The sequence below is a fragment of the Oncorhynchus tshawytscha genome, linkage group LG11 (assembly GCF_018296145.1).
Source record: "Oncorhynchus tshawytscha isolate Ot180627B linkage group LG11, Otsh_v2.0, whole genome shotgun sequence".
Classification (NCBI taxonomy): Eukaryota; Metazoa; Chordata; class Actinopteri; order Salmoniformes; family Salmonidae; genus Oncorhynchus; species Oncorhynchus tshawytscha.
Window position 1 is genome coordinate 12358564 of NC_056439.1, and position 72089 is coordinate 12430652.

The 72089-nt window shown below is 43.2% G+C and overlaps 1 protein-coding gene across 5 annotated transcripts; it reads right to left on the bottom strand.

Moving 5' to 3' along the window:
• Positions 1 to 711: 711 nt before the first annotated feature.
• LOC112261443 (long-chain-fatty-acid--CoA ligase 1) lies at positions 712 to 54871 on the bottom strand. 5 transcript variants are annotated; one of them, XM_024436766.2, is made up of 21 exons: positions 54756 to 54871; positions 32586 to 32795; positions 21635 to 21749; positions 19102 to 19166; positions 18709 to 18810; positions 18103 to 18202; positions 17248 to 17423; positions 16984 to 17016; positions 16751 to 16802; positions 15724 to 15797; positions 14446 to 14523; positions 13564 to 13698; positions 12882 to 13016; positions 11034 to 11129; positions 10389 to 10461; positions 10048 to 10136; positions 5636 to 5752; positions 4790 to 4933; positions 4459 to 4560; positions 2856 to 2927; positions 712 to 2622 (listed from the first exon to the last, which is right to left on the bottom strand). In XM_024436766.2, the coding sequence occupies exons 2-21, from the start codon at positions 32784 to 32786 to the stop codon at positions 2482 to 2484; spliced, it is 2100 nt and encodes a 699-aa protein (XP_024292534.1). In that variant the 5' UTR covers positions 32787 to 32795; positions 54756 to 54871; the 3' UTR covers positions 712 to 2481. The 5 variants fall into 5 exon arrangements, with proteins under 5 accessions (XP_024292534.1, XP_024292535.1, XP_024292533.1 ...); XM_024436767.2 differs by having other exon boundaries at positions 32586 to 32791; positions 54756 to 54844; XM_024436765.1 differs by lacking the exon at positions 54756 to 54871 and adding an exon at positions 52138 to 52182.
• Between the last annotated feature and the right edge of the window lie 17218 nt (positions 54872 to 72089).

Consider the following 72089-nt stretch of genomic DNA (forward strand, 5'->3'; position numbering starts at 1 on the left):
GGGGTGTGTGTTAAAAAGTTCGGAGTTTAATACAAAAATCTAACTGTACTAGTTAAGGCTCTGGTCTTGTCCCACCTTGATTACTGTGTGTCCGGTAATATGGTCAAGTGCGGCAAAGACAGACCTAGCAAAGCTGCAGCTGGCTCAACACAGAGCAGCACATATAGAACTAACACACCAGTCCATCCTGGTCGAGGGTTCATGATAGAAGAGAAGTAGTTACTCTAGGTTTCATGAGAAGTATTACTGCACTGAAAACTCCAGATTGTCTTCATAATCAAATAACATTCAGCTCAGACACCCATGTTTATCCCACAAGACATGCCACCAGGGGTCTCTTCAGTCCCCAGGTCCAAAACAAAATCATGGCAACGCATAGTATTATACAGAGCCATGATCGCATGGAACTCCAAACACTCAAGCAAACAGTAAAATTACCTTTAGGAACTGAATTAGACATCTTATGGAACGGCGGGGACTGTGAGGTAACAACATTGTGTTGTTCTTGTGTGACTGTCCTTAGTGTTACTGTCATGTATTTTTTTGTGGACCCCAAGAAGAGTAGCAGATGCTTCTACAAAAGCTAATGGGAATCTAAATAAAACCATGCATCTTATAAAGTTTAACATTTTTGTGATGACTTAAATCAGTTACCGTATTGCATACATCAAATAATGTCTGTATACAACAAAAAAAGGATGAATCAGAGAGCACAGGGACAAAGTGTTTATTTGGTACAGTCAAGTAAATGAAAAGGTATGGTTTCTACTCCTGTACAAAACACATCGAAACCGAACACGGCTAAGTCGATTTAAAGAGAGGTCAAGTTCCTAGTATTGGCCATCTGACGGTGTCTCGATAACGTGATCTAAGCAGAAACCCAGTACAGAACAATGTTAACAAACAGGTCAATGTGTATCATGAGCACTTAATTCATTGTTAAATAACCTGAATTCACAAAAGGACCCTTGCTAGATTGCAAAGGAGACAAATGTCTATAATGTAGTTCCTTGAGGTAAATGGTTGGTTAGGCCTAACACAAATCACTATTTTTGTCCACAAAAGTAAGCTTGCAAGGGGCCAGTGAGCCATGGCTTGGTACTGGTCTAAACCAGCTTAACCTGATCATTCTCCAGGGTATCCTTCATTAGGCATCAAATGGGAGCAAACATCTTCAAATGGATGGTGAGTGTGCAGTTCAATTGGACAAAGGTCAGTTTTACCACCTCCATTTGAAAACATTTAAAAGCATTGGATGTGTAAGCATGGGCTAGCTTACATGAGACCTTGCATCATTTCTTACACCCAATTATTCCTTTTCTGAAAAAGTGCACATTTCGGAAAGAGAATCGGAATTGGGCAGCTGGCTACTGATTGTTGCCTTCAGAATTACGACCCAGGTTCCAATTGGCCGACAGGACTAAGTTCTGTGGATAGGACAGGTACCAGCGTGTGCATTTTGGCACATTGAGGCCACTGTAGTTTTAAGAACACTTACGGAATAAATGTTTCTGTGTAAGAGCAGAAACAGTGGCACTTTGCATGTGCAATACCAGAACGAAAACACACAACCTAGTCTTTTATCCCTGCTGTGTAGAAGGCTTGTTTCCTTTGCCAGGCTTTTGTACTATTAGCGGTTCAGAAAATCATAACACCTTTCTGAATGGACATCTTCCTACTTGTCATGTGTAAAATAGATCTGGAACTGTTCAGAAAGGTTCAGACTAGGCCTTCTGACAGTTCAACGTTGGTATGCAGAGAAAAAGAAAACATGGCACTTCCTGTATCAACCATGACCCATTGATGTCCTCATGATTTTTCCCCCCCTTATACAGACACACTACTTACAGTAACATTCAATGATATTAAATATCAAATTAAATCAAGAGACAATCATTAAATAGACTGCTATAAATAGCTACTGTATCTCAAGTTGAACAAGGGTGATACTGAAACATCTGCATGGGTGTGGTATTAACATAAAATAATAATCTAAAGTTTGTCAAAATTTGGATATGATTAGTAAAATTAGTTAATTGAAACTGACAATTGAGGGATTACCGACCGTGAGATGGTCGAGAAACTCCAAACTCAATAGGCACTTGAAATGGATGACAGGAATGGTTGACACAGAGCGTCACATGGACAGTAAGGCATGAATCTCCCTCTTTCACTACGGCCTAGATATAAACAAACGTAGATAAACCTGTGCACTGCAATTTACTTTAAAAAAAATGCCTTTAAAAGTCTAATCGCAGTGCATGGGTCTACCTGCATTTGTACAAATCCCGGTCTAGGCCTCTAACATAACCGTCTCCCTCCCGCTCCATCGCAAAGGGACCAAAGACACTGTCACAGTAGACAAGGGAGGGCACAACCGTCGTCAATCATCACATCCGAGGAGCATTACATTCAAGTGGAGCGGGCTATGGTTTCCAGATGATCGTCACCCTCTGCTTCCCTTTCCCCTCAACCGGGGGTTCACATCTTGATCTTCGCATAGAGCAGGTCAATCTGCTCTTGGAAGTGACTGCGGAGGTCGGTCCTCTTGGCCTTGAGCGTGGGCGTCAGGAGGCCGTTCTGGACAGAGAACATCTCCGTGTGCAGCGAGATATCTCTCACCTGCACGGGACAGAGAGTATGTTCTTCATTATTCCGCTTATTATGCATTTAGCTTTTATTTAACAAGCCGTGTCCCATTGAGATGCAAATGTAGTTGTTTTTTTATCCAAGAGTACTCTGGGCTAGAGGCAGCATTATAATCATGCACATTTTGGCACCAACATCGCTTGTGAGCGTTATCTTGTCTAAATGGTGCCTAAGGAGAGTGTGGAGCTTTAGGAAGGATGCCTTACCTGCTCAAAAGACTTCAGCCCCCCTTCTTTCCCCAGCCTCAGAATGTCCTCCAGAATGGCATTTTTCAACTCCTGGAAAGACAGGCACTTTAGACAATTCATCTTAATGGCTGTACTTAAAAGGGATAGTTCACTCAAACTATCTTGAAGTATTTTGTTCATTAGTCTATTGTTAATACAATCCCCCCCAAAAAATGTGCATGTCAGCAGTCCCATTTTTTTGGACACTTTCAGTACAAACAGAAACTGTGATGAGTGTTTGAGAGGAGATTGGCCTTGTTCTGACATCCACGCTAGCATGTCCAATACATTGCTTTATTCTAAGGCTTTACACTCCAAATCAAATTGTATTTGTCACATGCGCCAAATACAACAGGTGTAGACCTTACCGTTAAACGCTTACTTACAAGCCCTTAACCAACAATGCAGTTCAAGAAATAGAGTTAAGAAAATATTTACTACATAAAGAAATAAAATTAAACCAAACAATAACGAGGCTATATACAGGGGTTACCGGTACAGAGTCAATGTGCAGGGATACAAGTTAGTCGAGGTAATTTGTACTTGTAGGTTGGGGTAAAGTGATTATGCATAGATAATAAACAGTGAGTAGCAGCGGTGTAAAACGGGGGGGGAAATTGTTTAGCAGTTTTATAGCTTGGGGGTAGAAGCTGTTAAGGAGCCTCTTGGACCTAGACTTGGCACTCCGGTATCGCTTGCCGTGAGGTAGCAGAGAGAACTATGACTTGGGTGATTGGAGTCTGACAATTTGTTGGGCCTTCCTCTGACACCGCCTAATATATAAGTCCTGGATTTTTTATTTATTTATCCATTATTTTACCAGGTAAGTTGACTGAGAACACGTTCTCATTTGCAGCAACGACCTGGGGAATAGTTAGAGTAGAGGGGGAATAATGAGCCAATTGTAAACTGGGGCTTATTAGGTGACCGTGATGGTTTGAGGGCCAGATTGGGAATTTAACCAGGACACCGGGGTTAACACCCCTACTCTTACGATAAGTCCCATGGGATCTTTAATGACCTCAGTCAGGACACCCGTTTAACGTCCCATCCGAAAGACGGCACCCAACACAGGGCAACGGGATATTTTTTTAGACCAGAGGAAAGAGTGCCTCGTACTGGCCCTCCAACACCACTTCCAGCAGCATCTGGTCTCCCATCCAGGGACTGACCAGGACCAACCCTGCTTAGCTTCAGAAGCATTCCAGCAGTGGTATGCTGCTAGATGGCAGGAAGCTTGGGCCCCAGTGATGTACTGGGCCGTATGCACTACACTCTGTAGCACCTTACGGTCGGATGCCAAACATTTGCCATACCAGGCAGTGATGCAATCGGTTCTCGATGGTGCAGCTGTAGAACGTTGAGGATCTGGGGACCTCCTGAGGGGGAAAAGGCATTGTTGTGCCCTCTTCACAACTGTCTTGGTGTGTTTGGTCAATGAGTTACTGTAGAGGCTCTTCAAGCTTCAGTGACATTTTTCTGAGGACAACACTTGAAGTTTAAGAGCGTGGACTGTGGAAATTAGCCACTGAATACACTGTTAGTTGATGGTAAATCTGCCATAACATTGAAGCTAGCTAACCTTGCTTGCGCACATCTCCAAATAAGAACCCTCGATGCCCTTCTTCTTTGCCCATCCTGGTAAGAAGTCTGGATCAGGCACCACAATGCCCACCAGGCATGCCTGTGCCAAACAAGACATTGTCAAACATTTGTTTTTACAATTCATAAGCATTTATACTAATTTACAAATGTATCAACATTTACAAGCAGTGGCTTATACATGAAAGTCATAAGTGTAACCAAAACAAGTTTCAGTTAAATGGTGAATACAGCCACAACAAACATTATGCACGTACATACCCAACCACAAACAAAGTGCTTCAATAGAAAGTATTTGGTTTGTCACACACCTGCAAGCTATCGCCATGGACAAAGATCTGGGCCACCGGGTCGCTCCGGATGTAGATGTTCTCGACCTTCTCCGGGGCAATGTACTCTCCTTGAGCCAGCTTGAAGATGTGCTTCTTCCTGTCCACAATCTTCAAAATGCCATTCTGAAAGTAGAGTAAACAAACTTAACTCCGTAGTGATCAACTACATCAGATTTAGCCCCATTACTACTTTCCTACTCTTAGTCAGTCATATATTGAGGCCCAATAGCAGGGGTGGGCCAGTGTCTGCTCTTTTGCCTGGTACCCATGTCATCATCTAAGCAGGGTCAGTTCTGATTGATCCCTGGATGGGATACCAGATGCTGCTGGCAATGGTGTTGAAGCGCTAAGGAGATCCAATGTCCCAGGGCAGTGAAGGGGACATTGCCCTGCATAGTGTGCCGTCTTTCAGATGGGACGATAAACGGTGTCCTGACCCTCTGGTCATTAACAATCCCATTGCAATTACCGTAAGAGTAGAGGTGTTAGCCCCATTGTCATGGCTAAATTCCCAACCTGGCCCCATTCCAGCATAGCCACCTAATCGGCATATTTCACTCCTCACCTCTCCACCGCATGTGTGGTGAACGTTCTGGCACAACAATTGTCACTGTAAGCCCCACCATAGGACAATTGACAAACGGCCTTATAGGCTAGCTCAGTGTTTCCCAATCTTGGTCCTGGGGACCCAAAGAGGTACACATTTTTGTTTTGTCCTAGCACTAAGACTTGATTCAACTAATCAAGTCAACATCAAGCCTAAAAAAAAAAAAAGACCAGCATTGAGAAACAGAGGTGGCTAAATGTAGAGTTGACAGTACTTACAGGCAGCCACTTCCCAATGTCTCCCGTGTGGAGCCAGCCATCCTGATCCAAGGCCTCCTTAGTCTTCTCCGGGTCATTCAGGTAGCCCTTGAATACATTTGGTCCTTTTACACACACCTGCAAAGAAGCAGAATTTTGTACACAAACAAACATGAGACCAGGCTACACACCCACCTCCTCAAAGGCTATTGATTAAATTGTGAAGTATCAAAGCAAGCTCCCGAGTGGTGCAATGGTCTAAGGCACTGTATCTCAGTGCAAAAATTCAACTGGACAACCCCCACCCCAATAAAGCAAGCTAGGGAAAACCCCCATCTCAGTATTCCAGTAGGTCCCAATACATGCGTTAAAGAGATCAATGGAAGGCAGACCAAGGACACTGCCATTGGAGGTCATTCAAAACACCTTCTAACAATGTGGATATTCGTCAAATCGTCATGATTAATGTGTTCTAGCAGGCACATAATGTGGTTACTAAAATCTGATGTGGCCGTTTTTTCGTTGCATAAATATTTAGAAGTTGTACAAAAGGGTTTAGAAAACACACTACATGACCAAAGGTACAGTTGAAGTCAGAAGTTTACATACACCTTAGCCAAATACATTTAAACTTTTCACAATTCCTGACATTTAGTCCTAGTAAAAATTTCCTGTCTTAGGTCAGTTAGGATCACCACGTTATTTTAACAATGTGAAATGTCAGAATAATAGTAGAGAGAAGTGAAGATTCCAGCTTTTATTTCTTTCATCACATTCCCAGTGGGTCAGAAGTTTACACACACTCAATTAGTATTTGGTAGCATTGCCTTTAAATTGTTTAACTTGGGTCAATGTTTCAGGTAGCATTCCACAAGCTTCCTACAATCATTTGTGTGAATTTTGGCCCATTCCTCCTGACAGAGCTTGTGTAAGTCAAGTTTGTAGGCATCCTTGCTCGCACACGCTTTCAGTTCTGCCCACATATTATCTATAGGATTTAGGTCAGGGCTTTGTGATGGCCACTCCAATACCTTGACTTTGTTGTCCTTAAGCCATTTGCCACAACTTTGGAAGTATGCTTGGGGTCATTGTCCATTTGGAAGACACATTTACGACCAAGCTTTAACTTCCTGACTGATACCTTGAGATGTTGCTTCAAATATCCACATAATTGTCCTTCCTCGTCATACCATCTATTTTGTGAAGTGCACCAGCCCCTCCTGCAGCAAAGCACCCCCACAACATGATGCTGCCACCCACGTGCTTCACAGTTGGGATGGTGTTCTTCGGCTTGCAAACTTCCCCTTTTTTTCTCCAAACATAAAAATGGTCATTATGGCCAAACAATTCTATTTTTGTTTCATCAGACCAGAGGATATTTCTCCAAAAAAGTACAATCTTTGTTCCCATGTGCAGTTGCAAACCGTAGTCTGGCTTTTTTTTAATGGCAGTTTTTGAGCAGTGGCTTGTTTTACTGTAGACAAAAATACTTTTGTACCGGTTTCCTCCAACATCTTCACAAGGTCCTTTGCTGCTGTCCTGGGATTGATTTGCACTTTTCGCACCAAAGTACATTCATGTCTAGGAGACAGAACACGTCTCCTTCCTGAGCGGTATGACGGCTGCGTGGTCCCATGGTGTTTATACTTGCGTACTATTGTTCGTGCAGATGAACGTGGTACCTTCAGGCATTTGGAAATTGCTCCCAAGGATGAACCAGACTTGGAGGTCTACAATTTTTTTTCTGAGGTCGGCTGATTTTTTTTCCCCCATGATGTCACGCAAAGAGGCACTGAGTTTGAAGGTAGGCCTTGAAATACATCCACAGGTATACCACCAATTGACTCAAATGATGTCAATTAGCCTATCAGAAGCTTTTAAATGACAATGGCAATTTTCTGGAATTTTCCAAGCTGTTTAAAAGGCACAGTCAATTTAGTGTATGTACACTTCTGACCCACTGGAATTGTGAGATTATTTCACTTATAGTTCACAGTCTAAACAATTGTTGGATTACTTGTGTCACGCACATGTCCTAACCGACTTGCCTTAACTATAGTTTGTTAACCTCTTCGATATAGTGGGCACTATTTTAATTTTTGGATGAAAAACGGTCAAGAAATTTGTGGAGTGGTTGAAAAACAAGTTGAATCCAACCTAAGTGTATGTAAACTTCTGACTTAACTGTATATGGATACCTGTTCATCAAACATCTCATTCCAAAATCATGGGCATTAATATAGAGTTGATCCCCCCTTTGATGCTATAACAGCCTTCACTCTTCTGAGAAGGCTTTCCACTAGATTTTGGAACATTAGCTGAATGGAAGCAAGTCCCTGCAGCACAAGAGCATAAGTGAGGTCAGGCAGTAATGTTGGGCAATTCTCCTGGTTGCAGTCGGCCTTCCAATTCATCCCAAGAGTAATTGAAAGGGTTTAGTTCAGGTCTCTTTGCAGGCCAGTCAAGTTCTTCCACACCAAATCGACAAACCATTTCTGTATGGACCTTGCTTTGTCATGCTTAAAACAGGAAAAGCCTTCACCAAAACTGTTGCTACAAAGTTGGAAGCACAGAATGGTCATTGTATGCTGTAGCATTAAGATTTCCATTCACTGGATCTAAGGGGTATTAGCCAGAACCATGAAAAACAGCCCCAGACCACTTTTCCTCGCGTTCTCCTGGCATTTGCCAAACCCAAATTCGTCCTTCGGACTTCCAGATAGAAGTGTGATTCATCACTCCAGAGAGAGTTTCCACTGCTCCAGAGTCCAATGGCAGTGAGCTTTACACCACTCCAGCCGACACTAGGCATTGTGCGTTGTGACCTTAGGCTAGTGTGCGGCGGCACGGCCATGGAAACCCATTTCATGAAGCTCCAGACGAACAGTTCTTGTGCTGATGCTGCTTCCGGAGGCAGCTTGGAGTAGTGAGGGTTGCAACTGAGGAGAGACGATTTTTACGCACTACGGCGGTCCCGATCTGTGAGCTTGTGTGGCCTACCACGTCGCAGCTGAGCTGTTGTTGCCACTAGGCATTTCCACTTCACAACAACAGCACTTACAGTTCACTGGGGGAGCTTAAGCAGGACAGACGTTTTACTAAGGTGGCATCCTATGACGGTGCCAAGTTGAAAGTCACTGAGCTCTTCAGTAAGGCCATTCTACTGCCAATGTTTGGCTATGGAGATTGTATGAAATCAAGCACACAGCCATGCACATGTCAGCAATGGTGTGACCAAAATAGCTGAATCCACTCATTTGAAGGAGTGGCCACAAACGTTTGTAGAAATAGTGTGTGTTTGCTAACTTGGATAAGTTCGGATAAGCTAGTAGCATAGCTAACCATATAAAATCGGTGATATTTGAAGTCGTTTTTAAGTGTAATGCAGTTGATTGGGGCTAGTGTCTCCTGATCCCTCCTGTCTCAGCCTCCAGTATGCTGCAGTAGTTTGTCTGGGTCAAGGGTCAGTCTGTTATATCTGGAGTACTTCTCCTGTCTTATCCGGTGTCCAGTGTGAATTTAAGTATGCGCTCTAATACTCTTTTGCGGAGGACCTGAGCCCTAGGACCATGCCTCAGGACTACCTGGCATTATGACTCCTTGCTGTCCCCAGTCCACCTGGCCGTGCTGCTACTCCAGTTGCAACAGTTCTGCCTGCGGCTATGGAACTCTGACCTGTTCACCGGACGTGCTACCTGTCCCAGACCTGCAGTTTTCAACTCTAGAGACAGCAGGAGTGGTAGAGATACTCTTAATGATCAGCTATGAAAAGCCAACTGACATTTACTTCTGAGTTGCTAACTTGTTGCACCCTCGACAACTACTGTGATTATCATTATTTGACCATGCTGGTCATTTGAACATCTTGGCCATGTTCTGTTATAATCTCCACCCGGCACAGCCAGAAGAGGACTGCCCGCCCCCCTCATAGCCTAGTTCCTCTCTAGGGTGTTTTTCCCTTGCCACCGTGCTTCTACACCTGCATTGCTTGCTGTTTGGGGTTTTAGGCTGAGTTTCTCTACAGCACTTTGAGATATCAGCTGATCTAAGGCCTATATAAATACATTTGATGATTGGTGACAATGACATGAACATGTATTGGAGTTGATAGGCTAATTTTGATGGGTGGCAATGAGGAAATTCTGTCTCTATCCCCACCAGGGGGGACCCATGTGTGGAATTTCCATGGTGTTTAGGTCAAACTCCAAACATCTCTTTACCGCATGTATTAAAGCCTGCACTTGGACCTTATCTTTCAATGTTTGCAGATAAGGTGGAAGCTTTACCACTATAGTGATTATACCCATTCAGACATGCTAACATCGACTGGTTAGGGCCAAGGGGTCGGGACAGGGAGCAATTTGAGACTGGCTGTTCCAATCAAAGGCACACAAGAAACCAAGGTGGGACTTCCAATTGTCTTTACACCTCACCTCTCCTTCCCCATTGGCAGCAAAGTAGTTCATCTCAGTCACGTCTGCCAGCTTTACATAGTTGCAGGGCAGTGGAGCCCCCACATGACCTGGGCAGAAAGAGATGTGTTGTCACATTTCAGTAACACTTTGTTCTTTCATAATGCCAACATGGTCTCTTAAGGTTTCATGAAGATTCCAGTGAGCCACAAGACAGAAGTAAAACTGTTCTTGTATAATCAGGGTGTAGAGAGGGTGTAGAGCCATGTGTGACTTGCTTGTTGGATTAAGCATGTGGTGGTATGCGTTGTGTGATGTGGTAGTAATTGAATGTGTCGGTAACGCTTGAATGTGTGTATTACCTGCTGTCCAGTCCCCAGGCACGGACATGGTACACCCAGCTGTGCACTCAGTCTGACCATAGCCTTCGTAAAACTGTTAAGTAGAAGCACCAGACATTGATTTGAAAGCACTGTAATGGAGTAACTTGTGTTTCTGATGCTAGTATTATCTATCCTCGGCACCACAGCAGGCTGGTTGGGTAGGAGGTTGATTCCCAAGCATGAAGTGATTGTTTTGACTGATAGAAAGAGAACATGATTGAACAGGAAGTGTCAAAAGAGGGAGCTACTTCTCTAGGGTATGAAACGGGCTACATTCTGATTTTATACCTTTCTCCCAAAGAGTGCGCCTGTAAACTCCCCCTAAAGGATTTAAAAGGAAAGGACTAGTGTGTTGGATATGGGGGAAATTCCTTCCAGCCATGCTTGTACCAATCCAATGCTTTTAAATGCATTAGGGGGAGTGAATGAGTGCACACCTCTTTAGAAGGTTAAAGAATTAGAATGCAACCAGGCTCTGCATCCAAATTCTCTGGGAAAGGGGGCATTTGTGCACTCCTCCCCACACATTTAGAAGCAATGGATTGGTGGAAGAATTGAACTAGAGATTTTATCCTTTTGTTCACCTGTTATTTAAATTTGTAAATCAATGATGGGCAGTCTCACCTGGCAGCCAAGTGCGGCACGAAGGAACGTCAGGACGGTTGGAGAAACTGGGGCCGCTCCTGTGATCATCAGCCTCACACGACCCCCAAGACTGTTCTGGAGAGCACAAAGGAGAAAAGACGTTATTGACAGCCATGGTTGTACCTCACACAATAGACCAGCGATTCTCAAATTTGGGTTGAGGGAGGTTGAGTGGGTCGTGTGTGTCTTGAGTAATTTTCTTTAATATATTTTTGGTAAATTAATGGAAGAAAAGAAAATACTCCAGCCTAAACCTTTTTGGTTGATTTTCTGGTCTCAAACCAGTGAGTTGATTAACCTTCATAAAGAACAGTGGCGACCCATTTTGTACCCCACCAGTTCTTTTAACGTTGCCTGTTTTACATTAATACATGTCACATCTGTTCACAAACAACTTACATTTAAAAAAATAATAATAATCATTGAGGTAATAAAGCCGCATACAAACATGGTCTCTTTTTTGCTTTCTTAAGGCAGCTCCAAAATGCAGGTATTTCAGCCTTGCTCAGTGCTTTCTGTGGTGGTGGGGCAGCCAGCGGAAAATATGGAGTGTAGGGGTTGGTAATGTTCTCTAGTTGCGACGTGATTGGCTCAGTGTTCTGTCACTGACAGGGACACTACGTCACCGCAAATCTACAGGGAGTGCTCAAGCCACTTGGGTGCTGCCATAGAGTTACATTAAAAGTGCCCATCCATGGCGGCTCAAGGTCATAAGCCACAGATTTTTTAAAATCACGTTATATTTACCGTAGCTTTGATTGGACTGATCATGTCAACATAAGTTTCACAATCTCAACTTGCAGTCATCATCATGAATCAAGTCGACAATCTACTGGGAAATCCATTTAAATCCTTGTTATAGGAAGAGAAATTATAGATAAAAACCTATCAGTGCTCATTGGCCATAAACATTACACAACTCAGTGGCTAACTGAAAGCATTGCAAAGCAATCACTAGCCTGCTATTCAGTGGAGTGGTCCAAATCTGGGTTTAAGGGTCTCTTTTCCAAGCTTAAAAGGATAAACATTCAACATTGGCCATGCTGTCAATCCAGCAGGACTTCTGGCGCACTCGGAAATCTCAGACTTCAGTGAGTTCAAGACAACTGGGAACTCTTGGGGGGGAAAAAAAAAAGGCTCCGACTGGGAAAATGCGTTTTCAACGGTAATCCAACTCGGGAACTCTGGCATCTTTCTAGAGCTCCAACGTCATGATTCGACCTTGTCGTCGCCCCAGAAATGTTCCGTACACAAAAAGCTTCGCTCTCAAGTTGTGCAAAAATTTGTTTACATCCCTGTTAGTGAGCATTTCTCCTTCGCCAAGATAATCCATCCACCTGACAGGTGTGGCATATCAAGAATCGGATTAAACAGCATAATCATTACACATGTGCACCTTGTGCTGAGGCCAAAAGGCCACTAAAATATGCAGTTTTGAGGGCGTGTGCAATTGGCATGCTCACTGCAGGAATGTCCACCAGAGCTGTTGCCAGAAAATGTAATGTCAATTTCTCTGCCATAAGCCGCATCCAATGTTGTTTTAGAGAATTTGGCAGTACGTACAACAGGACTCACAAACGCAGACAACTTGTAATTTTGCATGTGCATTCCACCCCCCCATCAATAAGTTAAGGGTTGCATTATAACACTTCATACAAATGCTAATGTGTGGCTCTTTCTTACCAATTGTTTTACCATTAACCCTAGTCTTTACAATACCCACAATCCTAACTAAATTAAAAAACACCTAAACTTAGCTCATGTAAGTCGCAACATTAAAGTCAACATAGTCCTTTCTAGCACGATCTGGTTCCTATCCATGGGTACCTGGACTTTTTGGAAGATGAGCTTGTCCCACAAGCTGTCCTTCCTGACCACACCATTCATCATCTCTGCATGCTTCCTCCTGGAGGCAAAAACCAGCAGCCACCTCTTCAGTGGCGTGTTGGCCTGTCCGAAGATCTATGAAGGAGAGACAGAAAAATATCTTATTTGTCCATCTTGCAAAGGATATTTGTCTCTTACCCTGCTCCCAACCTTGTGCCTCCATCAAGGGCAAGACTGGAGTGGATGGGTAGCTACAATCTGTAAAGCAGCAGCTCGTTGGTTGATAGTTCAGTTTGCTATTTTGTTGCCCAGCCCAGGAATTGAACCAGCGACTGTCTGGCTACTGGTCCGCCTGTCTGACCTCAGGGCTACATACTGCCCCTTCTCCAAAGAAGAAAGTATTCAACAACATATCAACCCCATATCAAGCTAGGCCACTGAGCTATTTGAAATCTGTAGTTGAATTCAGTCCAACACACCTTTAAATTGTTTTTGAAGCATCTTGATTTACAAACCTTTGCCCACACCCACCCATGCTTTAAATAAGGTTTCGATACACATGTACAACTGTTCTAAGAAATGTTTGTATTCGTCTTGTGTATGTCCAATTCAAATAAATCCAGCTACCGGTACAAAGTGATATGGACATATTGTTGAAAACATCCCTCAGGGTCTACCTGACCTTGTCAAACATGCGGTTGAGCAGGCGGGGGACGACAGGGAAGACTGTGGGCTGCAGGGTTTTCAGATCGTCCATCAGGAGCCGGATGTCCCCCTGAAAGTAGCCAATCCGGGCACCGTGCACCAGGATCACTCCCTGGAGAACGGAGGTGGTGTGAGGGGGAGGCAGACGAAAAGGAAGTGTCCATTAACTGCCAAGTACAGGCATCAAATATGTTCAATATATTTTAGGTGATTTTGCTTAGAGTTCGCACTTTTGTGACTATTCCAGTGGTTCCATGGTACCGGGAAAACTAAATCAAGCTAAGGCAAGTATGACATTATGTGTATTAAACAGGGGCAATTTACAATTGCTACATCCATTTTTGGACTTTTAAATAAATAAATTTAAAAAAAATGGTACACACAAAGAATATGACTTATGCCTGATGAGCTTAGTCCAACTATCATACCCCATCAGAACCCAAAATATAAGCTCGTTTTACTCTGTAAACAAAGAAAATATAGCCACAAAACAAGGCTAAAAGTATAATGTTGATATCACGGATGATCAATCGTTACATCCATAGCAATCTATGAATTTGAGAACGATTCAATTTCTACAGCCCCATCCCTCAGCTTTTTAACAGAACCAGGGGTGGGGAGACTACTTTGTTATTGTTTATACTGCTGATTGACGCTTTAAGGTCAAATACACTATGTATATATCCTAAAGCACACCCTAAAAAAATAATTCTGCATGTTTTTCTTTCATAACAAAAAACACTGTAGCATGGGGCAATAGCATCCCCCCCTGTCGAAAAAAAACTGTCTTCGTATTAACAAGGGTGAAATGAAACAAGGGGTTCCTGCTTCTCCTCATTCTATTGGTTTCAGTACATACCTCCACCACCCTCTCAAACATGTGTGCTAGAGGTAGGTAGGACATGTGAATGTCGTGGAGGTTCAGCATGCAGTGCACCTGTGGAAGACACACGTCAGGTATTACATTACCTCAAAAACCTTCTCAAACATGTGGGCCAATGGTAGGAAGGAGATAAGTCCAGCACTAAGGATGTGCTCGAGTATGTTCTGAGTAGACACTGGGCAGAAAAATACATGGAATGGAAAAAAAGGAAGAGGGAACAGATAGGACAGACAGGAAAGTCAAAGATTGAGGAACAAAAGCAAGAAAACAAATAACTGGCTTGATTTTAAAGGACATTTAGCAGGGCGGCAGCAAGGCTTGGAAAATAGCAGCTTTATACAGTGTGGAATACAACAGTACATATTAACATGACACTAAGCATAATCTTTTTACCTTGATTTAACTAGGCAAGTCAGTTAAGAACAAATTCTTATTTACAATGATGGACTGGGAACAGTGCTGCACTGTTCAGGGGCAGAAAGACACATTTTTACCTTGTGAGCTCGGGGAGTCGATCTAGCAACCTTTCGATTAAACAATGCTCTAACCACTAGGGTACCAGCCACCCCATAATAAGTCCCCATTCTGTTTTACTTGCCCATCTAAGGCAGAGGCAAATGTTAAGATAAAAAAAAGCTGTTAAGCCAGGTTTGTTGTTGCAAATAAGAAATAGTTTTCCATCGTTCCCAGGTTGAATAAATTCTACTTACTGTTATAAGAAAAACACTTCTGATGATGTGTTAGCGTCACAAAACAGAGGTTGCCATATACACCAAAACACATAGGCTGCATTTACACAGGCAGCCCAATAATTGGGCAAAATACGTGATCTGATTGGTCAAAAGACCATGTTGGCAAAATATAAGAATTGGGCAGCCATAAACAATATTCGAGCACAAAACTTGATTTGTTGTTTTTACACGTCAGCTGCTTGTTATTGCATTTACACACCTTGCTCAGATTCTCATGTTAGTTCTCTAACTAAGAAGATTGGAGACTAAGGAGCGTCGATTTGGAGAACTTTGGGGGTCTCTCAGTTGTTAAACTAGTATCCCAATGCCCCAAACAAGACTTTTCATGAGAACAAACAGTATGCAATCTGCCTTCTGTGAGAATATGCAGTGGCCAAATTTCAAATATGTTGTCATGCAAATCACGTGTCATGATGCCTATATTTTTTGATATTCACAATGCTTACATTTCCTGTGATACGCCATTCAGGGAACAAATTAATCAAAAGGGTGGTTAGTTTACCTCTGTTATTTTGATGAAAGCAGCGCAATTGGCGATGACATTGCCATGTGTAAGCATTCCACCCTTTGGGTTTCCTGGGAGTAAAAGAAAACAAGTGACCGTTTATTAAATCTTGATGGTTAGATGTATCATATTTCCAGTACGCAATATCACTAATAAAAGAGTCAGTAATTAACGTGTGGGAGTCTCCATTCATGGAAACACACAATGGATTAGTACCGTTTTTCATCAACTGGATCACTCTTGTCACGAGGGTCCAAGTGTAACACACATCCTCCTGATCATGCTTGCATATACAGTGTTACTCCACACTTGACTATCATACCATTTGTATTAAATGTATTACACGACACGTCAGTGTACTGGCCTATTTTTTCTACTGTGTTGCTTTCCAGTAAGACTGTTCATACTTTTACAATGTCTACTCTCCCTACTTTGAAATCCCTGACTATGAAAAGTCTGACCTTAGCGTCTTGAAGTGTTTGAACCCTCTATAGCCATTATGGTTATTTTCTGACCCTGCTGGTCCTCTATGAACAGATTGTGTTTTTTCAATCTGGCCTTAAACGGTACTGTTAAATCTCTACCCGGTACAGCCAGAAGAGGACAGGCCACCTCTCAAAGCCTTGTTCCTCTAGGTTTCTTCCTGCCTTCCAAGGAGTTTCCTTGCCACTGTGCTTCTACCTCTGCATTGCTTACTCTATGGGGTTTCAGGACAGGTATCTCAAATCAATTATTTTATTTGTCACATGTGCCGAATACAACAGGTTTAGACCTTACTGTGAAATGCTTACTTACAAGCCCTTAAACCAACAATGCAGTTCAATAAATAGAATTAAGAAAATATTTACTAAATAAACTAAAGTAAGAAATAAAATAAATAAAATAAACAATGAGGCTATATACAGTGGGTACCGGTACCAAGTCATATAAAATAGATTTGTTTAATGTGGGATATCTACATTGTGAAATACAGAGTAATGACATGAAAGCAGAATTAATGCACACACACACACACACCACACACCTGTGGTTCCACTAGTGAAGCAGATGAGTGCCAGGTCATCTGGTGTTGGGGGCTATAGCAGACCAAAAAGAGATTTAAGATCTAGTAGCATGTTACTTTAACAGTACAGACATATCAGATACTCAAACAAATAACAAAGACAGGTTATTATTCTATTACTTGTTTCTTTGGGATTCATCAAAATCACCACTGTTTGAATTAATCGCAATATGGCTTTGTGCAGTCCTACTTACCAATGGCTGCTGGTGGTGGGCTTTGCCAACAGCCTGAGGGTGACAAAGAAACCATAAAGAAAACACGACATAATTCAGTTTCATTTCCCCCGCATTGAAACATTAGCTCGCTGGGATAAGCATAATCAAATAAAACTAGAGAACATTGAGAAAACCAGCGTGTTCAAGCAGAGTGCTCATTTTGATCTATGAGCCTCTGGATAAGAGCCTTTGCTAAAACGCGTCTACTGTAAACATAGAAGTTCATGACATTTTAGAGCTTACCTCCACATCCTTCAGGCTAAGGATCTCGATGCCGCTCTGCTGTCCGCAGGCCACAAGCTCCTTGTCGAAGTCCTCCATGACCACGATTGTCTTCAATGTGTGCTCCTTGCCGCTCACGCAGTCCAGGATGAGCCGCACTTTGTCCACCAAGTCACAGATCACCGTAGAGATAGCGGCTGAGAACATGGGATGGCACTGGGTTTTGTCTTTTATGGTCAACTGTTATTTTTGAATGCTCTGTAGTCCTGTCTTTTGTCCTGAGAAATGTACTTAGTTACACATAAATGTAATGTTTTTGTAGAATGCCTACAACAGGTGACAACCATGACTTGTCATTTAAATGACAGTTAATGCAGATTACATTTCTTTTACGGTTTCAGTGTGAGTTCAGTGCTTTATAAACTTATGTTCAAATGATAACTTCTATATCATGAACAAATCTTTGAGGGCCGCCGTGTCTGCTGCTTGATACTAGTTCATTCTACAGCTGGTGAGGAAGCTAAGACAGATACGTTTGCCAGTGTGGAATGTAGCTACTGTAGCCCCTTAGCACACCGTGTAGATCTGGAAGGATTCAATATGTGTACGATCTATGGTAATAGCCGCACCTTGCTTTCTGAATTGGAACTTCTACCATAGTACTTGCATCTCTCCAACCCATTCAGCTCGAAATAACTGCAGTAATATAGAATATTGAGTGTGTGGTACCCATGAGTAAAATTGCCATAATCTAAGGGGCTTTTCCTGTTCTAGCAATTCTATTTCTACGGAAAAGTCTAGTGGTCGATGTTGGATATCAGGCTGCACTAGTGTGACCTTGTACCAAATGCCATTTGTGGTTGCCTTGTGACATACCTTGGTCGATGATGTATTCAATGGCCTCGAGGCCTAGCGTGTCATACAGTGGTACACACACCAGGGAGTATGTGTAACAGGCCAGCTCTGAAATGGTCCACTGTAGGAGAGGACAAGGATAACATCAGTATGGGGGTCAAATTCACACACCGGGTCTGAAATCATTCTTGCTAAAAGTATATACATTATGTACAATCCATACTATATCGTCGACGGTTTAGTAAATATGTATCCCGTAAGCAACAAATATCAACATATTTATATACTGAGGTGTCACCTTTTCAGACTATAAGCTGTTGTCAAACACACCTGGATCTGAAAAGACCATGCGCTTTCTCAATAGTGTGGAGCAAATTCAGATGAGAAGCCAAAATATGACATCCTGGAAATTCTCTTTAGTAGAGCGGAGGAAATTCATACTAGATCCTAGTCAAAAAGCTTGGTACATTTTTGAAATATTACATACTAAACTTTATTTTAGTATACACAAGTACAGGTATTCAGACGCAGCCAGTGAATGTAAAAGGGGATGTGTGCACAAGTGAAAGCAAGAGAGAGTAAGAAAGAGGGCGAGAAAGAAGAATTGTTGCTACTCATTCCTCTTACCTCTGGCCTGTTCTGGGAAAAGATGCCGATATGCTTGTCTCCAGTCTGGGAGTGCCCTCTGTGGAGAAGAGCCGAGCCAATGCACTCGGCTTTTTCTGCCACCTTTACAAAACAAATAGTAAAGATGCTCAGCTTTTCCCCCATTTGAACAACCATACCGGTTTGAGAAAATTCACTGATATGAATTTCAAAAAGGTAAAAAATATAAAAATTGGCACATCGCTCATTTGTTAATGGCGTATATATCCAATTCAGTCAATTGCTAAAAACTGACTGAATAAAGACTGAAAAAATGAACAAAATAAGGTGTAAAATGTCTAAAGTCCGTTGCTCAAAGAGAAACCAACTGGAACTACTTTTTCCATCTAACCAAAAATTGGTAAGATAGCTCACCTCTCGGTATGACAGCCACTTGTAAGGCTGGTTGGGTTTTCTTGATCCTAGACAGGGCCTATCAACTGGAAAGTAAGACAGTGCCTTGGTGATAAACTCAGCGGTTCTCTACATGCTTACTAATGTAAAACTATGGTCCTTATACAATATTCTTCTCAACTTAATATAAAAGTTTGAATTTGTAGGTGTGTGTATTGCTAAATATTACTCCAGTGTTACCCCTCAAAACATAAGCCTTTTGCTGCACCTGCGATAACGTGCAAATCTGTGTACGCGACCAATACACATTGATTTGATGATAAACCACAAGTCAGTTACTAGACCGGGGTTAAAATACTTATTTGAAATTATTTCAAATACTTTGTCTGTGCCTGATTGAGCTTGCCTGGTGCAATGGGACCAATTTGCACATGTTCAAATCCTTGCATCTGGAACTCCAGACAGACAAAAGCAAAGGCTAAAATTATGTGAAAGATTTCAAATAGTATTTGAACCCAGGTCTGGTTACAAACTTAGGTCGGCAGGTATGCACAAATTTTGCAGAGAACAATGCGAACATCCCAATAGTGTGCTGCTAGAAAGAATAGCATGATGCAGACAAAGTTGTAAGAAAGCCTGAAACTCTACCTCTTAGGAATTTAAGGTATGATAACTGTATAATATGGTAGGTGGGGATTTCAATTGAATTAGGCACATCAAATCAGTGTTGTGGTTCCCTCGTTTTTACAATATATATATACAGACTATTTGCATCAGCGTACTGCACATACAGTTGAAGTCGGAAGTTCACATACACTGAGGGTGGAGTCATTAAAAATGTGTTTTTCAACCACTCCACAAATTTCCTGTTAAACTAGTCTGTTAGGACATCAACTTTGTGCATGACAAGTAATTTTTCCAACAATTGTTTACAGACAGATTATTTCACTGTATCACAATTCCAGTGGGTCAGAAGTTTACATACACTAAGTTGACTGCCTTTAAAAAGCTTGGAAAACTCCAGAAAATGTCATGACTTTAGAAGCTTCTGATAGGCTAATTGACATCATTTGAGTCAATTGGAGGTGTCCCTTTCGTTGTATTTCAAGGCCTACCTTCAAACTCCGTGCCTCTTTGCTTGATGTCATGGGAAAAAAAATAAAGAAAATCAGTAAGAAATAAAATAAACAATAATGAGGCTATATAAAAAGTGGGTACCGGTACTGTCAGAAAAAAAAATTGTAGACCTCCAATCTTGTTCGTCCTTGGGAGCAATTTTCAAGCGCATGAAGGTACCACGTTCATCTGTACTAACAAGTACGAAAGTATAAACACCTTTGGACCACGCAGCCGTCATACCGCTCAGGAAGGAGACACGTTCTGACTCCTAGAGATGAATGTACTTTGGTGCGAAAAGTGCAAATCAATCCCAGAACAGCAGCAAAGGACCTTGGGAAGATGCTGGAGGAAACGGTACAAAAGTATCTATATCCACAGTAAAACGAGTCCTATATCGACATAACCTGAAAGGCCGCTCAGCAAGGAGGAAGCCACTGCTCCAAAACCGCCATAAAAAAATCCAAACTACGGTTTGCGACTGCACATGGGGACAAAGATCGTACTTTTTGGAGAAATGTCCTCTGGTCTGATGACACAAATAGAATTGTTTGAACATAATGACCATCGTTATGGTTTGGAGGAAAAAGGGGGATGCTTGCAAGCTGAAGCACACCATCCCAACCGTGAAGCACAGGGTTGGCAGCATCAGGTTGTGGGGGTGCTTTGAGGACGGAAAATTGTGGATATATTTGAAGCAACATCAAGACAGTCAGGAAGTTAAAGCTTGGTCGCAAATAGTCTTCCAAATGGACAATGACCCCAAGCATACTTCCAAAGTTGTGGCAAAATGGCGTAAGGACAACAAAGTCAAGGTATTGGAGTGGCCCTCACAAAGCGCTGACCTCAATCCTATTGAAAATTTGGTCGGAACTGAAAAAGCATGTGCGAGCTTGGAGGCCTACAAACCTGACTCAAGTTACACCAGCTCTGTCAGGAGGAATGGGCCAAAATTCACCCAAATGATTGTAGGAAGCTTGTGGAATGCCATCTGAAACATTGACCCAAGTTAAACAATTTAAAGGCAATGCTACCAAATACTAATTGAGTGTGTGTAAACTTCTGACCCACTGGGAATGTGATGAAAGAAATAAAAGCTGGAATCTTCACTTCTCTCTACTATTATTCTGACATTTCACATTGTTAAAATAACATGGTGATCCTAACTGACCTAAGACAGGGAATTTTACTATATTAAATGTAAGGAATTGTGAAAAAAGTTTAAATGTATTTGGCTAAGGTGTATGTAAACTTTCAACTTCAACTGTATATTATTCAAATGATCAAAATATTGATTTACTAATACAGTTGCTTACTTTTAGGAGTATTTGTCAGTTTTTCTGCATGCCTGTTGTGCTTTGTGTCTATAACTCAACTAAATAAAAATGTTTAAAAAAATATATAGCCCCAAAAACATTGTTTGTGGTTGAGTACTCACTGGACACCCGCATGCCTCGGAGGAATACCTCGTACATGGTCCGTGCGTCACTGTAGTAGTGAGTCATGTGCTCGTCGTTGTTATTCAGAATGGACCGCCTGACGTAACCGTCACCCTGTGAAGAGAGCGAGGCTTCATTAAGAAGTTAAAACCTAAGAATGTTTTGAAATGGATTTTTTTTTTTTTATGTAAAAAAATAAAAATAAAAAAAAAATCACCCCCCCACTGAAATAACTGATCCACTTAGAATTGGGGTGGACGGGACAGCTTTACCCTGTGAGGGCTGGTGTGTGCGCAGACTTCTGTTCTAGCCAAGCAGCAACGCACCTAATTCAAATAATCTTCAATCAAGAATTTGGTTATGATTAGGTGATTAGTAGAATAGTAACTGCTTGGCTGGAACAAAGGCATGCGTCCACACTGGTCCTTGCAGGGGGGGAGATCTCGCCCATCACTCAGAGCAGTTTTAATCAATCTTGGGGCCCACAGGGTGTGCCAGCTTTTGTTCCAACACAGTATGAACACACCTGATTCAATTAATCAAGGCCTCAATCCACTGAAATGAAAGTGTTACTGCTGGGCAGAAGAAAAAAAAAATGCTTGCTCACTGTGTATCCCAAGGACCATGGTAAAAAACGAACTGAAAGAATCGGTTAGTCTGAACAAAGGCAATAACTGTTTTACCACACTTAACTTCCTGCACTCAAACCAACCATTAACATGTCACAAGTCTTAGCTAAAATAGAGTGTAACTATGTTTGTCACGCTCTCCATGTAACCCTTGTGTTAAAATATTGCAAGTGGCATAGCAGCTACACTCAGGAATCACTTTTAGGTAGCTTGCTGAAATGCCGAACATCCAAAAGGCACTCCCCAGATCCTATTTCAGCCACAATGAGACAATTCAGGCTGACTTGACAGACACACACACACTTGGTTATGTGCCATATTTATAATGGCAGTTCGGTCACACGCGCACATGACCTTTCTTATGGGTACCTAAAAAGTATTCTATGGAGCAAGAGAAGAGAATCAGCACAAATTTCAGGTTATTTACTTGGCTGCAGAATGGTTTAGTGAAAAACAATGGGTACGAAGGACCCATTTTAGCATTCTCCAAATATCATGGGTTCACGTTTTATTAGTCATATGTATGGGAAACATGTTATACATCAAACAAAATGCTTACTTGAAGGTTCCTTCGACATGCAACAATAAAAAATAAGATAATATGAACAGAAAGTAAATGGTATAAAGTATAATACAGGAAGGCAAAATGTATAGTCCAATGTTTACATGCGTATTGGAGAAGGATGGGGCAAGTATATAAACTGAGCAGTATAATAAGAGCCTGGTAGCAGCAGTTGTGATCTGTGAGTGTAGCATGAATATAAACTGCATGAATGGAGCCTACAAAACATTAAGAACACCTGCTTTAACCATGACAGACTGACCAGGTGAACGCTATGATTATTGATGTTACTCATTGAATGCACTTCAAATCAGTGATGAAGGCAAAGAGAAGGGTTAAAGAAGGATTTAAGCCTTGAGACAACGGAGACATTGATTGTGTAGGTGTCCAAGATTGCGCAACAGTCGGACGTGTGTTTTTTGTCCCATCCGGTGTATATCGTTTTTCTTGAAAATATATATACACAAAATGGGGCCTCCCGGGTGGAGCAGTGGTCTAGGGCACTGCATCGCAGTGCTACCTGTGCCACTAGACTCTGGGTTCGCACCCAGGCTCTGTCACTGCTGGCCGCAACTGGGAGGTCCATCGGGCGACGCACAATTGGCCTAGCGTCGTCCAGGTTAGGGAGAGTTTGGCCGGTAGGGATATCCTGGTCTCATCGCGCACTAGCGACTCCTATGGCGGGCAGGGCGCAGTGCACCCTAACCAGGTGCAAGGTGTTTCCTACGACACATTGGTGTGGCTGGCTTCCGGGTTGGATGCGCGCTGTGTTAAGCAGTGCGGCTTGGTTGGGTTGGCTTTTCGACCTTCGACAAGATAGTAACTACTAACAATTCGATACCAAGAAATGGTGGAGAAAAAATAATTACAATCTCACATTCCATCTACGGACTGAATATACACTCCTGCAACCCGCCTCACCCAATGTGGTACAGATCTGCTATTTTTATACTTTAGACCTGGGAACCCCATCAGAAGCTAGCCAACTAACTAGCTACAAGTCAGTTAGCCACTGACATCAGCCAGCCTCAACCCGGTCAATTCCTGCCAGTCTGCACAGCACTATATCAACCAAGAGCATATCGGACTGCTTTTCTCCGGATCCCTCCTGCAAGCGCTGAACCGGATCGTCACAGCTAGCTAGCTGCTATCCGAGTGGCTACTCCTGGCTAACGTCTGTCCTGAAGCAAGCACCAGTTAGCCTGGAGCTAGCCACGAGCTAGGCCCATCTCTCAGCTAGCCAAAGAGGTCCACCAGCCAATTCTTGGGCTACAACACCTCTTTGCCAATTGGCCTGGACCCTTTCTGACGACACGGAGCCCCGCCGATCCATCACGACTGGTCTGTTTGACGTAACCGTCAGAGGTGGTTTCAACATGCTGTTCCGTTGCACTGTCGCCGGATGCCCATCTGATAGCCCCGGCCTGCTAGCTGTCTGAATCGCCGTGTCTCCAGCTTGCCTAACGTAGTAGTGACTACGGAATTGGCTCCCTGACTAATCTAGTGCAACTCATTGGACCCTATGATTACTCAGCTACACATGCCTCTCCCTAATGTCAATATGCCTTGTCTAGTGCCATTTTGGTTAGTGATTATAGTCTTATTTCACTGCAGAGCCCCTAGTCCTGCCCAATATGCCTAAATAGCACTTTTGTTCCACCCCCCACACATGCGGTGACCTCACCTGGCTTAACTGGTGCCTCTAGATACAAAACCTCTCATCACTCAATGCCTAGGTTTACCACCACTGTACTCACATCCTACCATACCCTTGTGTGCCTTGAATCTATTCTTCCGCATCCAGAAACCTGCTCCTTTTACTCTGTTCCGAACGCACTAGACGACCAGTTCTTCTTATAGCCTTTAGCCGTACCCTACTCCTCCGGTGATGTAGAGGTTAACCCAGGCCCTGCAGCCACCAGCACCACTCCCATTCCCCAGGCACTCATTCGTTGACTTCTGTAACCGTAAAAGCATTGGTTTCATGCATGTTAATATAAGAAGCCTCCTCCTTAAGTTTGTTTTATTCACTGCTTTAGCACACCTCCGCCAACCCTCCTGGTCGTGTCTGAATCATGGCTTAGAAAGGCCACCAAAAATCCTGAACTATAACATCTTCCGACAAAGAGAACGGCAAAAGGGGGCAGAGTTGCAATCTACTGCAGAGATTGCCTGCAGAGTTCTGTCATACTATCCAGGTCTGTGCCCAAACAATGAGCTTCTACTTTTAAAATTCCACCTTTCTAGAAACATGTCTCCCACCATTGCCGCTTGTTATAGACCCCCTTCAGCCCCCAGTTGTGTCCTGGACACCATATGTGAATTGATTGCCCCCCCATCTATCTTCAGAGTTCATACTGTTAGGTGACCTAAACTGGAATATGCTTAACACCTGGGTCGTCCTACAATCTAAGCTAGATTCCCTCAATCACACAAATTAAGGAACCTACCAGGTACAACCCTAAATCCGTAACCATGGGCACCATCTTAGATATAGTCTGACCAACTTGCCATCTAAATAAACCTTTGCTGTCTTCAACCAAGATCTCAGCTTTCATTGCCTCATTGCCTGCGTGCGTAATGGGGCCGCGGTCAAACGACCACCCCTCATCACTGTAAAACACTTCAGTGAGTAGACCTTTCTAATCGACCTGGCCCGGGTATCCTGGAAGGATATTGACCTCATCCCATCAGTAGTGGATGCCTGATTACTCTTTTGCAATCTTAAATAAGCATGCCCCATTCAAAAAAAAAATATAACCCTTGGTTCACTCCTGACTTGACTAGCACAAAAACATCCTGTGGCGTTATGCATTAGCATGGCTCTGGCCCCCACGATATGCAACTTTTCAGGGAAGTCAGGAACCAATATACTCAGTCAGTTTGAAAAATCTAGCCTTAGCTTTCCTAACAGAAATGTTCATCCTGTAGCACTAATTCAAAAAAGTTTTAGGACACTAAAGTCCATGGAGGATAAGAGCATCTCCTCCCAACAGCCCACTGTAGTGAGGCTAGTAAACACTCACCACTTAAGTCTACGATAATTTCAATAAGCATTTTTCTATGGCTGGCCATGATTTCCACCTGGCTACCCCGGCCAACAGCTCAGCCCCCCCCCCCGTTCACCCAAATCCAGACAGCTGATGTTCTGAAAGAGCTGCAAAATCTGGATCCCTACAAATTAGCTGGACTAGACAATCTGGACCCTCCCTTTAACAGTATTAGCCAAAATTGTTGCAACCCCCCATTACTAGCCCATTGCAACCCCTATTACAACCTCTTTCGTATCGTCTGAGATAGCCAAAGATTGGAAAGCTGCCTCTTCAAAGGGGGAGACTCGACCAATATCCATCCTGCCTTTCTAAAGCCAAGTTAAACAGATCACCTTCTCCACTATGCAATATGGTTTTCGAGCTGGTCATGGGTGCACCTCAGCCACGCTCGAGGTCCTAAATGATATAACCGCAATCGATAAAAGACAGTACTGTGCAGCAGTCTTCATCGACCTGGCCAAGGCTTTTGACTGTCAGTTTTCTTATCGGCAGACTCAGCCTTGGCTTCTCAAATGGCTGCCTTGCATGGTTCACCAACTACTTCGCAGACAGTTGTGTGTCAAATGGGAGGGCCTGTTGTCCAGACCTCTGGCAGTCTATGGGGGTGCCACAGGGTTCAACTCTTGGTCTGACTCTTTTCTCTGTATATCAATGAAGTCGCTCATTCACCTCTACGCAGACACTATTCTGTACACATCTCTTCTTTCAAAATAATGGTTGGTACGGAGGAATTGGAATGGCATCAAAACACATGGAAGCTGTGTTTAATGAACTTGATACCATTATTCTGCTCCAGCCATTACCACAAGCCCATCCTCCCCAATTAACTGTGCCCTAGACACTGAGCCATGGCCAGTTTTGTATTTGGTTAACTTCTTAGAGCTAGGGTCTATTTTCCTGAATTTCCACCTGACTGACGTGCCCAAAGTTAACTGCCTGTTACTCAGGCCCAGAAGATATGCATATAATTGGTAGCATTGGATAGAGAACACTTTGAAGTTCCTATAAAATGTCAAAATAATGTCTGAGAGACACAATTGATATGGCAGGTGAAATTCCAAAGAAAAAAAACTAGATTTTTTTATTATTATTATTTTTAGCACCCAGGTTCTTATAATGGGAAGCTATGGGTCCTATGCAATTCCAGCTCCCAGATTACTATTCCTACGGCTTCCACTAGATGTCAAGTCTTTAATGTAGCACCATCATAGGATTCCACCATTCAATTTGTTAAATTTCTGCCCTGGTCAACTAAGTGCTGTTATTGTGAAGTGGAAATGTCTAGGAGCAACAGCACAGCCGCGGAATTGGATCGCAGAGTGCTAAAGCGCGTAAAAATAGTCAGGCTTCGGTTGTAACACTCACTACCAAGTTTCAAATTGCCTCGAAGCAACGCCAGCACAAGAACTGTTTGTTAGGAGCTTTACATGGGCCCCATTCTGCCAGTTTCTGCAGGACTCAAGGCAATGAGCCCCGTTGGGTCTTTTTAAAAATGGCAGGTGGTGAAGAGAAACTAATGCGTGATAGTGAGAAGGAGAGAAATTGCTTTCCCCCCCCCCACTCGATCTGTCCAACTTATCGCCACTAAAATGTAAATAAAAACACGATAAAGACTTTATATAATGTCATTACATATATAAACGTCACGATCTAATGGAGGGTCAGTTCTCAACTTTTCTCCAATACTATAGAGCCATTACCATGTCGATCAACGCTTGAATAGAAACCTAGTTCACACCCCCAATTTTGAAGTCAGTCGCTACAGTCCCATTAGTTCTTTGTAGCCTTGTTTAAATGTTGCGGTTTCGCACATTTGTACGCAACTTTACTTAGAAATTAGTAAATCAACAACTCGTCTTCAAACTTGTTAGGCAGTCACATGTACCTATGGGGGAAGGATGGCCAGCCACACAGGAGGAGACTGAACATCAAGAAGGCACAGGATAAGAAGCAGAGTGAAAGACTTGGTTTGGAAGGAGGAAGGACGAAAGGAAGGTGAGACCTGGGAAACCTTGCTGCTCCTTAGCTCCAAGCTGGGGTCATCATTCGTTAAAGTAAATATTTAAAATGCTCAGATAATAACTATTTGAATTTGTACAAAATAACCTGAAGCTAGTTTTGGTTCCCCTAACACTGACATTTCTCTTCATAACGGTTACCTCGGTGGAAGCCAAAAACCTCCAGTTGGGCGGTCGACCACAAAGCCCCGACGCCCTACATGTCGGTGAAGACTGTGACAAAGTATGTTAAGCTTTGGTTGACATTTGAGAAAGCAAGAAAAGGTAGTTATGCTGAGCGCATAAAAATGTACCTCTTAAATCTCTCCAAATGACTTTAGGACAGTCAACTGTACGAGCCACCCAGGTGGTGTCCCATCCACCAGAGCCAGTGAGTTCGGATCAGTCCGATTCTCTGTGCTATAAGTCAGAAGGGAACCAGCTTGAGCTAGGCTATACTTTCAAAATCTGTTGAAAAGTACATATCTCCCCTTCATAACACTGCACTAATCTGTCAAATGTTCTTCCAGGTGGCTTGCGTCAGACTGGAGGAACAGGGGCGGTTAAGTCCAGACTAAATAGACACTAGTGAGGTTCGCGTCACTCGTGTCCAACAGTGACAGGTAAGGCCAGCTGCTCTCTATGTGTGTGTGTGTGTGTGTGGGGTCATTCTTCCATCACACTCCTGGTTAGACAATTTTACAATTGATAATGCTCAAGCTCTTTTGTAGGTGCAGCATCCAGAATTAGGAGGCCTCCTCACAGTGAGCGGCATCACCATGCTGTCACAGTACAAACACTGGCTCAGGGGTTTGTCCAGATAGTCAATCTCAAGGCTAACCACTGGGTCACAGTAAGTAACCGTCGCTGCCAGGTAGGTATGTGGTGGTTTATAACTCCAGTGGTTGCAACACCACCCCAGAGTTTCTCACAACTCACCTCTCCCTTATCTTTTCCAGGGACCTGACTGTGGAGTGGCTGACAGGCCAGTAGAAGGGGGCACATATTGTGGGCTGTTTGCTATTGCAAACACTTACTCTCTGCAGAGATGAGGAACGCTCCATGGCACGATACAATCAGAACTCGTTTTCAGGCTGGGCACATGGCACCATTTCCCAGTCCCGATTCCATTCCCCGTCCAGGAGATGCGGTAAGCATTTTCATGCGTGTTGTCACATCTTGTCAATGTGAGTGAATTTGTCTGTTCATCGGTTTTGTCTGATATTTCCCCCACACTTGTTTTCACTGCTTGGCCAGCTCTCCACCTCAAGACAGTAGGTAGCATTGTACTACAGACAATAACCTGTTGTATTGTATAAAGATGTGTTTTATTGCAGACATTGGCTGTGAAGTTGGTAAGTATATAGCATATGTATTTGTCTTGTATTCTAAGTAACGTTTACAAGCATGTAAATATTTGTATATTTTTCCATTTGTTTGCTGATAAATATTTAAAACTTGCTCAAATTGGCTAGAAAATGTACACATTTGCATATTAAGATGTATTCATTGCAAGTAAAATGCTCAATTGACAGCTCAATTGCCCAATTACTTACTGGGTCCTTAACCCCTTCTCCCTAACCATTCATGTTTTGTGTCCAATTCCAAATTGACATTAAGACAGGGTTGGTATGGAATTGGACATTGGTTTCTAGTTGGTGTTTGCATATCTGGAGGTTCTAGATTTGTGGATGTATTATGGCATAAGTCTATCCGGAGTCCATTAAACAGCAGGGTTGAGTCATCACCATATTGCTACACCTATCCAAGCCCCATCAGGTCAATCACTACAAAGAGTAGGGGGTTAAAGGCCTCAATTATAAACTAAATCATTCTCTCAGCCTGTACCTTGACGTGGTAAGAGGGCTTCCAACTAAACCAGGCCCATGTTATTGAACTAATGACTGAGATTGGCTGCCTGTCGAGGGTAAGTGACAGGAAGAACTAGCTGCAGCACCTGATCAAGCAATCTCGATTCTGCCCCTTTCCTCATCCTTTAACTCTCCTCTCCCTGCAGATGAAATTCTACATCTGGTGACTTCTGATTGCTCAACAATCATCCCATCATCTAAAGCTACTGCTAATGTCATGTTAACTGCTAATGAAGTTTGATAGCCGTATCATACTGTGAAATCATAAAGTGAAATACACTGATTAACTAAAAACCACCTGCACTGCAAACAAAGAGCAGGAGTGCTCCCTTCCAAGACTGCATGTTGAAAACAAGTGACAAGCAGAACCTCCCAACCACACAGCACCCCCTTTATTCCACACATCAGAAGTAAGTATTTCAGTCTGATTGCCATGTGTACGATTTTTTTTTATATAAAAGACAACTCTACCAAATAAAAACAAAGTTTGTATTAAAATCAGGTTGCCAGGTTGGTTTACAAAGCGGTTTCAGAAGGTGTTCATTATTGTAAGGTATCTTTTGATGGTATTTATTTGTTCCACATTATTCCTTGTTGTATTCTAGTACACATACATAACATATTCAACAAGGGTGTACCAATGAGCTATGAGAGAGAAAAAGAAAATCAAGACTACTGAAATGATATTATTTCAGTGTAAACAAGGGAAGGGCATGTTAAAATAAAATAATGACAGCCAGAGTGTATGAATCAAACAGATTTGAATGGAGTGGAAATGAGCTGACTGATCTGTAAGGTAAGTAACATTAACGTGTCAAGCAGATTACACGTTTTGCCATTTCTGAAATGTGGCAACGTTTAAGACATGATTTCATGTAGTAATGTTAAGGTACCAAAAAGTAGTCAAAAAAGTTATTAGCTACAAAATATATTTTTTGGTTTAAACAGCAGAATTGTGGAAATCAGCCTTGTTTGCATAGCGATGATGAAAAGGTCATTTAGGCTTTAATGAGATCCAAAATCATTAGGTCGTCACACCGTTGATATAGCAACGGACGCTACTAGTTTGTTGAATCCCATTGTGACAGAGGGGGACACTATTTGGCATGACAAGCCCCTACTATTAACCAAACTGGGATCATTCTATGCAAAAATATTTACACATGTCCACAGGCTTAAGATGGACCAGTCCATCTGGCATTTGTCTTAATTGCCCTATGGCCAGTCCATTCTTGCAGCCGTGAACCACAGAGCAAAAATATACTCCACTACACTGTCATGTACTCTGCGAAGTTGGTCACAGCTGCACTAGGCAACACAGCAAGCCTGCTTTTCATTGCAGAAAGTTCTCCTAGCCCATTCCCCCTTTGAGGATCTGAACTGACTAAATAAAGCTAGCCTACCTGGGGTGGCTGAGGTTAGAGAAACTAGTCACCTTCCACCTCACAGTGAATGAGTGTAAAGGGGCAAGATCTGCTTTTCAGATCTAAAAGGATCGCTTTCACCAGTCAAGTTGTAGCTGGGTGAAGTGAGAAGGGGTGGCTAATACTCTGGAATGGAACACAGCCTAGACTGTTGCCATGGTGATGAAGGGGCCCATACTGACAAGCCCAGTCACATCCTTGTGGTCTCTCTGGGTGAAGTTTCCTCAAGGCACAGATCTAGGATCAGCTTCCTTCACCAGATCCTAACCTTAAAACATTTGTAGGGAAAATGCTAAACTGACCCAAGATCAGCATCTAGAATAGGGTAACTGTAAATCATTAGGGTTTGTGTAGTGTGTTCAAAGCCACTGCTACTTCTCAAACAAGCAGAATAGACTTTACATTTTAACTTTTTTGAAACAGGCCATTTCAAAACTTCACTTAGAAACAGGCAGTAGATGCTAGAAGAGAAGACTGTGTCCACCCCTGTATTTTCCATTAGTCATGAATCATGAGTATCTGTCTGCATAATGACTTTGTACTGTATGTCGAATAGAGGACTGGCTGAAAGGACAAAGACACAAGTTACACCGCACACACAACGCAGTTCTATTACACATTTTCCTTGTCTTCAGCACACAAGAAAAATAAGAGATGAGGACTGGAGGAATGCAGTGCTGGCACAGCGAAGAACTTCGTGTTTACGTAGGCCGGAACAGCTTTCTCAAGTCCTCCCACTGCCAGCACCGGGGTGTGTGTGCTCACACACACACTAATCTCACTTCTTAAACAAGATAAATACAGGGACTTAACTTGGTATCCAATCAAATCAGGGGAGTCCATTAAAATGCTTCAATCTGTACTGGTGCTCATGCACAGACATTCAGTGACTCACTCAAAAATGTAAATAGTCAGAGTACATGCTCAGACAAGCACAATTGTTGTCTGGCCTCCTACTCCGTTACTGAGATGGAATATTTTGAAAGTTGAAATGGAAGAATCTGGTCCAACGCTTCAAAGTGTTAAAATTAACCTGTATATTAACCTGTGCAGACAAACGGGACACATTGTCCAAAGTACCCATGTTAACTGTCAACTGTTGAACTTCCTTAAACCAAGTTAACATTAGAACACTCTTCAGAAACGCACACAAGAATAACTTACTGTGGACAAGTACAATGCCATACAGTAATGAAGACTGATGCATCTATAGACATTTCTCTTGTAACATGTAGCCTTTGTTTGTTGACAAATCCATAGCTGTTATTTCCTCATCACTTCCTCCTATGCGGTTACACAAGTTGTCTTAGAAACTAAGGAAACCTATGCTCTTTGGACTTGTGCTGGAACATTAAAATGTGCAATCTGGGATTTGAACATAAATAAAACTAAAGTAATGAAAGCATTCCCTTACCGTCATGGCCACTGACTGCATGTTGAGGTCGCAGGGCGGCTTGAGGGCCTTGGGCCGCGTGGCGTACCAGTAGGTGGTGAGGGCGGCAAGGGCACCCACACCCATCAGGATGTTGGCGGGCAGGCTGTGCATGTACTGGCACACATCCTCCAGCTCTGGGATCTGCAGCTGTCTCAGGAGCTCCTGGGCTTGCATCTGCATCACGTCTGTCTAGAGAGAAATTGTTTTTAAATGACAGTGTAACACTTACATATCTGTAGTCTTTGGGCATGAGGGAGAAAGAAAAAGTTACATTTCCATACCAGACACCACCCATCTCCCCTAGCACCTAGCTACCCCGTCAATATATAAAATAGATTAAAGAACTGCATAGGGGAAAGCAATAATCGCCACAGGATGACTAGTGCCCGGTTCCTTTCTCCCACTGAGGACATTTTGGGTGACATGTTTGACTGCAAGGAGCTTTGGTTGAGGGTAGAGCTACACTATTATTGCCAACATGGGTACAAACTATCTTAACCCCTTGGTTCTGCAAACATTAAAGTAGCAGGTACTAGTGAAAGTGGTTGGTCCTATTATTCTCAAATAGAATCCTTTTTTTTGTCCACTCACCTACAATAACTAGATGTCTGAAAGCGACAGTAATAGTAGGCTTCCTTCATCTCATGCAATCTTAGACCAGTGCAGCTGACGGAAATAACACTAGAGGAAACCACTTCAGAACATTGACAGAGAGCCACACATTTCATGTGAAATGTAAACAAGATGAGAAAGGGTTTAGTGCAACACCTCAAACTGAAACCAAGGCAGGAAAATATAGCTCCTCGTATTATATTCTATTATTTTCCCATCGCCATACACTTGACTTGCAAACATAACGAATGCCTTAAGGGAGGCAATCTGACACTCAAAACAATCCTGAACACAGGTTTCCATGACAATATCAGCACACCGACACATGCCACATCTCGTTTTAGTGGGGAAGTAAGACATGGTGACATTTCCTGTTTGAGGTGTTTTGATAGTGAGCCCACTGAAATCCCCTCTTCCCTGCACACAAGGCCAGGGCCCTGTATAAACACTTCCTTGAAGTCAGCATTGATCTCATAATACAGCACGGTTTAATTGATCCAAGCAAAGAGGGAGGGATTGATAGTCCAGGGTGTGATGCAAAAACTGTAAGGGGGTGTGGATACTTTCTACAGCATGGATCACCAACAAGAACCAGCCGCGGTCGATTGTTTCTTGAGCGGCTCGGGGACTGGAGCATAAAAACAAATAATTTGTAAATTGACCACGAAGACCAAACAGTTATTTTACTAAAACATTTCAAACCTTGCTTACATTTGTATGCGATCTCGCTATTGAAGGTGGGAATGCTTGGGAGCAGATTACAAAATTAAAATAGATTCTGGTTTTGTTAAGTCTTATGAGCAAAAAATGAAATTGCTAAAAAATTATTTTATAACAGTATTACCTTCAGGAAGTATTTTATAGTACAAGGTTCTGAGGCTCTAGTCACTCAGTCACCACATGGAGACCAGTGTGACCGTCGCAGGTCACCTCAACATGTTCTCTCAATGTCAACATCTCTTCTGTCAATACAATAGTCAGCCAAACTGAATGTTGCATTATACATCACCTTTTAGCATTAAAACCGTCAAGGTTCTTTAAAACTAAAGACTACACTTCTCATTTTAGTTCAATTGTGACAATTTGACGAGCCTGTTGCTCTTAAAAAGCACTTTATAGGACAGAGGTGTGTTACCATTGGTAACTGCACTACAGTCAGAGTCTTCATCCTGTCCTCCCATAGCCTCCATAACAAATGGCACAATTACAGAAATCAGAGAGAGCGATAGAGAAACAGGAAAGAGTGAATAGGTCGCCCTATGCTCTTTGTCCCCAGACTGCCTGCCACTATTGATGACTGAGAAGGGTTATTTCAACAGGGAGATAGCTCAATTTTGACTTCCAACAACAGTGGCAGTCACATTTAGCCTAAGAAATGTTTCTAAATATAAAAGATTTGCTTCGTTAACATTTCTGAGTCAAAATTAGTGGGAGGAATAATTTCTAATCAAACTTTCATCTAATACTTCACCTGGTTATGAATCATGAGTCAAAAAGCAATTCATCACTTGAAATGCAAATAATCACTTGAAATAGACCTTAATCTTTATTTCAAGTCAATTTAAGTCAAATGACAAAGATGCTGTCCTGAGGTTAAGCAGAGGGCTCATCAAATCACTTCAGTACATACATTTCCACCCTTGGTACAAAAACCTGTTCAGCCTCTTGGCCCTTAGGCTGCTGCCCATAGGCCTTACATTTGACTTCACACTTTTATTATCCCTCAAGCAATAGGTCCCAAGAGGCTTTGTTCTAACTTGATCCCTGCTGTCGAGATCAGACCAGTAAAACGTCACACTTGGAAGATAAGCTATTTGCTGATCGTAAAGTTACACAATTAATAACCAAATGTGCGATGATGCATAAGGTTTAAAAGATAATTTGATAAGGATGAAAGTGTGGCCCATATAGAAAGACTAAAATCAGTAGTGTATGTGTAAAGCCTGTTCCATTGACCAAAATTATGTTCTAAATAATTTTACATTAGGTTTGTCGCATCACACGACTTAAACTTGCCAAATGAGATGACTACACTTGGATCAATTCCAAGCATGAAAACAATTACTAAAACTCCAGTTCTTTGAAGCTGTAATACTAGGAACTAGGTGGCTAATGCAGAGGTGACAAACCCTGAGATATTCACATTGTGACAATCATTGAAAAATAGCCACAAAAAAAAACAAAAGTAACTGCTTTGTATCAGTATAGCATACAGTAGAGGTACCTTTACCTTGTGTCCCTGAAGTAGTAGCAGTTGCTCCCAGAGGGGACTGAGCTACAGTAGACCTCTTAGTTCTCACAACTACGAATAGTAGGGCGACGCCCCCTTTCAAACGGGGGGTTGCCTAAGCAACCAAAGTCTCAAATCAGAGACTGTTAACTTATAGCTAAACTGACAGCTTGGGGTTAGCTAGCCTAACTTGCTGATATCTGTCAAGTGACAGTGTGCCCCATTTGTGGTAAGCCATTGGGTGCATGTATTTGCTGATGTTTGCTACAACACCGAGCTAAAACAAGGAGCAGCAACGTTTCATCACGTTGTAAAGAGTCCATGTTACCGTGGAAATGGACTCAACCACACGTCTTGTCTTTAATGCCTGGCCATCTTCAGTCACTACATTAGAGTCCTCACTACAGACCCTGGTTTGTTCCCAGGCTGTGTCACAACCAGCCCTGATCGGGAGTCCCATAGGGCGCTGCACAATTGGCCCAGCATCACCCGGGTTAGGGGAGGGTTTGGACAGGGGGGGATCCCATCATAGTGATTTGAGGATTTAGTCCAGGATATTAATGGCAGATCCATCACATCTGAAACATGTTAATTACGAAGAATCTAAATCTCACGTAAACTGGCTCTGAGGTAGACCATTCCCGCACTGGTAGCTTGGCACACACACTGCCAGGGAAATGAGATTGTAACAAGGAAGAGGTAAATGTTGCTGTATTTACAGAACAACCTCCAGATATGGAACACCTTTTAGGTCAAACAAAATGGTGGAATTCTTAAGACTAGGGCAAACAAGGAACAGTTTGTAACTAACCACAGCCGAATGCTCGATATACTTAACCATTGACATCTCCCTCTCAGCCCCCCCTCTGTTATCATTGTTTCCATACCAACCTGCTCACACTCCGAAGTGTGTGGTATGTGCATACAAGCGTCTGTATATGACACACACACACACACGGTGCATGTGCGCTCGTCTCATTCAGCTGGCCGGGGAGAGCAAGGAAAAGGGACACGGCACAGGAGTCACATGGCTTGGCTGGGACTCGTTTCCAGGCTAAAGGTAACCCTCCACTGCTGCTCCCCCTCCAGCCAGCCCCTCCATAATAGGCCTGGGAAGATGACAGGCCAATGGCAGCGCACGGCCACCAGTCACCCCACTCAGCCAGAAAACGGAAGTGTGGGGGCCACAATCCAGCTGGATTTTGGCCCCCCAGGCCCAGCTAAAAAGAAAGTGGTTCAGTCATTTCAGGGCAAGTCAAGTGCATGAGGAAGACTAGCTAGGTTTATACAGAAACATTCTTGGAGATCCCTGGATATGTGATGTTAAAAGATGGAGTATAACTTATTAGCTACTCTTACTTAGTTCCTAACTTGCTTAAAAAGAGCGGTTAACCTGAGCCATGTTCAAAATATAAAATAGTTTAAAAAAGCCTGGAATTCAGGTTGTTAAAAATGGTAGGCTACTTTGAAAATGTGCAGGGCACAAACAAGTACTACAGTTTTGAATACACTGCAGCAAACAAAGTATGCACATACAGGACAACTGTAGGGGATAAAGAGACAGTTTCCAAGAGAAGGGACAATATTAATATTAGAACAATATTTTAAGAGGAAAGTCAGTCCCATATTTCATGAGCTGAAATAAAACAAATGTTCCATGCGCAAGAAAAGCTCTCAAATTATGTGCACAAATGTTTACATCCGTGTTAGTGAGCATCCTTTGCCAAGATAATCCATCCATCTGACAGGTGTGGCATATCAAGATGCTGATGAAACAGCATGATCATTACACAGCACCTTGTGCTGGGGACAATAAATGGTCACTCTAAAATATGCCGTTTTGTCACAACAATGCCATAGATCTCTAATTTTGAGGGAGTGTGCAATTGGCATGCTGACTGCAGGAATGGCCACCAGAGTTGTCTTATGGTTTCTCTACCATAAGCCGCTGCTATAATTTTACCCCCTTTTCATCATATTGGTAGTTAATCTGGTCCTTTCACTGCAACTCCCGTACAAACTCGGGAGAGGCGAAGGTCAAGAGCCGTGGGTCCTCTGAAACACAACCCGCACACTGCTCCTTGACACAATGCACGCTTAACCTGGAAGCCAGCCGCACCAATGTGACAGAGAAAACGGTACACCTGCCGACCATGTCAGCATGCATGTGCCCGCCACAGGAGACGCTAGAGCGCGATGGGACAAGGACATGCCGGCGAAACCCTCCCGAACCCAGACGCTGGGCCAAATGGTTCGTCGCGGCCGGCTGCAACACAGCCCGGTATCGAACCAGGATCTGTAGCCAATGTCATTTTAGAGAATTTGGCAGTACATCCAACCGGCCTCAAAACGCAAACCACGTGTAAGCAGGCAAGCCCAGGACCTCCAAATCTGGCTTCTTCACCAGTGAGATCTGAGACCAGTCACTCGGACAGCTGACGAAATTGTGGGTTCTCACAACCAAAGTATTTCTGCACAAACTGTCAGAAACCATCATGGAAGCTCATGTGCGTGCTCGCCGTCCTCACCAGGGTCTGACCTGACTGTTCTTCAGTGTCATACCAGACATCAGTGGGCAAATGCTCACCAGCACGCTGGAGGAGTCACATCACGGATGACTCCCAGTTTCAACTGTACCACCATTTTTTTATTTCACCAGTTAGGCTAGTTGAGAACAAGTCCTCATTTGCAACTGCGACCTGGCCAAGATAAAGCATAGCAGTGTGAACAGACAACACAGAGTTGCACATGGAGTCAACAATTAACAAGTCAATAACACAGTAGAAAAAAAGGGAGTCTATATACATTGTGTGCAAAAGGCATGAGGTAGGCGAATAATTACAATTTTGCAGATTAAAACACTGGAGTGATAAATGATCAGATGGTCTTGTACAGGTAGAGATACTGTTGTGCAAAAGAGCAGAAAAGTAAATAAATAAACAGTACAGGGATGAGGTAGGTACAAATGGGTGGGCTATTTACCGATAGACTATGTACAGCTGCAGCAATCAGTTAGCTGCTCAGATAGCAGATGTTTGAAGTTGGTGAGGGAGATAAGTCTCTCAGCGATTTTTGCAAGTCACAGGCAGCAGAGAACTGGAACGAAAGGCGGCCAAATGAAGTGTTGGCTTTTAGGGATGATCAGTGAGATGCACGCGCTCCAGCAGGTGTTACGGGTGGGTGTTGCCATCGTGACCAGTAAACTGAGATAAGGCGGAGCTTAACCTTGCATGGACTTGAAGATGACCTGGAGCCAGTGGGTCTGGCGACGAATATGTAGTGAGGGCCAGCTGACTAGAGCATACAGGTCACAGTGGTGGGTGGTATACGGTGCTTTAGTAACAAAACGGATGGCACTGTGATAAACTGCATCCAGTTTGCTGAGTAGTGTTGGAAGCTATTTTGTAGATGACATCGCCGAAGTCGAGGATCGGTAGGATAGTCAGTTTTACTAGGGTAAGTTTGGCGGCGTGAGTGAAGGAGGCTTTGTTGCGGAATAGAAAGCCGACTGTAGATTTGATTTTCAATTGGAGATGTTTGATATGAGTCTGGAAGGAGAGTTTACAGTCTAGCCAGACACCTAGGTACTTATAGATGTCCACATATTCTAGGTCGGAACCATCCAGGGTGGTGATGCTAGTCAGGCGTGCGGGTGCAGGCAGCGAACGGTTGAAAAGCATGCATTTGGTTTTACTAGCGTTTAAGAGCAGTTGGAGGCCACGGAAGGAGTGTTGTCTGGCATTGAAGCTCGTTTGGAGGTTAGATAGCAGTGTCCAAGGACGGGCCGGAAGTATATAGAATGGTGTCGTCTGCGTAGAGGTGGATCAGGGAAACGCCCGCAGCAAGAGCAACATCATTGATATATACAGAGAAAAGAGTCGGCCCGAGGATTGAACCCTGTGGCACCCCCATAGAGACTGCCAGAGGACCGGACCGCCCTCCGATTTGACACACTGAACTCTGTCTGCAAAGTAGTTGGTGAACCAGGCAAGGCAGTCATCAGAAAAACTGATGCTACCGAGTCTGCCGATAAGAATATGGTGATTGACAGAGTCAAAAGCCTTGGCAAGGTCGATGAAGACGGCTGCACAGTACTGTCTTTTATCGATGGCGGTTATGATATCGTTTAGTACCTTGAGCGTGGCTGAGGTGCACCCTTGACCGGCTCGGAAACCAGATTGCACAGTGGAGAAGGTACAGTGGGATTCGAGATGGTCAGTGACCTGTTTGTTGACTTGGCTTTCGAAGACCTTAGATAGGCAGGGCAGGATGGATATGGGTCTGTAACAGTTTGGGCCCAGGGTGTCTCCCCCTTTGAAGAGGGGGATGACTGCGGCAGCTTTCCAATCCTTGGGGATCTCAGACGATATGAAGAGGTTGAACAGGCTGGTAATAGGGGGTCGCGACAATGGCGGCAGATAGTTTCAGAAATAGAGGGTCCAGATTGTCAAGCCCAGCTGATTTGTACAGGTCCAGGTTTTGCAGCTCTTTCAGAGCATCTGCTATCTGGATTTGGGTAAAGGAGAACCTGGAGAGGCTTGGGCGAGTAGCTGCGGGGGGGGGGGGAGCTGTTGGCCGAGGTTGGAGTAGCCAGGCGGAAGGCATGGCCCGCCGTTGAGAAATGCTTGTTGAAGTTTGATAATCATGGATTTATCGGTGGTGACCGTGTTACCTAGCCTCAGTGCAGTGGGCAGCTGGGAGGAGGTGCGCTTGTTCTCCATGGACTTTACAGTGTCTCAGAACTTTTTGGAGTTGGAGCTACAGGATGCAAATTTCTGCCTGAAGAAGCTGGCCTTAGCTTTACTAACTGACTGCGTGTATTGGTTCCTGACTTCCCTGAACAGCTGCATATCACGGTGGACTATTCGATGCTATTGCAGTCCGCCACAGGATGTGGTGCCTAATATATATATATATATATATATAATGCATTGTGCAGTATAAGACAAATGCATTATAAAACATGGAAAAGTACAGTAAGTCTTACTAAAAAAAAAGGAATGATAAAATATTGAACATACCAGTTTACACCTCGTGTTTCCATCTCACACCCAGTCAAACTCAGAACTAAAAGACACAAAACATATTGAATGGAAAGTCTCCATTGAGTATGCTTATGTTCAGGAATGAGCATATTCTGAACCAAGTCAACTCCCCTACCCCTGAGACAGACCAACAGGTAAACTGACAGGCACCACACCTGGGTTCAAATATATTAACACTTTTGAGAATTTGATTGAGTCTGCCTGGAGTGCCAGATGGGCAGGATTTGCAGTTGGGGCTTTTCTATTGGTTTATCAAGCCAGGCAGGCTCAAACAGGTACAGATTTAAATAATTTTTTGAAGTACTTGAAACCCAGGTCTAAAAAGGCACGCATACACACCAACACACCTCTCCAATCTAGGCTTGCTTCAGATACAATGCCTAGCCCATTCCCACTCCTAGGCCTGGTCCAGAAACACTAAATCCCTAATCTAAAGAATTCTGTTAACTTTAGCTTTAAGCTGCTAAAGATGTGCGAAAGCAGCGTTCTAGCCCAGTTTGGTGTTTACAGTTAGTGTAAGCCCTCTAGGCATTTCTGTCACAAAACCAGCTAATCCACTTCTAGATATACAGTGTATTCAGTGAAGTGGGACATTCTGAACCTTGCAATTGCAGATATAAAATCTTATTCAAAATAGATCTCACTTTAGTGAGATCGATGCAATTCTGTAACATTGCACCCTCCTGAAAAGCCCCTCCTAAATTCACCAGGCTTCCAGTCTCAGTGATGTGAAAAAGGCCATCAATTGGAAGAAAACAGCAGCACCATCCCTGTAGCATATTGATTCACTCCTGAATTAGCACAGTATGGATACCCTAGCGCAACAACCTTTGGCATACAGAAATACCACTCAACTTGCTATTTTTATTTTACTGTTGCTCTTTAATTTCTTGTTATTCTTATTCAGATTTTTAACTGCACTGTTGGTTAAGGTATCATAAGTGAGCATTTTACTGTAAGGTCTACCAACACCTGTTTGTATTAGGCGCATGTGACTAATAATTGTTTGAAACTGCCATGCACTATTCAGTTATTGAATAGGCTGTGTTCGCGCGAGTGTTAAGAGTCGTTAAGGGCGGATGCCTCATTGATAATTCAACATTCGCTACAAATAGCCCTGGAAGATGTAGTAAAGGGGCGGGGGGGGATCGTAATTCTATTCATAAAGTTGTTAACATATGACACACGTTGGGGAAGCATAACAGAATGACCTCCCTGCTCCCTTGCAGTGAAATAAGTCTAGACTAGTGTGACTGAGGTGGCTAGCTGTGGACTGAGTGTTGGGTGCGGGGGAGGTGGCAGTCACTGCCAAAGGATCAATCTGCGATAATTAGCCCCACATGGACGCAGTCTCACCTCACCCTCAATTCCCACTCTGCTTTGTACACAATGGTGACTTTGGTGGGAAGGCTGCTTTCAGGACACCAGGTGACCCCTGAGGAAATCAACCACGCTCAGAAACATGTCCTCACTGTACAGGGTCATATAGAGTTGGGACATTGGGGAAGGAGAGGGGTGAAGTGGACCCAAGGTTGTCCACACTGCAGGTATGGCTTGGTGACTGCAGCCTCCCTCTCAGCCCTGTCAACAGGACCTAATGAGAGTTAGTACCCTTAGCCCGGTCCCAGATCTGTTTGTGCCATCTTTCCAACTCTTATGTTCATGCATAAATGTAGCCATATAACAAACATATGGGAACAGGCTTTTCTAACCTACCCATACACTGTCAAGATTCCATGAGGCTCACACCATCACTCTGCACTGCAGAGTCAACCACTGTTAGTACTGATGGTGCCACCTACTGCTGATAACCACCACAGTTTAGAATTTTGGGATATGAGCACCCAAAACCAAAGAAAGTATAATCCTTTTATTTGCCAAGATCCATCACTCCCATTTACAAACAAAACCAGGGTCAGCCCATTTAGATTGCACCTAAGAATCTGAGTCTGGGCTATGAATCCTTAAAACATGGCAGAGGAAAATTTCAAAGTAATACGTCAGACCCAATTTTTCACCTAGTTTAATTTTAAACTGCATGTGCGTTTTTCAAAAAGCCATTTATAACCATGATCATTAAGAGAATACTAGCTTTCTCTACATCTAGCTTCATAAACAAAGCGTCAAACCTGCAGTCTTCATTCAAATAAAATGTAGGGGTGCAAAGGTTTACTAAATCCATGTGTCAGTTCATTATTCGTTTGCGTCACGGTTGGGGTCATACATCGGTTCGAAAATAGTGTTACAGGATACAATTTGGCATCTAGTGGTGAACCAAATATCTTATTTATAATGCATTTTTCACATCAACGGTTCACAGCACTGACTACGCATAACCGAAAATAACTTCTGGACATCAGAACAGCGATTGCCCTCTTTGAACTGGAAGAGGCACTAGAGGGTAGTGCGTATGGCCCAGTACATCACTGGGGCCAAGCTTTCTGCCATCCAGGATATATATATATAAATAATAGGCTTTGTCAAAGGAAAGCCCCCCAAAAAAAGGGTCAGACACTCCAGTCACAGACTTTCTCTGCTACAGCACAGCAAGCGGTACTGGAGCGCCAAGTCTAGAACCAAAGGCTCCTTAACAGCGTCTACCACTAAGCCATAAGACTGCTGAACAAATAAAAATGGCCACCGGACTATTTACATTGACCCCCCCTCCATTTCTTTTGCACACTGCTGTTTATGCAGTCACTTCACCCTTAACTACATGTACAAATTACCTCGACTAACCTTTACCCCCACACGGACTCAGTACCCCCTGTATATAGCCTCGTTATTGTTTCTCTAGTTTATTTGGTAGATATTTTCTTAACTATGCTTGAACTGCACTGTTGGTTAAGGGCTTGTAAGTAAGCATTTCACGTTAAGGTCGAAACCTTACCGTATACACTATTCGGCACGTGACAACTTAAGTTTGAATGTGGCTATACATTTTGTAATTTTTTTTTATAGGGACTAGAATTGTTTTTTTCTTCACGCAAACATTTTAATCACCACGCCATTATACTGAAATGCTACAAACTCAAAACAATTTAACCATCGATGGAAAGTATTAAATACCCTTAATCTCATTTAGCCATTTAAAGAGAAAGTTTAGCACTAACTTCCTGCTCAACGGAGTGGGGCTCTCAATAATAGTAACGCCTGCCAAAGACAAGCAGAGCAGGCGGGACGCAGCGGTGAGGCAGTGCGCCCTTGGCCCAGTTCCACAGAGTGTGGTGAGAGAGCTCCGTAATCTGTTGTAGAAAAGGCTAGATTCTCATGTGAGAGCCTCTGAACATTTGAGACGACAGCGAGAGAGGACCAAGAGTTTCCCACATCACAAGCCTCCATTTCCAGATTTCTTTGAATGGCTTGGTATGAATGTTGTCATTGTACTTCAAAGCGGACAAGACAAGAATCCTCCAATGCGACACATGATAATCACAAGTTTGTAGAGTGGAGAAATTGGTCTGTGAGAGTCGCAGCAACCCGTGTTACGGCATTGCGTTGTGACTTAAAATGTATGGCAAACAAGGTAACAAACCATACAACTCCACGCACAAGGACTACTTAATTGCAGACATTTTTACAAAAATACATTTACTGGAAGAACTGTGCGGATGCAGTTTGGTAAAATCCCGTGACCATGTTTTCCATAAACTCTTAAATATCTGCTCCAAATTTAAAAAATGTCTGCAGAAAGAATGTGTCAGCTATTACAACAGAGTTAATTATTTTTTATTTAAATACAAATAAAATGGCTTTTGTTAATTGAACCACAGTAAGTGAAGTGGGACCCTGATCTATACTACACAGAATTTCATTATGATGGCTATGAATGCCATCCTCTTCATGGTGATGTTTATTTCACCAGGTAGGCTAGTTGAGAATAAGTTCTCATTTACAACTGTGACCTGGCCAAGATAAAGCATAGCAGGGTGAACAGATGGCAACAGAGTTACACATGGAACAATAAACAAGTCAATAACCGTAGACAAAAAAAGTATACAGTGTGCAAAAGGCTCGAGGGAGGCAAATAATTACAATTTAGCAGATTAACACTGGAGTGATAAATGATCAGACGGTCATGTGCAGGTAGAGATACTGGTGTGCAAAAGAGCAGAGAAGTAAATAAAAACAGTATGGGGATGAGGTAGGTAAATTGGGTCAGTTTTACTAGGGTACGGAGAAGGTACGGTGGGATTCGAGATGGTCAGTGATCTGTTTGTTGACTTGGCTTTCGAAGACCTAGGCAGGCAGGGCAGGATGGATATAAGTCTGTAACAGTTTGGGTCTAGGGTGTCACCCCCTTTGAAGAGGGGGATGACCGCGGCAGCATTCCAGTCCTTGGGGATCTCAGACGATATGAAAGAGGTTGAACAGGCTGGTTAATAGGGGTTGCGACGATGGCGGCAGATAGTTTCAGAAATAGAGGGTCCAGATTGTCAAGCCCAGCTGATTTGTACGGGTCCAGGTTCTGCAGCTCTTTCAGAACATCTCTGGATTTGGTTAAAGGAGAAGCGGTGGAGGCTTGGGGGAGTAGCTGCGGGGGGGGGCTGTTGGCCGAGGTTAGAGTAGCCAGGAGGAAGGCATGGCCAGCCGTTGAGAAATGCTTGTTGAAATTTTCGATTATCATGGATTTATACCTAGCCTCAGTGCAGTGGGCAGCTGGGAGGAGGTGCTCTTGTTCTCCATGGACTTTAGTGTCCCAGAACTTTTTGGAGTTAGAGCTACAGGATGCAAATTTCTGCTTGAAAAGGCTTGCCTTTGCTTTCCTGACTGACTGCGTGTATTGGTTCCTGACCTCCCTGTACAGTTGCATATCGCAGGGACTATTCGATGCTATTGCAGTCCACCACAGAACGTTTTTGTGCTGGTCGAGGGCAGTCAGTTCTGGAGTCAACCAGGGGCTATATCTGTTCTTAGATCTGCATTTTTTGAACGGAGCATGCTGATCTAAGATGGTGAGGAAGTTATTTAAAGAATGACCAGGCATCCTCAACTGACGGGATGAGGTCAATATCCTTCCAGGATACCCGGGCCAGGTCAATTAGAAAGGCCTGCTCGCAGAAGTGTTTTAGGGAGCGTTTGACAGTGATTAGGGGTGGTCGTTTGACTGCGGACCCGTAGCGGATACAGGCAATGATCGCTGAGATCCTGGTTGAAGACAGCGGAGGTGTATTTGGAGGGCCAGTTGGTCAGGATAATGTCTATGAGGGTGCCCTTGTTTACAGATTTAGGGTTGTACCTGGTGGGTTCCTTGATGATTTGTGTGAGATTAATGGCTAGCTTAGATTTTAGGACTGCCAGGGTGTTAAGCATATCCCAGTTTAGGTCCCCTAACAGAACAAACTCTGGAGAGATTCATTTTTTAAATTAGAAGTACGAACTGTTTGGGTATGGACCTGGAAAGTATGACATTACTTTGCAGGCTAACTCCTCCCCCTTTGGCAGTCCTATCTTGACAAAAAAAATGTTATAGTTGGGTATGGAAATCTCAGAATTTTTGGTGGCCTTCCTAAGCCAGGATTCAGACAAAGCAAGGACATCAGGGTTGGCAGAGTGTGCAGGGTTGGCAAAGCAGTGAGTAAAACAAACTTAGGAGGCTTGATGTTGACATGAAACCAAGGCTTTTTTGATCACAGAAGTCAACAAATGAGGGTGCCTGGGGACATGCAGGGCCTGGATTTCCCTCCACATCACCCGCGGAACAGAGGAGTAGAATGAGGGTGCGGCTAAAGGCTATCAAAACTGGTTGCCTAGAGCGTTGGGGACAAAGGATAAAAGGCGCAGATTTCTGGGCGTGGTAGAATATTTTCAGGGCATAATGCTAAGACAGGGGTATGGTGGGGTGCGGGTACAGCGGAGGTAAGCCCAGGCACTGGGTGATGATAAGAGAGGTTGTATCTCTGGATATGCTGATTGTAATAGGCGAGTTCACCGCATGTGTGGGGAGGTGAGACAAAGGAGGTATGAAGAGTGGAATTAGGGGGTCCATTGTAAACTAAAACAATGATAACTAACCTGAACAGTATACAAGGCATATTGACATTTCAGACATACAGCGAGGCATAAAGTAATCACAGGTGGTGATTGGGAGAGCTAGCTAAAACAACACGTGAGAACAGCAATCAGCTAACACAACAGCAGGTAAAAATGGCAATGACTAGGCAGAGCGGGTCGGATTAACTACACACAGCCTGAGTTCGCGGCTGGGGCCGAAAGATAAAATAAATAAACAGAATGGCGTACCGTGGTTAATGGACAGTCCAGTAGGCATCGGCTATGTAGCCAAGTGATCAGTGTCCAGGGGGCTGCAGTAGATGGAACAGGGGAACCCCACTACGCTAGCGACACAGCGTTTAAAGTTAGTAGCCCTGGGCTAGAAGGAGCATCTGCTCCGACGGAGGCCGGATGAAAGCACAGCGGATGGAGTATTCGTCGGCAGACCAGTCGTGGTGGTGCGCCGTGTCGACAGAATCCAAGCCAGATGGCGAAAGGGGTATTGTGGAATTTAGTTTGCTAGCCGGGAGATGTGCCTGGCTCACGGCTAACTGGTGCTAGCTTCGTGGCAGTGGCGTTTGCCACTATATCCAAATCGGTAGCAGAGGTGATCCAGTGCCAAGGTCCAGAGTTTACAGCAAGGATGTGGTGGAGTTTTGGGCTCGAGCCATGCATGAGTGGGGTTCGGGTGAACAGCCAAGTAGGCCGGAAGGTGGGCCTCAGGGAAAAGCTTCGGTACTGGGTGCCACGGTGAGTGAAAGCTAGCTGCGAGCTAGCTGTGAAGATCAGAAGTAGTGGTCCAGGGATTACGGCAGGAATCCGGTGTTGTGGAGAGACAGTCCGATATTGTTAGACAAGCAATATTGGTAGACAGGAGAGTATTATCCAGGCTAAAAACAGGGCTGTATCGGTGCACAACGTAAAAGCCGCTAGCAGTGGCTAACAATGACTAAATAGCTTGTAGCTAATTAGCTTCTGGAGATTCTTGAATGTGTTCTAAAATAATATGGATTCCATATCACATTGGGTGAGGCAGGTTACCGGAAGGTATAATCGAATAAAATTAAAAATCGAGAAGAGATTGAATATATATATATATATACACACACAAAAAAAATACAAAACGTACACGATAGGACAAAACAAACACGTCTTCACTGCTACGCCATCTTGGACATGTATCCTAAATAGGTACACCAAGCTAGAAATAGGCAATATCCCCTTTGCATATGTGAGTATTATTCTATACATTCTGTATTATTTTAATGAGCTCCACTAAACAAAATTGTTGGTCCGGACCAAATCTGTACCAATCTTTGATGTCCAAACGTGTGACTAATTACAGCACAGTATACACACAGTAGTGTAATCCACTTGTGTGCTCTAATGTGTACTATACGCGACAGTACTAAACCCTTTACTGTACTCTGTGCTTCACAATACTCTACTTTCCTTTACTGTACTCTGCAAACTTGTGAAACAGACATCTATGATTGTTTCAGATTAGGTCCGGTCCAAATCTGAATGGACGTCTGTTTGGACCAAATGAAAGCCGGTCCTGACGACTGGACGTTAAAATCAAGGCCAGGGCGGATTGACCAAATTTTAACGTCCATGGACGTCCGGTGTCAGTCAGTTCTCAGTGGGTGAGGATGCTGGTTAAATGGAAAGGGGCTCATGGGAGGACTACAATCTACACCATCACAATAAAACCATTATTTATTTTAGGAAAGGTCTAAAGAAACTGTAGTCCATTTCAGAAGAACCAAATAGCATATTCTGAGTTTAATTTATGTTAGGCCCCGATCTGGCTGTGGGCTACACTAGGTCATTTAGCAGACACGGTTTGCTTAGAATTCTGTGGCACTATTTTACAGTATGAGGAATACAATTAAACACAGCTGAATAGAAAGGATATTTTCTCCAAATGATTTCCGAGGGAGCGCACACATGCGGCTTTTCTGTGTTGAGCAATTAATGAAAGAAACAGGTCCTCCTACTGGCTTCATTTAGAGTTCTTTATGAAACTTCAGTTGTGATACAAACGTTTGGCTATACATTTAGATTTTTTTTTTATACTTAAAGCCTGCATGATGCAACTAACGATGATTTGAAGAAAAGGCATGAGCTCTGCTTCTTGCGCAGGCTGCACACACTTCAGTCTCTCATTCACAATTTAACAAGCACTTGATAATATTCTCACCCATCAGACTATTCTTAACTTAATATGGTCCTTACATATAGCCTATGGATGGATTTTTAAAATGTATTTAGAATGGCCTAAAACTAATGGAATCCGTAGCCTATACTCAAATAACGAATGAGGTTACGTTTTTCATATGTAAGCATAGGCAGCGCATGCATAAGGCTAGAAGAAGCTTTTCCTAAAGTAAATTGAATTTTAAAGTGCCAAAATTATATATCCTAATCCAGTCTACACAGATGTAAATTAAGTATTCAAAATAGGCTACTAAAGCATGATTTGGCCAGAGAATCATTCAATTATTTAAAAAAAGTTATGATTGTTTTAAACTCATTGTACACAGGTCAGAAGGAAATACAGCAGATGCAATCTGCCCAAAGTGTTAAATTGGGGCAGGTCTAGGGTTTCTAGGATAATGGTGTTGATGGGAGTCAGGACCAGCCTTTCAAAGCACTTCACGGCTTCAGATGCGAGTGCTACGGGTCGGTAGTCATTTAGGCAGGGACTATGGTGGTCTGCTTGAAACATGTTGGTATTACAGACAGGGGAGAGGTTGAAAATGTCAGTGAAGACAAGCCAATGCATGTTCGGAGTACACGTCCTGGTAATTCGTCTGGCCATGCGGCCTTGTGAATGTTGTTTAAAAAAGTCTTGCTCACATGGCTACAGAGAAGGGGATCAGTCTTCGGAACAGCTGATGCTCTCATGCCACTGGGCAGCTCTCGGCTGTGCTTCCCTTTGTAGTCTGTAATAGTTTGAAAGCCATGCTCCTTGAAAGCAGCAGCTCTACCCTTTAGCTCAGTGCGAATGTTGCCTGTAATCCATGACTTCTGGTTGGGGTATGTACAAGGTCGGGGACGACAGCGATACACTTATTGATGAAGCCAATGACTGACGTGGTGTACTCAATGCCATCGGAAAAATCCTGGAACATATTCCAGTCTGTGCTAGCAAAACAGTAGTGTAGCTAAGCAGCTGCTTCACCTGACCACTTTCTTATTGACCGAGGCCCTGGTGCATCCTGCTTTAATATTCCACCTAGTTTCTCAAACTTGTAGTCAATTACCACAATCCATTGCTTCAGTTTCTGGCTGACGAATATGGATCAGACGGGAAGAGGCAAAGAGAGTGAAAAATCTGTCCTAAATAAGCCCAATGTGTTTCATTGGATGTAAACTTGTTGCCTGCCTTCCCACCTTTGGGACCATGTTGCCGACATAACAAATGGGGGACATGAGCATCTCGTCATTATACACAGACCGCATGAGAGGAATGTACACAGCGAAAAAGGGACAACTTGAAAGTATGCCTTATGTACTTTGAACTAGTCAAATGATTGTCAGACAGCTCTGAAGCATAGTCTACTTAGGCAGGCTAGCTAAATAGGATGCCTAAAGACAGTACCGTATGGGGAGTGAATAGATAAGGTTAGGTCTGGTTGGCAGACTGTTACTGCCTGAGCAGAGATTAGATTGAATGTTTTAAATAATATTGAAACTTAAAGACCTAAAAAAAATATAAAGCACTAAATCCCACAACACTACTTTGTGATCCTCAAACAATGATATCCTCAGGACATTGGATTCTCATAGTGCACAGAAGTCTTTAAAATGATGCCCAACAAAGAGAAGACAGTGTGCGCTTCTGTGTCTGGACCCTTCTAGAACATGACATTTCCATACAAACTATAGATTGTGGTAAAAAAAAAAAAAACTCCTCCTTTAAGTTGTGTAAACAAGCAAGTGTAGAGCTAGACTGTTTACAATATAATTAACAAATCAACTGGTCTTCATGGTAAATAAGCATTTGCAAAAGTTTATAGTTAAAAAAACAGTAAAGTCTTCACCCCGCCAGTGTTTTGAGTGTGAGAGATACAGTTGAAGTTGTAAGTTTTACATACACATTTAAACTCAGTTTCACAATTCCTGACATTTAATCATAGTAAAGAGTCCCCGTCTTAGGTCAGTTAGGATCACCACTTTATTTTAAGAATGTGAAATGTCAAAATAGAGAGAATGATTTATTTCAGCTTTTATTTATTTCATCACATTCCCAGTGGGTCAGACGTTTACACACTCAATTAGTATTTGGTAGCATTGCCTTAAATTGTTAAACTTGGGTCAAACATTTTGGGATGGCCACTCCAATACCTTGACTTTGTTGTCCTTAAGCCATTTTGCCTCAACTTTGGAAGTATGCTTGGGGTCATTGACCATTTGAAAGACCCATGTGTGACCACGCTTTAACTTCCTGACTGATGTCTTGAGATGTTGCTTCAATATAGCCACATCATTTTCCAACCTCATGATGCCATCTAGTTTGTGAAGTGCACCAGTCCCTCCTGCAGCAAAGCACCCCCACGCTTGGGATGGTGTTCTTCAGCTTGCAAGCCTCCCCCTTTGTCTTCCAAACATAACGATGGTAATTATGGCCAAACAGTTCTATTTTTGTTTTATCAGACCAGAGGACTTTTCTCCAAAAAAGTACAATCTTTGTCCCCATGTGCAGTTACAAAACCGTAGTCTGGATTTTTTTAATGGCGGTTTTGGAGCAGTGGCTTCTTCCTTGAGAGGACTTTCATGTTATGTCAATATAGGACTTGTTTTACTGTGGATATTAGATACTTTTTTACCCGTTTCCTCCAGCATCTTCACAAGGTCCTTTGCTGCTGTCCTGGGATTGATATGCACATTTCGCACCTAAGCACATTCATCTCTAGGACACAGAACACATCTCCTTCCTGAGTGGTATGACGGCTACATGGTCCCGTGGGGTTTATACTTACCTACTACGGTTTGTACAGGTGGACGTGGTACCTTCAGGTGTTTGGAAATTGCTCCTAAGGATGAAGCAGACTTGGAGGTCTACCATTTTTTTTCTGAGGTCTTGGCAGATTTCTTTTGATTTTCCCATGATGTCAAGCAAAGAGGCACTGAGTTTGAAGGTAGGCCTTGAAATACATCCACAGGTACACCTCCAATTGACTCCAATGATGTCAATTAGCCTATCAGAAGCGTCTAAAGCCATGACAACATTTACTGGAATTTCCCAAGCTGTTTAAAGGCGCAGTCAACTTAGTGTATTTAAACTTGACCCAATGGAATTGTGACAGTGAAGTCTAAGTGAAATAATCTGTCTAAACAATTGTCGGAAAAATGACTTGTCATGCATAAAGTAGATGTCCTAACCGACTTGCCAAAACTAGTCTGTTAACAAGAAATTTGTGGAGGGGTTGAAAAACGAGTTAATGACTCCGGAGAGAAGTTTATTCCTGTCGGTGCAACGTACAAAGATTCCAAGTGGCTGTATCGACTCCGACAGCATATCCCGAGAGTCATTTTCTGTGAAACAGAGTATGTTACAATCCCTGATGTCTCTCTGGAAAGCAACCCTTGCCCTAATTTCATCTACCTTTGTTATCTAGAGACATTCGCAAAAAATACCCACCGCTTTCGAGTGTGGTGTGCGCGCCTTCATAGTCTGACCAGAAGACCGCTCCGTCTACCTCTTCTCTGGCAGCGTTGTTTTGGATCAGCCTCTGGAATCATCTCAAATTCCCTGGGTAGTCCGGACAAAGGATCCGCTTCGGAACAGTCGTATTCCTGGTCATAGTGCTGGTAAGTTGACACCACTCTGATATCTAATTCTTCCCAGCTCTATGTAACAAGATTCTGGGCTAACAATGTAAGAAATAATACATTAAAAAAAAAATTAAATACTGCAAAGTTTCTTAAGGACTAGAAGCGAAGCAGCCCTCTGTCGGCACCATTTTGCGGCACATTTGGAGAGATGTAACATAGGCAAATACGAACCAGACTTCGTAGCAGAATACCTTTGTAATATATAGTAAAAGGCATGTGAAGAGCTTCTGTAGATGTTGCCACATGGTTGTCAGTCAACACATCCGTTCATATCTGCATTTGACATGAATTCAAGCTACTAAAGAAAAGTTCCATAGGGGTTGGTTTCAGACCAGATCTAGGACCTTTTAGGCAAAAAAAAGCTAGGGTGGGATTGGGAACCAGGCAACAGGTGGCACACAGCCTGGCTGGATGATGAATGGGTGTAAACAGGGACCGGTTCAGGATGGTGCAACGTTACGGAAACGTTCATATATAAAAGCATCGAGTAGAACAGATATGGTTGTCTGACAAGTAGAATAAGAATCCATGTTACCTGCATTTGTTACACTTCTATCTGCGACATTGTGAACATTTCACCTCACTGAAACACAGGTGACCCCTTCCATGTGTTCCATAAGCACCAGCTGCCTACTTTTAAGGAATCTACTTAATTGACTAACAAATTGGTGCGCATCAGATGAAACTAAATCTGATTTTGAAGGGCAAACATTTTTGCAGGGGGGCATGCCACCACTCCCCCTTAGCTGGCAACTTTTTTTTAATAATGCAGACTAGAGTTTCAGGAACACACTGCCCCTGGGGGTTGTAGTCAATAAGAGACATTCACCTTTCACCTAAACCTGACCGTCTTCATCAGCAGTACTGTAATGCACTGACAAAATACTCTCCCCTTTGTAGTATATGGAAAAAAATGCAACTCCATATGATAACCACATGGCAGACCAATCCAGTGAAAGGGTTCGCATCTCAAGAATATTGTCAACAGGAGAGGCAGTTAAAACCAGCACACTCAGTAAGTCAATGTCAAAAACAGACTCCAGGCAACATTCCACACAATTCCTCTGTGGTTGTCTGCTGTGCCACATTGAGCCAGGTATAGGCCTAGCTTATAAAAACGTCAAATGTTCAGGTGTTCTACCCAACCAAGTTTCAAAGGCACCCGTCATCATTTGAACTTGGGCTTAATAAGTAGGCTACAACCATTGGTAACAAGTGTATGTCTTTGAAATAGCTGTGAACTTGCAGCCACCCTGAGCTGACCTGGGCAGGGTTAAGAAAGTGTGCATTACAGATTTCTGGCAAAGAACATTGACGATTTAGTAACACCAATAGGTCTAAATCTTTCTTGCCACCTGTACTAAGCTTAACGCTTATGAACTGTTTAGCAAGAGCAAAAATAAACCTTCCTTTGAAAAAAGGTCACCAAGACCGGAGTAGGCCAAATGCAGCATTAATATGCAACAAGCTACTCCATGAAAATATATTGCTACATTGCAATTTCAACAGAACCTGATCACGTCAACGGGTATCACCCTTTCCATTTAAATGCAACGTGATAAAAATGACTGTTAATCCCAAAATCAAATCAAAAGTATTTCCATTTCGGAGTAGCCTGTCGTTTTTGCTTTAATAATGGAAATAGTATTTTATATTGCTTGTTTAAATAGTTTTTTTTTAAAGCATAAGAATATTTTTCGACAATCACTGATAGCATCTCAGCAAACAGTCTCGATACAAATGACAGGCGGGGGATGCCGCAACACGAGTTTGACAATGGATACATTGTCTCCTTTTAAACTTGTATTACAATATTAGCTAACTAACAATGGCGTCATTCGGGCTCTTTTCACAAGTCCTAACAGCGCGCATCACGCTAATAAACGTTTCGAAACAAAGTTGAGTGTCGCACCAAAAACGTACTATTTCCTCATACGACCGTTTTCTTCAACCTCTTCCACTAGACTGCCTCGGATATTTCGTTTTATAATTTGCGGTCGCAAGAAGTTGATATAGTTTACAGGAAGAAAGTTATACAGGACATAAACATTTTAATGACTACGTGTTGATTCACCAAGCACGTTACGAAATAGGGAACGCCTGTAAAAGAGAACTATTGTTTGTGATGTTTCGAGTATAGGCCTACGTCTTAAAATCCGTAGACTATCCAGCCTGCGATATCACGTAATCTGTATTGATATTATGATGGAGGTTATCTACATTTAAAAACGAATGAATCCAGACATCTACACCTTTTGAAAATTGAGCGATTTATGGTGACTGGTGGGGTTTAATGGCCCAGTTATCAATGTTATTGCGCAAACAAACACAATAATGTATTCATTATTTTTACATAGTTATTGAGCACAAACCTGGAACAATATAATTGAATAGGCAAAGCATAAAGTTAAACAGCCAACAAACCTGTGTCAAGCAGCCTCCTAGGCGTGAATGATTCAGAATCTTTAAAGTGGATGTAGCGCTCAACAGTGTATCTCACCGGTAAAGCAGCTGTTTGGCCAATCAGTGATGGTGTCTAATATATATTTTTTTCTCCCATATATTTTCAAAGGCGTGTTTTCATTGGTCAATATCTATTGAACGTTAACGTACACCCACATTTTTTGCACATTCCAACACACTTAATTTACGTCACACTATTCAATACACATTCAATCACCAAAAGAGTTTCAGATCATATTTGATCAAATCACTTGAATTAGTTTATTAAAGATGCTTCGACTGCAAATTTGTTCAGACAAGTTCAATTTTATTCCAAGTTCAATTTCAACGCAATTTTTATCAAAGCAATTCGTGTAACCTAGGATTTTATTACATTTCTTGTTGTTTTTGACAGTACAGTTTTGCCACATTATCAGACACTCGCTAAATTTGATCAGCATATCGAATGCGCGACCCAGGCTGGCAAAATTCTGGATCATTGTTACTCTAACTTCCGCGACACATACAAAGCTCTCCATCGCCCTCCTTTCGGGAAATCTGACAACTACTCAATTTTGTTTGCCTATAGCCAGAAACTGAAACAGGAAACGCCCGTGCTCAGGAATGTTCAGTGCTGGTCCGACCAATCTGATGCCTCGCTTCAAGATTGCTTCGATCACGTGGACTGGGATATTTTTTTTATTTTATTTCACCTTTATTTAACCAGGTAGGCTAGTTGAGAACAAGTTCTCATTTGCAACTGCGACCTGGCCAAGATAAAGCAAAGCAGTTTGACACATACAACAACACAGAATTACACATGGAACAAACACACATACAATCAATAATACAGTAGAAAAATCTATATACAGCATGTGCAAATGAGGTAGGATAAGAGAGGTAAGGCAATAAAGAGGCCATGGTGACAAAGTAATTACAATATAGCAATTAAACACTGGAATTGTAGGATGTGCAGAAGATGAATGTGCAAGTTGAGATACTGTGGTGCAAAGGAGCAAGATAAATAAATAAATACAGTATGGGGATGAGGTAGATTGGATGGGCTATTTACAGATGAGCTATGTACAGATGCAGTGATCTGTGAGCTGCTCTGACAGCTGGTGCTTAAAGCTAGTGAGGGAGGTAAGAGTCTCCAGCTTCAGAGATTTTTGCAGTTCGTTCCAGTCATTGGCAGCAGAGAACTGGAAGGAGAGGCGGCCAAAGGAAGAATTGGCTTTGGGGGTGACCAGTGAGATATACCTGCTGGAGCGCGTGCTACGGGTGGGTGCTGCTATGGTGACCAGTGAGCTGAGATAAGGCAGGGCTTTACCTAGCAGAGACTTGTAGATGACCTGGAGCCAGTGGGTTTGGTGACGAGTATGAAGCGAGGGTCAGCCAACGAGAGTGTACAGGTTGCAGTGGTGGGTAGTATATGACAAAATGGATGGCACTGTGATAGACTGCATCCAGTTTGCTGAGTAGAGTGTTGGAGGCTATTTTGTTAATGACATCGCCGAAGTCGAGGATCGGTAGGATGGTCAGTTTTATGAGGGTATGTTTGGCAGCATGAGTGAAGGATGCTTTGTTGTGAAATAGGAAGCCAATTCTATATTTAATTTTGGATTGGCGATGTTTAATGTGAGTCTGGAAGGAGAGTTTACAGTCTAACCAAACACCTAGGTATTTGTAGTTGTCCACATATTCTAAGTCAGAACCGTCCAGAGTAGTGATGCTGGACGGGCAGGCACGTGTGGGCAGCGATCGGTTGAAGAGCATGCATTTAGTTTTACTTGCATTTAAGAGCAGTTGGAGGCCACGGAAGGAGAGTTGTATGGCAATGAAGCTCATCTGGAGGTTAGTTAACAAAGTGTCCAACGAAGGGCCAGAGGTATACAGAATGCTGTCATCTGCGTAGAGGTGGATCAAAGAATCACCAGCAGCAAGAGCGCCATCATTGATGTATACAGAGAAGAGAGTCAGCCCGAGAATAGAACCCTGTGGCACCCCCATAGAGACTGCCAGAGGTTCGGACAACAGGCCATCCTATTTGACATACTGAACTCTATCGGAGAAGTAGTTGGTGAACCAAGCGAGGCAATCATTTGAGGCAATCATTTGAGAAACCAAGGCTGTGGAGTCTGCCAATAAGAATGTTGTGATTGACAGAGTCGAAAGCCTTACCCAGGTCGATGAATACGGCTGCACAGTAATGTATCTTATCGATGGTGGTTATAATATCGTTTAGGACCTTGAGCATGGCTGAGGTGCACCCATGACCAGCTCTGAAACCAGATTACATAGCGGAGAAGGTACACAGAGATTCGAAATGGTCGGTAATCTGTTTGTTAACTTGGCTTTCGAAGACCTTAGAAAGGCAGGGTAGAATAGATATACAGTGCCTTGCGAAAGTATTCGGCCCCCTTGAACTTTGCGACCTTTTGCCACATTTCAGGCTTCAAACATAAAGATATAAAACTGTATTTTTGTGAAGAATCAACAACAAGTGGGACACAATCATGAAGTGGAACGACATTTATTGGATATTTCAAACTTTTTTAACAAATCAAAAACTGAAAAATTGGGCGTGCAAAATTATTCAGCCCCTTTACTTTCAGTGCAGCAAACTCTCTCCAGAAGTTCAGTGAGGATCTCTGAATGATCCAATGTTGACCTAAATGACTAATGATGATAAATACAATCCACCTGTGTGTAATCAAGTCTCCGTATAAATGCACCTGCACTGTGATAGTCTCAGAGGTCCGTTAAAAGCGCAGAGAGCATCATGGAGAACAAGGAACACACCAGGCAGGTCCGAGATACTGTTGTGAAGAAGTTTAAAGCCGGATTTGGATACAAAAAGATTTCCCAAGCTTTAAACATCCCAAGGAGCACTGTGCAAGCGATAATATTGAAATGGAAGGAGTATCAGACCACTGCAAATCTACCAAGACCTGGCCGTCCCTCTAAACTTTCAGCTCATACAAGGAGAAGACTGATCAGAGATGCAGCCAAGAGGCCCATGATCACTCTGGATGAACTGCAGAGATCTACATCTGAGGTGGGAGACTCTGTCCATAGGACAACAATCAGTCGTATATTGCACATATTGCACAAATCTGGCCTTTATGGAAGAGTGGCAAGAAGAAAGCCATTTCTTAAAGATATCCATAAAATTAAGATAAGATAAGATTCATAAGATTCAGACACGGCTAAGACATCCGGGTTGGCAGATTGTGCTAAAGAAGTGAATAAAGCAAACTTAGGGAGTAGGCTTCTAATGTTAACATGCATGAAACCAAGGCTTTTACGATTACAGAAGTCAACAAATGAGAGCACCTGGGGGGTGGGAGTGGAGCTAGGCACTGCAGGACCTGGATTAACCTCCACATCACCAGAGGAACAGAGGAGAAGTAGGATAAGGGTACGTCTAAAGGTTATAAAAAAAGGCTATATGTTCCGGATAGCGTTGAACAACACCATTGATGTATCCGCTTTCTCAGTGAGCGAGTTTATTAGCAAGTGCATCGGTGATGTTGTACCCACGGCGACTATTAAAACCTTCGCCAACCAGAAACCGTGGATTGATGGCAGAATTCGCGCAAAACTGAAAGCGCAAACCTCTGCTTTTAATCAGGGCAAGGCGACTTGAAACATGACCAAATACAAACAGTGTAGCTATTCCCTCCGCAAGGCAATCAAACACGCTAAGCGTCAATATAGAGACAAAGTAGTCGCAATTGAACGGCTCAGACATGAGAGGTATGTGGCAGGGTCTACAGTCAGTTCAGCTACCAAAACCAGCGGGCTCTCCTTCACTGCAGCCAACGTGAGTAAAACATTTAAACGTTTTAACCCTCGCAAGGCTGCCGGCCCAGACGGCATCCCTAGCCGCGTCCTCAGGGCATGTGCCGGACCAGCTGGCTGGTGTGTTTACGGACACATTCAATCAATCCTTATCCCAGTCTGCTGTTCCCACATGCTTCAAGAGGGCCACCATTGTTCCTCTTCCCAAGAAAGCTAAGGTAACTGAGCTAAACGATTATCGCCTCGTAGCAGTCACTTCCGTCATCAGGAAGTGCTTTGAGAGACTAGTCAAGGATCATATCACCTCCACCCTACCTGACACCCTAGACCCACTCCAATTTGCTTACCGCCCCAATAGGTCCACAGACTACGCAATCACAATCACACTGCACACTGCCCTAACCCATCTGGGCAAGAGGAATATCTATGTAAGAATGCTGTTCATCAACTACAGCTCAGCATTTAACACCATAGTACCCTCCAAACTTGTCTCGACTCCGCACTGTGCAACTGGGTCCTGGACTTAGGGATGGGACGCCCCCAGGTGGTGAGGGTAGGAAACAACATCTCCACCCCGCTGATCCTCAACACTGGGGCCCCACAAGGGTGCGTTATCCGCCCTCTCCTGTACTCCCTGTTCACCCATGACTGCGTGGCCATGCATGCCTCCAACTCAATCATCAAGTTTGCAGATGACACTACAGTGGTAGGATTGATTACCAACAACGACGAGACGGCCTAGAGGGAGGAAGTGAGGGCCCTCGGAGTGTGGTGTCAGGAAAATAACCTCACACTCAACGTCAACAAAACAAAGGAGATGATCGTGGACTTCAGGAAACAGCAGAGGGAGCACCCCCCTATCCACATCGACGTCGACGGGACAGTAGTGGAGAAGGTGGAAAGTTTTAAGTTCCTCGGCGTACACATCACGGACAAACTGAAATGGTCCACCAACACAGAGAACGTGGTGAAGAAGGCGCAGCAGCTCCTCTTCACCCTCAGGAGGCTGAAGAAATTTGGCTTGTCACCAAAAACACTCACAAACCTTTACAGATGCACAATCGAGAGCATCCTGTTGGGCTGTATCACCGCCTGGTACGGCAACTGCTCTGCCCACAACCGTAAGGCTCTCCAGAGGGTAGTGAGGTCTGCACAACGCATCCCCGGGAGAAAACTACCTGCCCTCCAGGACACCTACACCACCCGATGTCACAGAAAGGCCAAAAAGATCATCAAGGACAACAACCACCCGAGCCACTGCCTGTTCACCCCTCGATCATCCAGAAGGCGAGGTCAGTACAGGTGCATCAACGCTGGGACGAGAGGCTGAAAAACCGCTTCTATCTCAAGGCCATGTGGCTGCTGCCAACATATTGACTCAAATCTCTAGCCACTTTAATAATTAAAAATGGGATGTAATAAATGTATCACTAGTCACTTTAAACAATACCACTTTATATAATTTTTACATACCCTACATCACTCATCTCATATGTATGTACTGTACTCTATACCATCTACTGCATCTTGCCTATGCCGTTCGGCCATCGCTTATCCATATATTTATATGTACATATTCTTATTCATTCCTTTACACTTGTGTGTAAAAGGTAGTTGTTGTGAAATTGTTAGATTACTTGTTAGATATTACTGCATGGTCGGAACTAGAAGCACAAGCATTTCTCTACACTCGCATTAACATCTGTTAACCATGTGTATGTGACCAATAAAATTTGATTTGATTTGACCCACTAATTAGGCCTACTGTCACGCCCTGGTCAAAGTATTTTGTGTTTATCTTTATGTATTTGGTCAGGCCAGGGTGTGGCATGGGGTTTTTGTAATTGTGGTGTGTTTGTCCTGGGGTTTTGGTGGTGGTATTGGGATTGTAGCTTAGTGGGTTGTCTAGCAAGGTCTATGGCTGTCTGGAGTGGTTCTCAATCAGAGGCAGGTGCTTATCGTTGTCTCTGATTGGGAACCATATTTAGGCAGCCATATTCTTTGAGTTTGTCGTGGGTGATTGTCCTGAGTGTCTTAATGTCCTTGTTTGATGTTAGTTGACACAAGTATAGGCTGTTTTCGGTTTTCGTTTCGTTTATTGTTTGTAGTGTTCGTGTTTATTGTTTGTAGTGTTCGTGTTTAGTCGTGTTTACGTTTGTTTAAATAAACATGGATCGCAATCGATACGCTGCAGTTTGGTCCGACTCTCTTTCACTATATGAAAACCGTTACAGAATCACCCACCACCAACGGACCAAGCGGCGTGTCAACAGGCAGGAGCAGCCGAAAAAGGAGATGCTCAACAAGGATTTCTGGTCATGGGAGGTGATCTTCGACGGGAGAGGACCCTGGGCTAAACCAGGGGAGTGTAGCCGCCCAAAGGAGCAGCAGGAACAGAGGCAACAGAGGCAACAGAGGCAGGAGCAGCAGCTGCAGTGGGAGAGGCTGCACTACCTGGAGAAATGGACATGGGAGGACGAACTGGACGGTAAAGGACCCTGGGATCAGCCTGGAGATTATTGTCGCCCCAAAGCCGAGCTGGAGGCAGCAAAAGCAGAGAGGCGGCATTATGAGGAGCTAGCACGGCAGAGCGGATGGAAGCCCGAGAGTCAGCCCCAAAATTTCTTGGGGGGCTCACAGGGAGTATGGCTATGCCAGGTAGGAGACCTGCGCAAACTCCCTGTGCTTACCGGGGGCTGGAGAGACCGGGCAGGCACCGTGTTATGCTGTGGAGCGCACGGTGTCTCCAGTGCGGGTGCACAGCCCGGTTCGGTATATTCCAGCTCCTCGTATCGGCCGGGCTAGAGTGGGCATCGAGCCAGGTAAGGTTGGGCAGGCTCGGTGCTCAAGAGCTCCAGTGCGCCTGCACGGTCCGGTCTATCCAGTACCACCTCCACACCCCAGCCCTCCGGTAGCAGCTCCCCGCACCAGGCTTCCTGTGCGTGTCCTCGGTCCAGTACCACCAGTACCAGCACCACGCATCAGGCCTACAGTGCGCCTCGCCTCTCCAGCGCTGTCGGAGCCTTTCTCCTCTCCTGCGCTGCCGGAGTCTCCGCCTATCTAGCGCTGTTAGAGCTTTCCTCATCTCCAGCGCTGCCGGAGTCTCCCGCCTGTTCAGCGCAGCCAGAGCCTTCCTCCGACACAGCGCTGCAGGAGTCTCCCGCCTGTTCAGCGCAGCCAGAGCTGTCAGTCTGCATGGAGCAGTCAGAGCTGTCAGTCTGCATGGAGCAGTCAGAGCTGTCAGTCTGCATGGAGCAGTCAGAGCTGTCAGTCTGCATGGAGCAGCCAGAGCTGTCAGTCTACATGAAGCAGCCCGAGCTGCCAGTCTGCATGAAGCAGCCAGTCTACATGGAGCAGCCAGAGCTGTCAGTCCGCATGGAGCAGCCAGAGCTGTCAGTCTACATGAAGCAGCCCGAGCTGCCAGTCTGCATGAAGCAGCCAGTCTACATGGAGCAGCCAGATCTGTCAGTCTGCATGAAGCAGCCAGAGCTGTCAGTCTGCATAGAGCAGCCAGTCTGCATGGAGCAGCCAGTCTGCATGGAGCTGCCAGTCTGCATGGAGCTGCCAGTCTGCATGGAGCTGCCAGTCTGCAAGGAGCTGTCAGTCTGCACGGAGCTGTCAGTCTGTAAGGAGCTGCCAGTCTGCAAGGAGCTGCCAGTCAGCACGGAGCCGCCAGAGCGGTCAGTCTGTAAGAAGCCGCCAGAGCTGTCAGCCGATATGGAGCAGCTAGTGCCGCCAGTCTGCCCAGCGCCGCCAGCGTCGCCAGTCTGCCCAGCGCCGTCAGTCTGCCCAGCGCCATCAGTCTGCCCAGCATCGCCAGTCTGCCCAGCACCGCCAGTCGGCCCAGCACCGCCAGTCTGCCCAGCGCCGCCAGTCTGCCCAGCGCCGCCAGTCTGCCCAGCGCCGCCAGTCTGCCCAGCGCCGCCAGATCTGCCAGTCAGCCAGACTCTTCCAGATCTGCCAGTCAGCCAGACTCTTCCAGATCTGCCAGTCAACCAGACTCTTCCAGATCTGCCAGTCAACCAGACTCTTCCAGATCTGCCAGTCAACCAGACTCTTCCAGATCTGCCAGTCAACCTGACTCTTCCAGATCTGCCAGTCAACCTGACTCTTCCAGATCTGCCAGTCAACCAGACTCTTCCAGATCTGCCAGTCAACCAGACTCTTCCAGATCTGCCAGTCAGCCAGGATCTGCCAGTCAGCCAGGATCTGCCAGTCAGCCAGGATCTGCTGAAACCACCAGCCAGCCAGGAGCTGGTAGATCTATCTACCTGCCTGAGCTTCCTCTCACTCCTGAGCTTCCTCTCACTCCTGAGCTTCCTCTCACTCCTGAGCTTCCTCTCACTCCTGAGCTTCCTCTCACTCCTGAGCTTCCTCTCACTCCTGAGCTTTCTCTCACTCCCGAGCTTCCCCTCAGTCCCGAGCTGCCTCGGTCCCGAGCTGTCCTTCAGTCCCGATCTGCTCCTCAGTCCAGTGGGGTTCTGGGTGAGGACTACTAGGCCATGGTCGGCGGCGAGGGTGGACTATCCAGGGACGAAGGGAGAGGGGACTAAGACATTAAAGGAGTGGGGTCCACGTCCCGCGCCGGAGCCGCCACCATGGACAGACGCCCACCCGGACCCTCCCTATTGTTTTGAGGTGCGTTCGGGAGTCCGCACCTTAGGGGGGTTCTGTCACGCCCTGGTCAAAGTATTTTGTGTTTATCTTTATGTATTTGGTCAGGCCAGGTGTGGCATGGGGTTTTTGTAATTGTGGTGTGTTTGTCTTGGGGTTTTGGTGGTGGTATTGGGATTGTAGCTTAGTGGGTTGTCTAGCAAGGTCTATGGCTGTCTGGAGTGGTTCTCAATCAGAGGCAGGTGCTTATCGTTGTCTCTGATTGGGAACCATATTTAGGCAGCCATATTCTTTGAGTTTGTCGTGGGTGATTGTCCTGAGTGTCTTAATGTCCTTGTTTGATGTTAGTTGACACAAGTATAGGCTGTTTTCGGTTTTCGTTTCGTTTATTGTTTGTAGTGTTCGTGTTTAGTCGTGTTTACGTTTGTTTAAATAAACATGGATCGCAATCGACACGCTGCAGTTTGGTCCGACTCTCCTTCACTATATGAAAACCGTTACACCTACCCTTTTTCTCATATGGACAAACTATGATATTCTACCAGGGCAAAGGACATGATAACCTACAGTAAGCAAAGGACATTGTTTGAAGTCAGCTGATCAATTGCTTATGCTGTCTAGCCTAACTTAACTTTGTCCAACCAATGGTCCAACTAATATTAAGATTGTCAGTCAGCGGACAAGTTACTCACACACTGTCCTCTGTGATCTCATGGTGACAACTAACATTTAGAGCAGTGGATCCCCAACTTTTTATAGTCCTGTACCCCTTCAAACATTCAACCTCCAGCTGCGTACCCCTTCTAGCACCAGGGTCAGTGCACTCTCAAATGTTTTTGCCATTATTGTAAGCCTGCCACACACACACTATACAATACATTTATTAAACATAAGAATGAGTGTGAGTTTTTGTCACAACCCGGCTCGTGGGAAGTGACAAAGAGCTCTTATAGGACCAGGACACAAATAATAATTTAATAATCAAGAATTTATTTATTGAACCATCTTACATATAAAACCTTATTTGTTCATCAACAATTGTGAATAACTCACCACAGGTTAATGAGAAGGGTATGCTTGAAAGGAAGCACATAACTCTGCAATGCTGGATTGTATTGGAGAGAGTCTCAGTCTTAAATCATTTCCCACACACAGTCTGTGCCTGTATTTAGTTTTCATGCTAGTGAGGGCCGAGAACCGGAAGGTGGAGTCGAAAGTTTACATATACTTAGGTTGGAGTCATTGAAACTCGTTTTTCAACCTTTCCACACATTTCTTGTTAATAACAAACTATAGTTTTGGGAAGTCGGTTTGGACCTCTACTTTGTGCATGACACAAGTAATTTTTCCAACAATTGTTTACAGACAGATCACAATTTCAGTGGATCAGAAGTTTACATACACTAAGTTGATTGTGCCTTTAAACAGCTTGGAAAATTCCAGAAAATTATGTCATGGCGTCTGATAGGCTAATTGACATAATTTGAGTCAATTGGAGGTATACCTGTGGATGTATTTCAAGGCCTAACTTCAAAGTCAGTGCCTCTTTGCTTGACATCATGGGAAAATTTTTAAAAATCAGCCAAGAACCTTCCTACTGCTCAAGAAGGAGACGCTTTCTGTGTCCTAGAGATGAACATACTTTGGTGCAAAAAGTGCAAATCAATCCCAGAACAACAGCAAAGGACCTTGTGAAGATGCTGGAGGAAACAGGTACCAAAGTATCTATATCTACAGTAAAACGAGTCCTATATTGACATAACCTGAAAGGCCACTAAGCAAGGAAGTAGCCACTGCTCAAAAACCTCGATAAAATAGCCAGACTGCGGTTTGCAACTGCACATGGGGACGAAGATCGTACTTTTTGGAGAAAGGTCCTCTGGTCTGATGAAACAAAAATAGACATGTTTGGCCATAAATACCATCGTTAATTTCGGAGGAAAAAGGGGGAGGCTTGCAAGCAGAAGAACACCATCCCAGCAGTGAAGCACGGGGGTGGCAGCATCATGTTGTGGGGGTGCTTTGCTACAGGAGGGACTGGTGCACTTCACAAAATGGTTGTCATTATGAGGAAGAACAATTATGTGGATATATTGAAGCAACATCTCAAGACATCAGTCAGGAATTGTTTTTATTTTTAAAATTTTATTTCACCTTTATTTAACCAGGTAGGCTAGTTGAGAACAAGTTCTCATTTACAACTGCGACCTGGCCAAGATAAAGCATAGCAGTGTGAACAGACCACACAGAGTTACACATAGAGTAAACAATTAACAAGTCAATAACACAGTAGGAAAAAAAAAGAGAGTCTATATACATTGTGTGCAAAAGGCATGAGGAGGTAGGCGAATAATTACAATTTTGCAGATTAACACTGGAGTGATACATGATCAGATGGTCATGTACAGGTAGAGATACTGGTGTGCAAAAGAGCATAAAATAAAATCAATACAAACAGTATGGGGATGATGTAGGTAAATTGGGTGGGCTATTTACCGATAGACTATATACAGCTGCAGCGATCGGTTAGCTGCTCAGATAGCAGATGTTTGAAGTTGGTGAGGGAGATAAAAGTCTCCAACTTCAGTGATTTTTTTTGCAATTCGTTCCAGTCACAGGCAGCAGAGAACTGGAACGAAAGGTGACCAAATGAGGTGTTGGCTTTAGGGATGATCAGTGAGATACACCTGCTGGAGCGCGTGCTACGGGTGGGTGTTGCCATCGTGACCAGTGAACTGAGATAAGGCGGAGCTTTACCTAGCATGGACTTGTAGATGACCTGGAGCCAGTGGGTCTGGCGACGAATATGTAGCGAGGGCCAGCCGACTAGAGCATACAGGTCGCAGTGGTGGGTGGTATAAGGTGCTTTAGCAACAAAATGGATGGCACTGTGATAAACTGCATCCTGTTTGCTGAGTAGACTATTGGAAGCTATTTTGTAGATGACATCGCTGAAGTCGAGGATCGGTAGGATAGTCAGTTTTAATAGGGTAAGTTTGGCGGCGTGAGTGAAGGAGGCTTTGTTGTGGAATAGAAAGCCGACTCTAGATTTGATTTTAGATTGGAGATGTTTGATATGAGTCTGGAAGGAGAGTTTACAGTCTAGCCAGACACCTAGGTACTTATAGATGTCCACATATTCTAGGTCGGAACCATCCAGGGTGGTGATGCTAGTCGGGCGTGCGGGTGCAGGCAGCGAACGGTTGAAAAGCATGCATTTAGTTTTACTAGTGTTTAAGAGCAGTTGGAGGCCACGGAAGGAGTGTTAAAGCTTGGTCACAAATTGTTCTTCCAAATGAACAATGACCCCAAGCATACTTCCAAATTTGTGGCAAAATGGCTTAAGGACAACAAAGTCAAGGTATTGGAGTGGCCATCCCGAAATGTTTGACCCAAGTTAAGAAATGAAAGGCAATGCTACCAAATACTAATTGAGTGTATGTCAACTTCTGACCCACTGGGAATGTGATGAAAGAAATTAAAGCTGAAATAAATAATTCTCTCCAATATTATTCTGACATTTCACATTCTTCAAATAAAGTGGTGATCCTAACTGACTTAAGACAGGGAATTTTTACTGGGATTAAATGTCAGGAATTGTGAAAAACTGAGTTTAAATGTATTTGGCTAAGGTGTATGTAAACTTCCGACTTCAACTATATGTGGTTGCAAAGGGTCTTAAGTGTCTTAACAGCTCGATTTTCCAAGGCAGGTTACTCTGAGCGGAGACCAATCCAGAAATCTGGCAGTGGCTTCTGATTAAAATAGATTTTCACAGAACTGCTTGTTGCAATTTCGATGAGACTCTCTTGTTCAGATTTCGGTGGACTGGAGGCAGGGCATGAAAAGGATAACAAATCCAGTTGTTTGTGTCATCTGTTTCGGGAAGGTACCTGCGTAATTGCACACCCAACTCACTCAGGTGCTTCGCTATATGACATTTGACATTGTCCGTAAGCTTGAGTTAATTTCCGCACAAATCATACAATGATGGAAAGACCTGTGTGTTGTCCTTGTTAATGCAGACAGAGAAGAGCTCCAACTTCTTAATCATTGCCTCAATTTTGTCCCGCACGTTGAATGTAGTTGCGGAGAGTCCCTGTAATCCTAGATTCAGATTCTTCAGGCGAGAAAAAACATCACCCAGATAGGCCAGTCGTGTGAGAAACTCGTTATCATGCAAGCAGTCAGGCAAGTGAAAATTAGGGGCAGTAACGAAAACTTTAAGCTTGTCTCTCAGTTTAAAAAAACATGTCAATACTTTGCCCCTTGATAACCAGCGCACTTCTGTATGTTGTAAAAGTGTTACATGGTCGCTGCCCATATCATTGCATAGTGCAGAAAATACACGAGAGTTCAGGGGCCTTGCTTTAACAAAGTTAACCGTTTTCACTGTAGTGTCTTAAACGTCTTTCAAGCTGTCAGGCATTCCCTTGGCAGCAAGAGCCTCTTGGTGGATGCTGCAGTGTACCCGCGTTACCACTCCACTATGTCTCCCTGTCATGGCTTTTGCACCATCAGTACAGATACCAACATGAGCAGCAGCTACGTTTGGCTACATTAGTGGAATTCCCGCGAGAGGGTAACGGTTAATGTGACTGGATGTTTATTATTTGACTAGGTTACCTGTATTTGACATTGTATTGTTTTTTCACTGAACACTAGATTGTTTAATTTTATTTTTGGCAGTGAAATGAGGCTACTCAGGTGAGGAAAAAAAACTCACCCAAATGTATAGCCCCGTTGTAAAACATCAATGGACTGTTTGAAAATGTGAAAAAAAAAAAAAAAAAAAAGTACAACTTTTTTTTCATGTGAATCACATTTTTATTTGGCGCACACCAACAACATTGCGCGTACCTCAGGTACACGCCACAGTGTCCAGATTTCAAATTCAATAGAGCAATTGTGGCGTGTCGAGTAATGGAAGCAAGCATTCAACAAAAGAGCACAGAGAAATCTGAGGGAGCTGGTGACATTCCCTAGGATTGGTCAACAACATTCCGAGCAGGTGCCTCAACCAAGCCAATGGCTGATCCTGATGATGGGGAATGAATGTAAAGTAAAAAAATTACTATTGCACAAATACGTACATTAAGGGCAGATTAAAAACAAATCTGTGTACAAGCAAAACAACACTGGATGTCTGAGAAAAGGATGTTCCATGTCCACCTGTTTTATGAAATAATATAATAATAATAATAATGTATGCTATTTAGCAGTCTTACAGTCATGCATACAATTTTTACGTATGAGAGAACCCAGGAATTAAACCCACTATCCTGGCGTTGCAAAAGCCATGCGCTACCAACTACTAGCCGCAGAGGACCGAACATAAAGGACAGTACAAAAATAGCAAATAAATGTTTAGTGAAAGAATACGTGTATGTATGTAGTAATAGTGTAGATGAAGACAGTTTCATAATTGTTATTTGTTTTTGGTGTTTTATCCATTACTGAAGGTGCCAATTTGGCATCTGCACTCAAAAAATGAGGGGTTCAAGAAGGGTTCTTCTAAGATCCTCAAAGTTCTTTGAAGAACCTTAAGGTTCTTGGCACTGAAAAGTGCCCCAAACGGTTCTTCCAAGAACCCCATAGGAGGTGGGGTTCATCAAGGAACCTCCTTAGTTGGAGGTTCTTGCAGGAACCTAACTGCCCAACTGAAACATTTGGATTTGAATTTGAAAGGACAGCAGGTGCAGGCACTTAACTAACTCAAGTTAAGGTAAGGTTTGTCCCTTGTATGATCTAAACTGATATTGTTTTCTGATGACACCATATATCTTTCTATCTTTCTAAAACTGAAAATGGACACAATTCCATGGATATCAATCAACAAAGAGGTAAGAATATGTACTGCAGGCTATACAAATATGTTGAAAGCTAGCTGTATAGGGTGCAGATGACTGAACAGATCACTTTTGTGTCTGTGTCTGCAGGTATACTGACGAGGAGGCATACAAAGGTACGTATGTCAACTGGTATTGGTATGTTATGCAGATCACATTACCATCCTCCTCCCTTACCTCTTCAATGAATATCCTATAGGCCTCTACATTATAGACAAGGTATGTCCATAATACAGTTTTTTTCATTCACATTTACCACAGAAACCAAGGTATGAATACTGTCGTGTGCATGTTTTGTTAATCAATCACCATGCACCATCTTCATCTACACTATTACTACGCATCTACACACATACACATAAAGGGTTCTTCAAATAACTTTAACAGTTTCAACTTGAATAACCCCTAACAAATACTCCAGGAACCTTTTCTTTTTAGATTGCTGTGCAAACCTGGGTAAATCTGGCCAATAATTCTGTGCAGAACCCAGTCTGCAGCCACAACTGCAAAGTAATAAAGCAATCCACTACTAGATCCCATCTCTCACTTTTTCCCACTTGGGAAAAACGGTAGGCTGAAACAGACTGGCCATAAGCAGTTCAGGTAAAAGGGGAAAAATGGGCTGATGTGGCAGTAGGACTACATGCTCTACCCCTTTAAGCTGATGACAAACAATAATTATGAACATAATGGATTGGATTGCTATAGTGCTTTTCCACCAGGTGCTCAATGCACTTTGAATTGAATGGGCGTCAACTCAACTCATCCACCACCAAGGTCTGCCTTCTTATGACAGACAAGTATAATGTCTACAATGTATTTATGCTTCCTATTGTGGTTATAACTGGAAATGGTTCATTCTGTAATTACAATATTTCATATGCAATAATAACCATAACAGCGTCTTTCATACATCATCAGTAGTACACTGTGTTTTTTCAATCAACTTTTTATGTTCAATTACAGACTTTTAATTTTAATAATTGGAAAGCTTTGCCTTTCTTTCGAACCTTAAATGTTTGATTATGGAAACTGTTATTTGATAAAATGATGAACCCAATTCTTTGTTTTGCTCATTATTTAATTTGACCAGACCAATAGCGCACTACTAGATGTCCAATGTTCTACTACTAGTGTAGGACACATCAAAGTGAGACTCAGCAAATCTTTGTTTGATGTCAGACTATCAGTTATGTTATTCAACTAAATCTAAAGCTTAGAGTTACAGAGGATAGTCATTATTTCATTGTCAATTTGAAGAGTATCAATTTGTGGCTGACTACATATTACTATATTCTGTATTGCAATAAAATGCATAACATTTAGAAACGTGAATGCAATAATTGTTTTATTCCATAGACCCCCACGTATGGTAGTGCAAACACCACTTCTAACTGCCCCCTGGTGGCGATTCTAAATATTCAATATTCATTCAAATCCTCCTACTGCAGGTTAGTTTTCCCCCTGTCATATTAAGACGGACATCGATAGGCTACAAAATAGGCTTATATTATTTTTCTGATGAAAAATTGTCAACACTTCAATTATATGTGGCATTACAGTTTTTTTGCAATCACTTTGGTGCAATTTTCACAATTCTAAACATCAAAATGGCTTATGTTTCAAAACTCTAAGCACATTTGACTGAGTACAACAAACACATTTACAAAGTCACTTTGTAAATGCACCAAATCACTCTTTCAATTTGGATAGTCTACATATTCAATCAGTATCTGCTTTTCAAAATGCAATATTCACATTACTTTTGATATTGTTGTAATGTAATTTGTTAACAATACAATTCACTATCACCTAATCAAACTGCTCTAAACATAACTACTGAATTAAAAAATAGTGCTTAGTTAACATATAGTTTGATAAATGCTGAACACTGTACATTTCTATATTTTATCTCATAAATGTATCAATTTGACATGAATTTATGTGTGAAGGAAAACCAAATAATATATGTATGTGGCTGTAAATACTACATCATTATTCTCCGTCAACCAGTGTGCTTCAATAGGACAACGTGGAGTCACTCTACATTCTAAATACAAAAAGTTAATGGAGTATCCTTTAGGGGTTCTTCAAATTGAAACTGTTGGGGAACCCCATAAAAGGGTTATCAAAAGAACCCCTTTTAATGGATCCTCAAATAACATTTTGAATAACCTTTTGGGTTTGTTTTTGAACTATCCCCCCTTATTAATATTAATAATATGCACAGCAATAGCAAAATATTTTTGTTGTCAGTGTTTATTATGATTTTAGTGGCAAATTAGAATAAAATATCCAAATATGTGGTAAATTCCCAGCAGAGCCCCAAGTCCAATGGGTATATCCTCTGGCGTGTGGATGTTAATGTGTTGATGTTCTCTGTATCCATAGCCAGAATGATTTTGCAGTGTATGGTGATCGAACAGGTTTCCTGTTATATTTATCAGAGGTGTAGGGAGGGTGAAGTCTGTGAATCAAAAAAAATAGTAATTACAGAGATGTTTAACAAAACACGCACACGACAGTAATCATACCTTGGTTTTAGTGGTAAATGTGAATTAAAAAAAACGGTTTTGATAATGGTTTTCATTATGTTATATGTTATATATGGTTTTCACATGCCTTGTCTATAATGTAGAAGCCTATGGGATTTTCATTGACAAGGTAAGGGAGGATGGTACATGTGATCTGCACAACATACATTTGTATGCCTCCTCCTCTGTATACCTGCAGACAGACACAAAAGTGAGCAGTTCAGTCACCTGGACCCAATACAGCTAGCCTTCAACATATTCTTATAGCCTACATATTCTTACCTCTGTTGACTTTTTATCCATTGAATTGTGTCCATTTTCTGTTTTATCATTGACATTTAGATAATGAGTGGAATATATTAAATACAACCCAGGTTTTTCAGCAGTGAACTACACTATAATTCCAAATGTACAAGATTTGTGTGAATTTGAAAAGATAGATGGTATCATCATAAAACAATATAAATTTAGATCATATAAGGGACAAACCTTAACTGAAATTGAGATATTTACAT

Bases quoted from the DNA above. Each gene is read 5' to 3' on its own strand.
- LOC112261443 (XM_024436765.1), bottom strand. From the start codon at position 52,167: ATGAAGGCGCGCACACCACACTCGAAAGCG. The intron at 13,017-13,563 runs GTCAGGTAGACC...TCTCCTTCATAG, and splicing joins TCAACCGCATGTTTGACAAG to ATCTTCGGACAGGCCAACAC. The intron at 2,623-2,855 runs GTAAGGCATCCT...TGTCCCGTGCAG, and splicing joins GGCTGAAGTCTTTTGAGCAG to GTGAGAGATATCTCGCTGCA.